This window comes from Podarcis muralis, chromosome 9 (assembly GCF_964188315.1).
Source record: "Podarcis muralis chromosome 9, rPodMur119.hap1.1, whole genome shotgun sequence".
Taxonomy (NCBI): Eukaryota; Metazoa; Chordata; class Lepidosauria; order Squamata; family Lacertidae; genus Podarcis; species Podarcis muralis.
Window position 1 is genome coordinate 58,995,581 of NC_135663.1, and position 72,089 is coordinate 59,067,669.

The 72,089-nt window shown below is 44.3% G+C and overlaps 1 protein-coding gene across 1 annotated transcript; it reads left to right on the top strand.

Annotated features, from left to right (window-relative positions):
• The first annotated feature begins 28,662 nt into the window (after positions 1 to 28,662).
• On the top strand, positions 28,663 to 29,925 carry LOC114604430 (claudin-34-like). The gene has a single exon (XM_077934610.1). It carries the CDS (start codon positions 28,663 to 28,665, stop codon positions 29,797 to 29,799), a length of 1,137 nt encoding a protein of 378 aa, XP_077790736.1. The 3' UTR covers positions 29,800 to 29,925.
• Positions 29,926 to 72,089: the final 42,164 nt, after the last annotated feature.

Here is a 72,089-nt window from a genome sequence, read left to right on the forward strand (position 1 = left end):
CAGGATATTTTTTAAAATTGCAGCCAGCAAACCCCCACATTCAAGGATAAAGTAGAAGTTCATTTGTATAGCAATGGTGGTTCAGTTGGTTAGAGCGTTGTGCTGTTAAGGCCAAGGTTTCAAGTTTGATCCCCCTATGGGACAGCTGTGTATCTCTGGGCTAGATGATTCACAGGGTCTCTTCCAGCTCTTCAGTTCTATGATTCTATGATATGAGGGTTATAAGAACCTCTTGTGTCCCTCAAGATATATCCAATCTGTACCACACTATTTCATTGTTGAATGCTTTCCTACATACCCTGCTCTCTACATATAAAACAACAACAACCCCAGATCAAACTAAAACAGAGAGACCTTTCCTAGCTAGTTAGAGAGGCTATAATGTTCCTCGCTGATCGTAAGTGGAAACCTGCAAGTTTAGCAGAAAGGCAACACACACACAAACACACACATTTACTGCTGCTTATATGATTTTGCTCTTATTTCCAACCTCATTGCAACTTCATTGATACAACCGACAAACCTGTAGAACTTAATTTGATTAGCAAACATCTAAACTGTCTTGATTTCTTGGACTGTTTTGATGGACCCTCCTTCAACTTAACCCACCCCTTTACTTGGCCCCATAAGACATTTGCTGTAGGCAGTGCCAACAGCAGTCCGGTCAAAATTGTGATGCATTTTAAGCTGTGATTTCCACAGCTCAACTGTGGTGAAATTTATTCATGGATTTATTAAATTTCTACCCTGCTTGCCAACCCAGGTTCCGGAAGCAGTTGTCCAAATGAACAGATTTAATCCGCTATTCGAAGACTATGCGAAGTGGATGAACTCAGATAGGCTTAAATCCAAAGCCTGCCGTTTAATTGGGTTGTAGGTTTAATTTATTTTATTCAGCCTTAAGCAATTCTCTAGTGCAAACCACACTTTCTTTGCTTTGACTAATATATTTTTTGCACTTTTCCTAAGTATCTGTTCAACATGGTGTGCAAATACAAATGCCTTCACACATTGCAGACCTCATTGTGATTCTGTATTCCCTCCTCAGTGGGCCTGAGTGCTATTTAAAATAAAGAAACATGCATCATCAAAATAACAACTCCGGCAGATTTGCCAGGCTGCCCCCAAGATTGAGGGGGCACGCACACAAGATATCGTGTCATCTGGAGGAGCCAGAACACTCCAGCGGAGCTAGGTGCAGCAGCAGAGCAAGCCAATCGGGTGCCTGGGGTGCTGCCCTGTGCCCAGGGGCAGGGCCAGCTGCCCACAGGGGCAGGGCCACCCACCCACGGGGGCACCATGGGGCCTCTGAGGAGTCTGCTTGCCTCCTCCCACTCAGCCACCCTACAGCTGAGGGGGAGGCAACGGGCGGACTGTTTGGGACAGCATGGAGCCTGCGGGCACTCAAGCCACCGCGTCACTCCCAGGAGAGATGTGTGGCTCGGGCGCGCTGCAGGCCCCTTGGTGAGTGCCGCCCACTGTGGCGTCCGTACGGAGCCCCCGGTTGTCTCATAGACTATTGACCCGTACGCCACTAATCTGCTGCCACCAACCAGGTCCTCCCCGGTAAATCACTTAGTCTCAGTCAGGTGCTCAAGTTAACAAAGAAGAGCGTAGTTTATTGCAAACACAAACAAACTTTAACTGCATTCCAAACGTTGTTACTCTTTACCTTCTTAGTCTTATTTTATCCTGTCTCTGTCTCTTCTACCTCTCCTGACACAAGAACCGACTGCACTAACTGTCTCTCTAGTTCTGACTGCCTGCCAACTGCCTTTTCCAACCAGCCAACCCACTAAAACTAACCAACTACCCCCACCCAAACCTTGGGCTAAGCCCTTTTATAAACAGGTAGGCTCCGCCTCTGGCTTTCCTATTGGTTGACATTTTAACCCTTTCTCTCCCCCCTGTACAGACATTTTCAAACGAACAGGCAAATGTCACACCCACTATTTTATTGCCTCCCTCGGTAGGGACACCGGGGCAGACCGCACCTGCCACACCCCCCCCCACGCCCCTGGCTAGGATCTGAACTTGTGACATACAACACATGCGTCGTCGTGTGTGCAATGCATGCTGTGCCCCCTTAACAGGCACCTTTCAAACAAACATTGAGAGGGCTGAAGTTACCTCAGCCCCCTAGAGTTGGCATGCCTGAACTGAGGTTAGCTTTCTGGCGGGGGGGGGGGGGGAGATGATAGACCCAGGACCAATTCTGATGCAATAATATCTCTATTATAATAGCTCTATTAGGGCATTCCTCTCTCAAGCAATTGACACCACATTGGGGGGGGGGGGCAGGCAGGGGTAAGAGGAGGACTGTGATTGCTGGCCCCAACCACATTGCCCCATCTCTGGCAGCATCACCCGCCACTGTTCACACATTGAGAACAAAGTCTTCAACAGGGAAAGCCCTTTGAACATACAGAACTGGAACACTGTGCAGCATTTCAATCTTTTGGTCAATTATGTTGTATTAAGTTTCAACCTTTTTTTAAAAGACGATATTTCTTGTTTTTTTAATTACATACTATACGTACACATATTACGTTATATTTTACATTTGTTCTTGCTCTCCCGAGCTGACTTCCCTCCTTCCTCCTTCCGGCTTTTTTGTGTCATCTTTAACTTTCCGCATTGTCTTTATCCATTTTGTATATAGTTGTTCTTCAATTTTTGTCCATGAAATGTCTGTAAACAAATAAATCTTTCTATATGTACAATTCTTGTTGTCTGTCTATATTCATTTACAAATACTGTTCAACAATGGTCATAATATACATTTTTTATTCATTTTAATATTAAAATCCAATAAATTTCTTTGTATTTTCCCGTTATGAGGTTTGTTTCAGTTCTGCTGGTTTCCCTATTTCACATCATCTTCTCTATATATAACATAAATTTTCCCCATTGTTTTTGATATGTTTCATCACCCTGATGTCAATTTTTTGCTGTTAGTTTGGTTATTTCTGCATACAGCCTGGAGCCAGCCTGGTAGCGCAGCTGGCTCTGGCTGGCTTCAGGAGCTGCTCGCTGTCATGGCATCCACCATTTTGCCTCGCCAGAAGTCCCCATATGACGTGTCTTGTGCCGTTGAACCACTCACGCAAAATTCATTCCCTACTAATAAATCTACAACACTTAAAATATAAATTTGGGGACATTGAAATCAGGGGACATTCCGGGGACGGATTTTGTCCAGGGACATATTTGCAGCATGCCACAACTGTTGCTGTCCCTGTGGCAGCGTCAGCAGCTGCGGACAATGCATTCCTTGGATATTCTGTCCCTGTGGGTCCTGCCGCCTGAGGCGGTTGCCTTGCTTTGCCTCATGGGTGGGCTGGCCCTGATGCCAATCAAAGTAGGCTAGGTATATGGGCTTTGCATAGGCACCTAGCAGGGCTGTCTTTGTGTTATTTTATTTTGCTGCTGTTGAATGAATGAATCAATTTATTATGGTCACAGACCAGAAATACGGACATATACAGTGATAGTGAACATAGGCTAAAATTAAACTCTGTAAGCTAGAGCTCGGTAAATACAGATATAAAACAATTAAAATATGTAGGATAACCACTGATTTAAAATATGCATGTTAAGACATTGGCCATTTACTGCTGCGGTTGTGTTTTTAAGTTAGATGGGCCGCCAATTTAACCTCCCTCCATTTTTTATTGCAAGCTGCCCAGATAATTTTTCTTATACTGAGCAGCATATAAATATGGGGTGGTATTCAACTAAGTTTTACTGTTTAAACTTAATGAATGTGACTTAAGTTAGGCCCATTAATTTATGAATGAAACGTAGCTGAATGTTGCACATCATGAAAAAACAACAACAATGGCTCAATTCAGTTTGCCTCATTTTTTGTGCAGGTAAAGAGCTTTCACAGGCGCATCTGCGGGGAATCAGTGGGTGGCCTTTGGCAAGTTGCTGTGTTTCAGCTGCTGCTCTTCTCCATCTGTAGAACAGAAGGGGATGTGAAGCAAAGATCAACCTCATAAGGTTTCCAAGAGGGCAAACAAGCTGCAGATAATAAAGTATTTCCCAAATTAGAAGAGTTATAATAAACAGTAGAGTAGGTAGTATGTACAAAACCACCTACTCTCTGCAGAAAATGAAGATGGGACCATTCTCTTGCACACTATACAATGATTGTATCGTAACATTTTAATATTTCCATATGGCCAAATATCTGTTTCTTAGACTGAATGCCAGGATAGATACCCTTGATGGAGTGAAGACAGGAGATGAGAGGAATAATCGAAAGCATGAAGAAAAGTGATTAAAATCTGGCAGTTAAAACTTGTTTGTCTTTAACCTTTGAAAGTACAAGCAAAGATGCCAGGCAAGATTGGGAGATGATACTTTTCAATGTCTAGCTGTGGGGCAAGGTTATTTCATGACATTATATCAATCTTGAGCATGTCTTTAAATGGACTTGTGTGAAGGCATGAGATGTAGAAGCATGATGAATGAACATACCCTTTAGGGTTGAGCAAAAAATCAAATCATTTTTCAACAAGTTTTTCGCTACATGAGCTTTAGCTTTTGGAATACATTTACACCAAAGGATATGTCATTGTTCATTAAAGGCAAGGAAGCTTTAACTAGATAGAAGCCCACCACCATAATTTAGAATGACGTAACCCAGTAGAGGGACTCGGGTGGCGCTGTGGGTTAAACCACAGAGCCTAGGACTTGCCGATCAGAAGGTCGCAGTTCGAATCCCCACGACGGGGTGAGCTCCCGTTGCTCGGTCCCAGCTCCTGCCAGTTCGAAAGCACGTCAGAGTGCAAGTAGATAAATAGGTACCGCTCTGGCAGGAAGGTAAACAGCATTTCCGTGTGCTGCTCTGATTCGCCAGAAGCGGCTTAGTCATGCTGGCCACATGACCTGGAAGCTGTACGCCGGCTCCCTCAGCCAATAAAGCGAGATAAGCTCCGCAACCCCAGAGTCGGCCACAACTGGACCTAATGGTCAGGGGTCCCTTTACCTTTAACCCAGTAGAACATTTTCGATATAACATTGATTAGATCAGGGAAGGGGGCCACAGCTCAATGGCAGAGCGCATGATTTTCATATATTGGGCCCCTATCTCTGGCATCTCCAGTTAAAGGATATAGGGTAGAGATGGGGAACTTGTGCTGTTCAACTCCCAACTCCGATCAGCTAGCATGATCAATGATGAGACTTGCAGACAAACAACATCTGAAGGGTCACAAGTTCTCCATCTATGAAACAGGGTAAGGGGGTTGTCTTGAGGAATCTTGAAGAGTTGTTGCCAGACAGAAAAGACAGGGCTGAGTTTGAGGAATCAATAATCTGACTCAGCATGAGAGGCATCAAATACTCTGGCAGTTCCATGACTTCTATCTCCTCACACTTTCCCTTCCAGCTTTTGAACAGCCCCTTCCTTCTAGCTTCACATATCTTCTATTGCTTCCCCAAGTGCCTTCAAAGCCTCCAGGGTTCCATACATTGTTCTGTGTCTGTATTGGCTTCCACACATACATCGTAGTTGAAAATGTCTCCTTCAACCGCAGTCTCTTCTAAGGATATTTCCATAGCAACTGTCACAGAGGTGCACATTTAAACTAACTGCAGTGATTGGAAAGACAGGTAATTCAAAATGAAAGAGTTTCTGCTTTTCAACATGTAGGTACTATGGAGGTAGAACACAAGGTTAATAATGGCCACATCAATTTTGTATACACTTTTTGGGCAATTAAAAAATATATACAATCCTGCCTAAAGTATACTGTTTCGATTACTCTGTGTGGAAGTCTAGAAGGAATGTAAACAGCTTACATCTGCCATGTTTAATATTTTGGATTTTTAAATGGGAAGCAAGACATTAATTTTAATACTAGCCACAGGTGATTAAAAAGTGATGCTTCTGGAAATTTCAGCCTGCAGACATTGGACTGCGAATGAAATCCTCTCAGGATAATGATTTTGTACTGTGGGTGAATTTGTATATTCTATTCAGGATGATGGCTTGCCGATCGAAAGGTCGGCGGTTCGAATCCCCGCGGCGGGGTGCGCTCCCGTTGTTCGGTCCCAGCGCCTGCCAACCTAGCAGTTCGAAAGCACCCCCGGGTGCAAGTAGATAAATAGGGACCGCTTACTAGCGGGAAGGTAAATGGCGTTTCCATGTGCGGCTCTGGCTCACCAGAGCAGCGATGTCACGCTGGCAATGTGACCCGGAAGTTTCTCCGGACAGCGCTGGCCCCCGGCCTCTTGAGTGAGATGGGCGCACAACCCCAGAGTCTGTCAAGACTGGCCCGTACGGGCAGGGGTACCTTTACCTTTACCTTTTATTCAGGATGATGATCAGGCGGGGAAAACACAATATGATTCAACCCAACAGCATTGCCGGGATATTTACATATGCTTCCCAGTTGTGTGGTGGTCACCTTAATTTTCTTATTTTTAAGGGTCACCCAGTAATCCTACTTTGGTCTAATTTTCTTAGAAATGATCTTATCATACTTGTTTGTTTTGTTGAAGAAAGTTGATTTTGGCTTAATCTGACTCTGATACCACAATCCGAGGTAAGGTTACATAGAAATAAGTCCCAAAGGTTATTGACTGGAGTTTATGAGCCCCCCCCCCCCAAAGCAAGGATGGGAAACCTGAGGCCATCCAGATTATGCTGGATTGTGACCCTCATCATAATGATCATTGGCGAAGCAGGCAGAGGCTGATGGGAGTTGGTAGTCTGACAACATCTGGAGGTCTCCAGGTTCTCCACCTCCAACCTAAAGTGAATTCAGGGTCCTTTTCAGGTGAACTTTCTGTAGGCATTTCAAGCACAGATGTTCATGAAAGAATATTTAAGTCCTATTCAGCCCTCACACAATTAGGATCACACCTTCCAGACACTGGGAACGTTCTAAATTGCATGGGAGCCTATGGACACAAAGCAGCCTCTTCACCTCAAATCGTCCTTCTCCCCTTCTGGTATTGGGGTGGGGATGCTGGGATGGGACTCAACAGCAAGAGTGGGTGGTCCCATTCTTCCCCTCAAAGCATAATACTTGAGTAGGCTTTAATGATTCTGGGGACAGACCTGATCCTATGTACATTTGCATCACTTTAATCACACAACCCTTGAAGTCCTGTGGGATCTGTGGCTTCTCTTATCGAGATCATGGAACACTTCCACCCTGACCCTCAAATTCAGTAGTATTTGTTGATTTCCTCCCCTTCCCCATCACAATAGAAGGGGGGAATGTATTTTATGGTCTGTGCTCACCCTGAGGGGTGAAGGCGAGCAAGTGTTTATATGGATTGCAGGCCTGCTGAACGAGGACGAAAACGACTGAGTCTGAGATTCGGATCCCCACAGTAGCTAATGAGATGCCAATTGGAAGCCCACAGGTTGGACGAGAGCATAATAGCACTCCCCTGCTCATGTTCCCCATCAAATTTAGAGCCTGCTGCTTCTGATACTGGAGGTAATATATAGCAGCCATGGCAAGTAGCCATTGATAGCTGCCTTCTCCATGAATCTGTCTAATCCCCACTTAAAGCCATCCAAGTTCTGCATGCTCAAGCCAGGCAGTAGGGATGTGTGAGATTTTGAGTGTTTCGTTCTCCTCCATCTTCTCACAAGGCTTCTATTAAAATATTGGAAGGGGGAATCGAAGGGCAATTTGCTTTAATAGCATTTGCATTGTAGAAGCATTATCTGTACTGGTTATGCGTTTAAATTTGATTATTTTGTGTCTTGCGGTTTCATTTTCTGAAGGTTTTGTTCTTTCCTTACAAATGAGTGACAAGGGTTGGGATTAACTCCTGGTGCCTGCTCCGACATTCTTAGGAAGATGCAAGAATGAAATTGTCAGCCAAAATTAAGTTAACAAAATCAGCGTCGGAAAAGAAGCTTATTTTTTCTGATGACACATTTCTGCCAGCTTTCCATTGTCAAAGTTCTTCTTTTTTAAAAAAGGAGTTAAATTGTGTTTCAGTGTTTAAAGGGATTGGTGCCACTAATTTATAATCTATTTTTGAGGAGGAAATGAACACAAATATATTCTATATCACATGTATATTATAGCAGTTTAATTACTGTTCCACTTATTAAAAATCTTTGCCTTAGGGGAGAATAAGTATTTAAAGCCTTTACAGAAAAATATGAGATGCATTGATTTAAAACAAAAATTTCTCTGGTTATTTGGGAACATATTTCAGCTGTTAATTTCAGTGACCTAGTCCACACAGGCTGTTTGGGTTCAGGGCTGACCACACTGTTGGGTGGAAGTTAGGAATAATCCTAGTAAAGATGAAGGGGAAATTAATCCAGTCCACATTTTCAGGCAAAGTGATCAAATTCACCAGCACAGGACTTGTCCGTGGATTAGAACATACCCCCCATCAGAATTTTGTGGTGCCAGTTTTGGTTTTTAAAAATGTGAAGGTGAATCTAAGCCCTTTGAAGTGCCTGGGCAAATGTCTTAACCTGGTGCCAAAATAATTGTAATGACCCTTGAATGCTCACCTGTTTCCTAGTCCCAGGCGGGTGAGTTGAAGTCTGCCATTCCACCTACCACTCATAGGCTTGGGCTGCTACCTGGTCTAATCTCTTCACTGACCTCGTCCAATGTGTGAATTAGGCCCAATGGTGTTACTGACTTTGGCAAGCAATTATCCCTTCAGTAGAAAGCTGAGCACTTCTACAACCCTATATGGTGTAGCATATATATTTTTTAAAAAAAGAATAAAAATATGTCACCCCAAAAGGGTTCAAAATTACAAGGGGGAAAAAGCTTTAAAGTAAACATGAGGAAGATCTTCCTGATGGCACAATGTACTTGACAGGAGAATAGAGTGACGTGGAATGTTGTGTAGTCCTCTTCATTAGAGATATCTAAGCAGAAGTTAAATCAGCCCTGAGTGCTCACTGGAAGGACAGATCATGAAGCTGAGGCTCCAATACTTTGGCCACCTCATGAGAAGAGAAGACTCCCTGGAAAAGACCCTGATGTTGGGAAAGATGGAGGGCACAAGGAGAAGGGGACGACAGAGGACGAGATGGTTGGATAGTGTCTTTGAAGCTACCAGCATGAGTTTGACCAAACTGCGGGAGGCAGTGGAAGACAGAAGTGCCTGGCGTGCTCTGGTCCATGGGGTCACAAAGAGTTGGACACGACTAACCGACTAAACAACAACAACAACAACAAAGCAGAAGTGGTGGTCTTCCTTCATCAACACAGTGAAGTCTCTTCAAACTCCATGAGTCAATGATTTCCTATTCATGGAAACTAAAGTGTTTTGGCCTTATTTAAATACATGTGATTTGACACAATATTGTACCATTAGCACAAAACTCCTTAGCATAACTAAAAGTGTGGTACACGAAATCTGTTTGTTTTACTGTGCATGTTACAAAGTGTTGTCAAAATATAAGGTTGTATTCAGCTAAGCCCTAACTCAGGGTTCACCCGCTGAAATTAACAAACCCAAGTTGCTCATCTCCATTAATTGAAATGGGCCTACTTTGAGAAGGAATGGCATTGAATAGCATCCTTGGAATAATTTCTAGCTTACCCCAAAAGTCACTGTAAATCATATCAGTGAAAATTATCAATAAGATCACTAAATGTCAGGGAATTTGTATTGAAAAGTGACATTTAGAAACCTATTTCATGTCAGTCTTAATTACTTCAGCTGTGTGGCTTCATTTGCTCATCTCAGCTTCTTCTTTTAATAACACCAATATGTTTTCCAGTGGATAGCTCTTAGAACTTCAGGCACCAAAGTATCAAGCTTGACATGAGCTTAAGAATCTTTGGTCCTGTTGAAACATTATCATAACGCTGTGGTTGCCATTATCCTGAGATTGTTTCCACGTGACTCTTCTCATGCTCAGTGTGGTTAGAGTGGATTGTGTATCACCCATTGGGATGCAGCCAGGTAGCTGCATGGGAACAACCATGGGACAGTAGATCTCGCACATTGTGATGTTCAGCAGCGTTGAATCTCCAGATTTACAATATTGTTATCAGCCACCCTAAGCTCTACTGAGAAGTCCATGAGATTTCAGGGGTCCTGGCACTCAACCAGGCTTTGCGTTCCTTTGAAACAAGGCATGGCAGAGTCTTCAGTGTCTTTAAGAAATATGGTTTATTTACCCATATTTACACCTGAGCTTTGATGGAGAGAGTGCTGAACATTACATCCCGAGGGTGTCTCTTGTGGCTCTGCTCATAGCTTCAGCAGGCTAGGGTCCTGAGCAGATGTCAGCCATGCTCCCCGGTCTCTGCATGCAGCCTCTTCCAGTCAACTCTACATGGAGTTGTGATGGCCTGGGACTCGGGCTCAGACTCGGAACCAGAGGAGTCTCAGTCTACACCGGATCTTTTGCCTCAGGCATCAACTGAACCAAGTCTGGGGCCTGACCCTGAAGAGTTCCAGACTGCACAGGTTCCCCTGCAACAAACACCAGCTGGGCCGAGTCAGGGGCCTGAGCCTGCCCTGGCTCCAGATGCGGGGATTACTTTGTTGCCTTCAGCTGCTCCAATACCGGTTGGGTCAGGGGAGGCTGAGGCGGCCCCTGGGTCTAGTAACCCACCGACGTCTCCTGAGCTGCAGAGACTAAGCTCTGAGAGAAGGAGAGACCTGGATATTCGCAGGAGGAGTGCTCACCTTCGAGTGAAACAGGGAGGTGAGTTGCTGGGGGATCAGGACCAGCCGTTACCCCGACAAAGATAAAAGGCTGTCGGACCCCGCCCCAGGTTGCGGGAGCAACATTGCTGTATGCCAGATCCTGCCTGAGATCCTGTACCTGCCCTTGCCTGGTTTCTTCCCTCGTGTCCTGCCTTGGCCCTGTCGGACTGACTCCTAGCAGAACCTTCGGATTCTGGACCGGTCCTGGACCGCGTTTCACAGGTTACCCCTGGGCCCAGCACAGGAGTTTTCCTTCTGTCCTGCACTTCAAACCTAAATTTAAGAATGACCCAATTTTCCTTTAGCCAATGGCACCACCCACTGCCCACCTGGAACTTCCCCTCCCAACTTACATCATCAAACCTAAACCTGGTCTTTGCTTCTGCTGACCCCCCCACATGGGAAGAGGGGCTCACAGTCCCTTGCTGCCTGGAACAGGGTAACTGTCTGCATCAATCACACATTACTTTTCTTTGTACTACATGATGGTTCTTCTCCCTAGGTGATTCCTGACCAGGAGACTGATTCAGTCTGCGATTTTACACTGGTAAGCTGTCTAGCTGGGTGAAGACTTCAAGCATATAGTAATCTCCAACATTTACTAACTCTAGAATTTATTGGGTGGGGGGAGGACGACTGTTACCGAGGACTTTCAGGGAAATCTGCCCTCCCCCACAAACTCATAACATTTTAGAAAGTGTCTTCTGACTCCAGATTTGCACAGAAAACAAAAAGGCATCAAACAAAATCCAAGCATCAAAAACAAAGCAAGAAACACAATTAGATTTTTAACTGAGCCCAACGTGGTAAAAGTTTCACCTAGTCCTCCTTTCTTTCTGGGTACGTACTCCAGTAAAACCTGCGTTTTAAAGACAGCTTTCACACACAATGATTATCTGAGTAATTCTAACAACAACAATTATTTATGAGCCCCCCCCCCAAAAAAAAACCATATAGTCAAAAGCATATAGTTAACATTTCCAGACAATCACTAACTTTAAGAAAAGAATTCCCTGCAGAAACAAGTAAACCATCTGTCCCTTCATGACATTTTGTCCTGGGGCTTCCAGGGTTCTTAAAAGGTAAAGGTAAAGGGACCCCTGACCATTAGGTCCAGTCGTGACCGACTCTGGGGTTGCGGCGCTCATCTCGCTTTATTGGCCGATGGAGCTGGTGTTTGTCTGCAGACAGCTTCCGGGTCATGTGGCCAGCATGACTAAGCCGCTTCTGGCGAACCAGAGCAGCGCACGGAAACGCCGTTTACCTTCCTGCAGGAGCGGTACCTATTTATCTACTTGCACTTTGACGTGCTTTCGAACTGCTAGGTTGGCAGGAGCAGGGACCGAACAACGGGAGCTCACCCCGTCGCAGGGATTCGAACCGCCGACCTTCTGATCGGCAAGTCCTAGGCTCTGTGGTTTAACCCACAGCGCCACCTGCGTCCCTTTCCAGGGTTCTTAATCCTGAGCAAATCGCATGGCTACACAGAGTTCCTCGTGCCATTTTCACAAAATTCTGAATTCAAGCAAATTAAACAGCCATTTCGGTGCTAAACTCACAAGTTCATCCTCTCTGGTTGTGGGTCAGGAACTTTAAACTCACACCCCAGTTCCAAAACAGCTTCTGCAGCTGCTTCAAGATACAATTTCAGGAGTACTCACTTATTGATTCATTACTTGCTGACTTAATCTCCATAGACCCATAGGGACACGGGTGGCGCTGTGGTCTAAACCACTGAGCCTCTTGGGTTTGCTGATCAGAAGGTCAGTGGTTCAAATCTCCACAATGGGGTGAGCTCCCATTGCTCTGTCCAAGCTCTTGTCATTTTCCATAGACCCATAGTGCATAGTACATAGTCAAATTTGATCTGCTAGCAGTGTCCTGGCATCAGTCTGTTAATTATGTGGTCTTCATTGGCTGGTATCACCCAGCTCACTTCGAACCAGCTTCATTAATCCTCCTTGCCCCATCTTATTGAACTACATCCTCTTTCCTATATAATCCCCAGTTTGGTGGGATCATCAATGTGACTGAAAAAAGTGGCGCCAGGTGAGAGGAAAAGCAATGCCAACAAATAATGAAAACAAAAGGAAATTCTCACGATTTAGGGTTTGGGAGGAAATTTAAGCTCCCCCGGCAAAAAAGGCAGTACTTTCAATGCAAATGTTGAAATGGATGCTAGCTTCCAGGATACATCTTGAAACAAGACCATGAATGTCGACAGAGACAAGAAAAGCTAACTTTCTACAACCGATACTCTGGAAATGGGTGTCCATTTTTACAGCACACACAAATAATCGCAGTTGAAATTATTCTGCTGACAACTTTGAAGAAATCAACACAAAAGCTCTTGAAGCAGATCATTTTGTAGATGGGCACCCATATTTAATAGCACAATCCAAATCACATGCGTTGCGCTGAGAGCGATTATTTTCATTCAGGGATGTGTTCATGGGGAATGATAGCACCTTTGCCCCAGAAATCCCGGCTGCTGCTACAGGCTCATTAGCTGGCTCCCTGAGGCCTTTGAGGGAGGCAATCATTGTTTTATTTCTGCTGTGGCAGCGTGGGCCCTCTTTTCTTCTGTTCTGAGGCAATAGCCTTTCTTGCTCTGGCTGTAATTGTGCTTTGGATTTATTTTATTTTTTTAATTGCAAAATTGCATTTGATTGCTGTGAACCACCTCGGGGGCCTTTCTGAGGAAGAAAAGCAGCGCGGAATTATTATTTTTCCCCCCAAATGAATGAAACAACCCAGAGATCTGAAATAATACTCCCAGATCCTAGAAAGGAAGCTGTCTAAACAGGCCATTATCTTTTAATCCCCTAATTATCTGCAGACAGTTCCCAGGAGACCCCGTACAGTGAAAAAGACGGAACATCAGGTTCAAGAGAGAGGGGAATTCAGCATAGCTGCAAGAACACCAGAAGCCCCCCCACTTTGGGTCAATTACTGCTATGTTACTGAAAGGAAAGTATTTTTAAGTATGTGTGGTATTTGACCATTTTGTTTAATTACCTGCAGCCCCATTGGCTTCAGCTTCCACTCATAGTCTTGTTCCTTTCGTTACTCTTTTGTTACTGTTTCGTTCTCCTTTAAAAAAAAATAAATTGTAATGGCTACACTTATGACAGTGGAGGCCCAACCTTTTCCACAATAGAATCAACTTTGGCAATTTCCCTCCTAAAGGCATGAAATGTTCTGTTTGTACAACTGCCCTTGGGCAGACAAAGGGTCCTATTTTATTGGCATCAGGTGACATCTCCTAAGCCAGGCATGGAGAACCTTGGGTCCTCCTCCAAACATCTCTCAACCTAAGCATCAATGACATCCAGGCTCTGCTTAAAAACATCCAATGAAGGACAGCCCACCACCTTCTGAGGAAATGTGTTCCACGGTCAAACAGCTCTTACTGTCAGTTCTTCTTGGTGTTTAGTCGGAACCGCCTTTCCTGTAACTTGAAGCCGTTGGTTTGGGTCCTGCACTCCAGAGCAGCTGAAAACAAGCATGCTCCAACCTCCATGTGAGAGCCCTTTGGCTATTTGAAGATGGCTACAATAACAATAACAATAACAATAACAATAACAATAACAATACTACAGTGGTACCTCGGGTTAAGAACTTAATTCATTCTGGGTTAAGAACAGTGGTACCTCGGGTTAAGAACTTAATTCATTCTTAACCTGAAACGGTTCTTAACCTGGGGTACCACTTTAGCTAATGGGGCCTCCCGCTGCCACAGCCACATGATTTCTGTTGTCACCCTGAAGCAAAGTTCTTAACCCGAGGTACTATTTCTGGGTTAGCCTAGTCTGTAACCTGAAGCGTCTGTAACCCAAGGTACCACTGTAATATAATTTATTATTTATACCCCGCCCCTATGGCTGGGTTTCCCCAGCCACTCTAGGCTGCTTCCAACAAAAGATTAAAAATACATTAAAACATCAGTCATTAAAAACTTCCCTAAACAGGGCTGCCTTCAAATGTCTTCTGAATGTCAGGTAGTTGTTTATTTCTTTTACATCTGATGGGAGGGCGTTCCACAGGGTGGGCGCCACTACCAAGAAGGCCCTCTGCCTGTAACCTCACTTCTCGCAGTGAGGGAACCGCCAGAAGGCCCTCAGTGCTGGACCTCAGTGTCTGGGTTGAACAATGGGGGTGGAGACGCTCCTTCAGGTATACTGGACCGAGGCTGTTTAGGGCTTTAAAGGTCAGCACCAACACTTTGAATTGTGGTCAGAAACGTACTGGGAGCCAATGTAGGCTTTTCAATGTAGGCTTTTCAATGTAGGCTTTTTATGTGGTCTTGGCAGTTGTCATATCTCCTCTCAGTTTCCCCTTTTTTTCCAGGTTAAACATATCCAATTCCCTTAACTGTTCATTATATGGCTTGATTTCCAGACCCTTGATCATCTTGGTTGCCCTCCTCTACACATGTTCCAACATATCAATATCCTTCTTAAATTGTTGTGCCCACAACTGGACACAGTACTCCAGGTGTGGTCTGAGCAAGGCGGAATACAGTGGGTCTTTCAAAATGGTAAATGTTAATACACCAGAACCCAGGCCTCCTATGACAACAGTATGCTTAAAATACAGCAAGTGTTCTGCTCTTTGTAAATAATTTAGTTCTTGTCATTACACAGTAATTCAAAAAGATTAAGATGTTAACAATGAGACCATTATTCATTGTAACAAAACAATAGAGTTTGGTAAATACTATTTACTTAGGGCTTTTTAATTATTGAATATTGAAACACATCGGCAAACAACAGCAGGTTATTAATTTGCCCCAAACACACACTGATAGCGATAATGCTCTCACAGTACGAAACTCAGCAGTTTTAAAACCAATTGTCATAGATTACCTTTTGGAATATTGACACTGTATGTCTCCCAGGAAGATCTTTATAGAAAAGTGTTCGCTCTTCTTCCCTAGCTAAAACAAAAATATACTTTTAATTTCCTTTACGACACCAGTAGGATTAGAATTTTCCTTCACTCTGTTTGTAGGCAGAGAAAGGAGGCCGTTCCACCAAATTTCCTGGGTGTGAGGAGCATCACCAGTGGTGGTCATAACACAACTTCCTTCATCTTTCTTATGAGCTTTTGTGTGTGGCTGCCACAAATAAGAACTGCGGCAACCATTTTGGAAGCCTGGGAACTGTTTTGTAACTAAATAAAGTATTTATATCCTGCCTTTTATCTGCTCAGACAGCAGGGTGAGATACAACGCATTAAAATATATAAAATCACATAATGCATAAGAATAAAACCATAAAATACCTTCTGTACAATAGGAGGAGCAGCTTCTGTACAATACCTTCTGTACAACAGCAGGAGCAGCTTAAACCATAGAGCAGGACTAACCCAATGCCAATTTAATAAAGGTAAAGGTACCCCGGACCGTTAGGTCTAGTCACGGACGACTCTGGGATTGTGCACTCATCACGCTCTATAGGCCAAGGGAGCCGGCGTTTGTCCGCAGACAGCTTCTGGGCCATGTGGCTAGCATGACTAAGCCACTTCTGGCGAACCAGAGCAGCGCATGGAAACGCCGTTTACCTTCCCGCCAGAGCGGTACCTATTTATCTACTTGCACGTTGACGTGCTTTCAAACTGCTAGGTTGGAAGGAGCAGGGACCAAGGAACAGGAGCTCACCCCGTCGCGGGGATTTGAACTACCGACCTTCTGATCAGCAAGCCCTAGGCTCTGTGGTTTAACCCACAGCGCCACCCGTGCCCCGCTGCTAATTTAATAAGCTTCTATAAAAAGAAAAGGAAAGAAAATGTGTGGGCAAAGAGATCATTATTGGCTTGGCACCTGTAATGGTTCTAGGGGTTGCTCGTGCGTAAGCCGGTGCTTATCTCCCCGGCTGGGTGCAAACACCTGGCGGGGTTGCCTAAGTGAACCTTTTCTGTCCGGACAGCCACTTACCCATGGCTGACTCAATCGTTGGCAGAATCCGTCAGTGGGCGTTTCTTAAACTTCTTCCAGCAAAGAAGCTCTTTGATGCCTAGTCTCCTCCTACTCTCTCTGCGCGAAAGCCTTCTGCGCAAGGAGGGCGTAGGCAGCGGAGGACCTCTACTCTCTCCGCTGGTCCCAGGCAAGGAGTCATGGGACCGCCTCGCCGCTTCCCCCATCTGCCCCCCTTCTCCACTGGTGCTACGCTGATTCTCTTCCCCAGAAGATGGGCTGCTCCTCCCGATCCCTGGACGCTCTCTGGAATCCCTCTGGCTTTTGCTCTCTCCCTCCGGCACTGATGGCAGTTCCCTGACAGCACCCAACTGATGTAAAGTGTTGGCTTCAACTGCATTTCAAATGGGAGAGTGTCCCCTATGCAGGACTCCATTGCAGAGATGTCTCTCTCTTGTGTCACCGTATAACCTGACAGCAGGAAGCAGAGATGAGCCTCCTCTGGAGGTCGTAAGACATGAGAAGGATGATAAAGGGAGATGTGATTTGCCAGGTATTTGGGTCCCAAACCATTTAGTACTTCAGCACCAGCTCATTGACTCAAGAACATAAAGTGCACCTGTCTGGATCAGGCCAATGCCCCATCGAGTCCACCATCCTCTTCTCACATTGGCCAACTGGATGCAGTGGCGGAACAAGCTGATCGGGCACCTAGGGCGTAGGTATGCGTGCCCTGTGCCCAGGGGCAGGGCCAGCCGTCCGTGGGGCGGGGCCAGTTGGGGCAGGACGCTCCATAAGGCCTATGAGGAGTCTGCCTCCCTCCTCCCACTTGGCCATCCTGCAGCTGGGGGGAGGCAGTGGGCGGACCATTTGTTGCAGCGTGAGCCTGCAGGTGCCCAAGCCACCATGTCACTCCCAGGGGAGACACGTGGCTCAGGCGCGCTGAGTGCTGCCTGGCATTTTGTTACACCCCCCCCAGTGGTGACACCTGGGGCAGACCGTCCCCACCGCACCCTCCTTCCTCTGCCCCTGACTGGATGCCTACAGGAAGCTGAGACGCAGGACTCAAGTGCAACAGCCCTGTCTGCACTTGGGCTTCCCAGAAATGGTGTTCAAAAGCATACAGAATCCCACAGTGAGAGCCAGTGTGGTGTAGTGGTTAAGAGCGACAGACTCGTAATATGGGGAACCGGGTTCGATTCCCTGCTCCTCCACATGCAGCTGCTGGGTGACCTTGGGCCAGTCACACTTCTCTGAAGTCTCTCAGCCCCACTCACCTCACAGAGTGTTTGTTGTGGGGGAGGAAGGGAAAGGAGAATGTTAGCCGCTTTGAGACTCCTTAGGGTAGTGATAAAGCGGGATATCAAATCCAAACTCCTACTCCTCCTCCTCCTCCTCCTCCTCCTCCTCCTCCTCTTCTTCTTCTTCTTCTTCTTCTTCTTCTTCTTCTTCTTCTTCTTCTTCATGGAGGGAGAACAGCTAATAAGCAGGAGGATTTGATTCCTGTGCAGTTCTGGCTGCTTCTCCTTTGCTTTCCCGCATGCTGTTCCTTCCCTGGAACCTGCCTGTTCTTGGTTGGGACGGGGAAAAAGACACAGCATTTCCTTCTTTCCCCAATCCCTCCTATCCATGTTTTGGAGAACCGCTAGCCCCAGCCCTGAATTGCTTGGGAGATGAATCCAGGGCAGGGCAAGTGATCCCTGGGTTGCCACAGGGCCACATCTCAGGGCCACAGGGCAGAATGGAGGGGCCTGTGCACAGTCCTAGTAAACCCCCTTTTGGTTCTGCTCAACTGGGCTTGCATATCTCTCGATCGTTGCTTTGGTGACTTCAAACATTTGAGATGGATGAGAGTTTGTTGGAAGGCTTTTCAAGAAAATGTGTTTCGCTTTAGAACCATTGTTGCTTGAAGGCAACTTTGCCTTCCTTTCTTAAAATGGAAAGAAAGGATTCGCCGTTAGGTTGAGGCTTGGTAAACAAACAACGGCAGAGGGTCATATTAATCTTGACTTCCCCTGGTGACTTCTCCTTCGCTCAGCCTGAAATGGCTGACTCCCGCCTTTCAGGAAGCATTATTCATTTCGTTATGCTCACGCAGCATTTGTCTTGAGTGGCCTGTGATCTGCAATTGGGCGAAAAAAGGCTTCCCATCATCTCCACAAATAAGCTTTCTTGTCTTGTGGGTAAATTAGGTGTTCAGCGGCAGGCGGCAAAAGAAAAAACCCAACAACAATTGGTGCGCGCAAGCAAACACCGTGAAACGGGAGGGGGTGCAGGGGAAAGAAATGAAACACTCGGATGAACACAAAAGGAACGGCAGTAAAAAGTCACAAGAAGTTCAAATCCTGTTGTGTGATAATGCAAAGGTACTTGAACTGTACTGCTGCATTGGAAGGTGTGAGCAAAATTGTGACAGTCTCCCTCCATTCTCCAGGGGTTTTTCCATACAGCTTTCAGTGTACCAGGAAATGTCTGACTCCATAATTCAGGCATTATTTTCCAATGAGTTTCTGTCTGTGTATATGTACAAGTATATAATCCCCCCCCCTCTCTTCCCTTTCAAGTACTGCTGCTTTAGCTGGAGGATGTCAATGCAGCAAAGGAGCGCAGTCGTGTCTCTGTATGTAAATAGAGTGCAAATGAAAAGCTGGCGAAATTGAGGGCTCTATGAGTCCCTTCTGATCGGGGAGTTTAGGATGCTTGATGTGTTCATTTGCATTTTGCAATTTGCATTCCAATGAGATAATACTAGATTTGGGGGGAGGAGGGGGGAGGAGATAAAGAGCTCCTGGTGAAATTGGCTATGCTTTTATTTAGATGCTATCGGAGGCCACTGGTGAGTTCCAGAAAGCTCAGAAATGGGAGGAGCAGCACTAGGCAAAATTGAACATACCCAGTGTGTGATTTAAACTTTCTTGCGGAGATCACTGTCAATGCGTGTCTGCTATTTCTGGAGTCTAGGGGAAGACTACCAACTGATTTCCCTTTTCTCTCTAGATTTTAATTAGTGCACTGCCCTGTGTTCAAAATCAGCGTGTTCAATTGGCTACTGTCGAATCTCATTGGTTTTCTCTGCAGAGCTTATCCTATGGGATGTTCAGACTGGAGAACAATCCCAAGGTGGGTGTGAATATCATTCAGGAGAAGTTTATCACTATGAGCAAAAACAGTCCTCAAGCAGACTGAAATGGCTTTTCAAGGAAGTGGGAGCCTAGGCTGAAAAGAGAAGCAAAGGAATGCAATTTCCAGGATATCTTAGATCCGGTGGGCAGGAATAAGGAAAGCACTTTCCCCCCCCCCCTCTTTTTAAAAAATCATTTTTATTAGTTTTTGCATATATTTTCCAAATTTTCCAATATTTTCACATCATTCTCATTATAGCCTGAGACTTCTGTCAATCCTGTCTAGTGATTTTCAAGTTTGTTATCTGATCTTGCATTTTATTATTATAATGAAGGCTTTTAAACTTCGTTTCTTAATTATTTCTTTTCTAAATCATTTTACAATAATTTATATGGTCCTCCTTACAAAACTTCTTGTAAACTAACAAGCGATGTTACATTAATGCAATTGTCTTTCAAATAAATCATATATTTCTTCCAGTCCTTAAGGAAGTCCCGGTCTTTCTGGTTCCGAATTCTCCCAGTCACCTTTGCCAGTTCTGCATACTCCATCAGTTTTATTTGCCACTCCTCCTTCATTGGTAATTCTTCCTGTTTCCATCATTGGGCTAATAGTACTCTCACTGCTGTAGTTGCGTATAAAAACAAGTTTGTATACAGTCTATTAATCTCTGTACCTACAATGAGGAGGAAAGCACTTTCAGCCTGAGTTCTATGATGGGGTAGGAAACTTCAGGCTGTGAGTTAGATGTGACTTTCCAGGCTTCCTTCTGGCATGATTTCATACCCTCCAACATCTCCGATGAAAATAGGGACATCCTAGTCCATAAGAACAACAACAACATTTTTTAAACCCCCTCCCATCTGACTGGGTTGCCCCAGCCACTCAAAACGGCTTCCAACAAATGTAAAAGCATAATAAAACGTCAAACATTTTAAAAAAACAACCCTCCCCTATACATGGCTGCCTTCAGATGGCTAATTCCTATGGAGGTGGTAAACCCACGGCTCCCCCCCCCCCCAAGCTGGAACTCACCGGAACTCTGGCATTGCCAATATAAGAGAACAAGAGAGGAATTCATGGTGAGTTTCGGCATCTCCTTTTCTCTGTTATCTGCATGGATGTGTGTTCAGAGGAGAAGGCAGGAATAGGAACATGCTTTTGGCATCTTTAAACAGCATTCAGCATTCATTCAGCAGGTGCCTCCATGGTTTACTAGTTCCATTTCCCACAATAGTGGGTGTCAGCCTGAGAGGGGGGGAAAATCCAAGGCTTAAGAGAGCAGAAAATGATCTTTATGACAAAGTAGGAGAAAACTGCAAATTGAATGGAATGTGCATTGAGCTAGTAATAGAATGAAATTATTTGGAAGAAATCTATGGTGGAATCCATTTTTCACGGAGGCATAGAAAGAAAAGAAAAAAGGCACGCTACTGAGTGGGCAGGAATCTCCTGTCAACCTTTCCAGGGTGACAAAAAGAAATTATCATATCGAAAGATGCAGCAACTGCAGAGAAGCAGCGAGATGAATAATGGTCTAGATGGCGTGGGAGTGTAAGGCGGCCCCTTCCAAACTCCGTCCAACACTGATAGCTTGGGAAAAGCTTGATTCTTATCACTGCTCTCTATCAGCAGGTATTTGTTCATTCCCATTAATCTAACATGGGGCTTGTTGTATTTCCTCCAGGCGTATTCCCTTTCCTCCCCAACACATCCTGTCTTTGATTAGATTGCAAGCCGGTGGGCTGTCTTATTTTTTAATCTTTATAATGCGCCTAGCTGTTTTAGGCATAAGCATTGTCAACGAAAATAAACATCCCTTTGGGCTCCGAGCAGCAGAAATTTCCACTCAAATTTGAGAGGTAGGAAAGTTCAGCACCACCACTGCAATGGGGGCTGCTGCCTGGTTTTCTATTTTTATTCACAGAGAAAGCTTAAAATTTGTGATCAGGTTAGGGCAGGGCAACACCCCCTTAGATGTACTGCCAGCTTCCTTCTTTATATAAAGTCGTCATTTTCTTTGTAATGCCTTGGACACGCATAGGCAAACTCGGCCCTCCAGATGTTTTGGGACTACAACTCCCATGATCCCTAGCTAAGAGGACCTGTGGTCAGGGGTGATGGGAATTGTAGTCTCAAAACATCTGGAGGGCCGAGTTTGCCTATGCCTGGCCTTGGATATAGCATGGTCCCAGCATTTTGGGGGTAAAAGACATTTGCCACACAAAAACCACACACCTCAAATAAATGGTAAGATACATCTCTGGTGTTATCCACCATTCCCCCCCCCCCCCAATAAAGGAACCCTGAGATTCTTTGGGAGGAAGGCAGGATATAAATTCAATAAAAAAACATAATTTAAAGGTAAGGTAAAGGACCCCTGGAAACTTAAGTCCAGTCAAAGGCGGCTATGAGATTGCAGTGCTCATCTCGCTTTCAGGCTGAGGGAGCTGGCGTTTATCCACAGACAGCTTTCCAGGTCATGTGGCCAGCATGACTAAACTGCTTCTGGTGCAATGGGACACTGTAACAGAAGCCAGAGCGCACGCAAACACCATTTACCTTCCATAAACACGGTCTTAACAGTATGTCCATATGTGACTGTGGAGGCCAATTCTAGATCCACACATCATTCCACAGTGGGGACATAGGTTTCCGGGAGGGAGTTGATCATGGTGAGGGTTTGCTAACCGTCCCTTCCTCTTAGCATGTTTCTCCCTTTTGTCCTGAGTTTGAGCGTCTTCAAAGCCCATGATACCTTTTGTAAAGGCTGTTCTCCAATTGGAGCACTGCCAGGCTGGTGTTTCCCAGTTGTCTGTGTTAATACCACAGTGCATAGCTGAACTATTAAATTTGCTCCCCCAGGACACCAACTTGGATGGCTTTCAAATAAGAGCAGGCAAATTCATGGAGGAAAATGACAGTTATTGGCTCCTAACCATGGTAAAGTTAAAGGGACCCCTGACCGTTAAGTCCAGTCGTGGACGACTCTGGGGTTGCGGCGCTCATCTTGCTTTACTGGCCAAGGGAGCCGGCGTTTGTCCGCAGACAGTTTTTCTGGGTCATGTGGCCAGCATGACTAAGTCACTTCTGGCAAACCAGAGCAGCACACAGAAACGGCGTGCTGGTGTTGAGAGGTTGTGTCTGCTTCCAGCACACATACTGACGCTGGTTTAAAGTATGCAGATGCCATGATTGGGGGTGCATGCAAGCCTCACCACCAATGTCCAAAATGCACATGGGCTTCTCTCAGACCTTTGCACATTGAGTGCAGAAGTCTGGAACTTCTCTGTGCATTCAAATGATCATGTTTAGAAGCCTTCCCACAACCCAGAGTCCCAGGATACTTGGTCCTGCTGTGGCTTCTCAAGTATGTCCACCTAAATGGGTTGAGAAGTCTTCAATTTTCTGTGCTCAATGCATGAAGGTCTGATAGGAGCCCACAAGAGTAGAGCCACTGTGGGTGTCATTTTCCCCGCTACATAGTTTTAACCCTTGTGTGCCCTGGTGAATGCCTGAGATAAAAATACAGAATGTGAATTGTGAGAACTTTGTGCTTAGATTGTATACTGTACAACTCTTAAAATGCAAATGCATTTACCTGAGATACCAAAAGATGTAAGTTTTAGAATTGAGTAGTATGTATAACACCTACAAAGGAAAATGAGTATATAGCTAACCTTGGGAAAGAATACAAATACTATCATTTCTAAAGCTGCTTCAGCAACCATCAGAATAATAGACTTTTTTCCCTTATTCACACCATTTTTTGAATATGCAGCAATTTCAATGAGATCCTTTGGATATAATATTTTATGCACATACGTTTTGTGGGGTCTGACATTTTCTTGATTTTCTCAGTGTGATTTCACAGTTGTGTGTATATTTTTTTTTAAAAAAAACCTTGGTTGATAGCAAGATTCACTGTATCAATCTGGATTTGGGGTCAAATGAAACCCAAGAAAGCATAATACTAAATCTCTGACAGATGGTATTAAGCACGACTCCTTGTCAATTTTTTTTTTTTAAATCCTTTAGTAAAGGACTGGGGAAACTATCCCCCTCCCAGATGTTGGACTCCAACTCCCATCAGCCCCAGTCAGCATAGCCAAAGTTAGGAATGATGGATATTGGGGTCCTACACTATCTGGAAGCCACTGGTTCCTCACCCCTGCTGTAGTGTAACCTTTGTTTTGGTATTAAAACAGTATGTTTGCAATGGCTCCATCTTATATGAATTTATTCATATGAAAACTTGAACAACACACCCTCACAAAGCCCATTAATAAGCCACCAATATAGTGGTGATTCAGGGACGCGGGTGGTGCTGTGGGTAAAAGCCTCAGCGCCTAGGGCTTGCCGATCGAAAGGTCGGCGGTTTGAATCCCCACGGCGGGGTGCGCTCCCGCTGCTCGGTCCCAGCGCCTGCCAACCTAGCAGTTCGAAAGCACCCCCGGGTGCAAGTAGATAAATAGGGACCGCTTACCAGCGGGAAGGTAAACGGCGTTCCGTGTGCTGCGCTGGCTCGCCAGATGCAGCTTTGTCACGCTGGCCACGTGACCCGGAAGTGTCTGCGGACAGCGCTGGCCCCCGGCCTCTTGAGTGAGATGGGCGCACAACCCTAGAGTCTGTCAAGACTGGCCCGTACGGGCAGGGGTACCTTTACCTTTTATAGTGGTGATTCATTGTGGGTATATTTGTCGTCTGGACAAATGGCAAAGAGAACTTAGAACAGTTTGTAAACTACATCAACCCTGTTCTTCCAGCTACCAAGTCGACATTCAATAGCACCAATGATGATCCACACATCCTCTTCCTTGATGTCCTCACCGTTGAGAACAACCGGATAATCACCAGTCTCTGCAACAAACCCACAGGCAGTTCTTCCTTCTCTGTCACCAAAATGGATCTCCCCCTTTCTTCCTCCTTCTTCCCAGAAACCCCTTGCCACCCCCCAGCACAGTTACCCTGGCAACCTTCCAAATCTCCAGTCTATGGTCACACCTGGGACAAGGTAAGAACCCTCAGTGGCTCTCTATTGTAATGCTAACGTTCTCCCTCAGCCAGCCAGCCAGACAGACAGACTGGCTTGCATAAGGCAGCCCAGGAATCCCCTTGCAGCTTATATTCTCCCTGCGTATCCCAAAGAATCCAAAATCCTAGCATTTATTAATTTATAGGGTTTAGGGCGATCCCCTCTATTTCTATAACATTATGATTATTTCAGACAGGGGTCTTTCACAGCCCTACCTGGAGATGACAAGGATCAAACTTGGGACCTTTGACATGCAAAGCGGGGGCTCTATTAACGCTGACCCTTCCACATTCCGGGTGCCTCTTTAGGAAAATTCAACATTTCACAAGCATCAACAGTTTTTATTCCTGTACATATTTGGTGCTGACAGGCCAGGCCATCTGCATCAGACTAGTCTGTCCAGCTCCATCCCATACATCTTTAAATGCACATATATCTTGCTTTCCGTGCATCTTCAAAAGGCCACTGTTATTGCAGCTCCTATCAGCTAACAGCTCACTTCTGCGGTGAGACTGAGTGGGAGAACAAGCAGAAAATTATATACATTTCCCCCCCCCCTGCCGGGCTGCTTCTGGAATACTAATGATGTGAAACTGACAGAGCTACCAGCATCCTCTGGTTGCTAATGAATTCCTATAATGCATTATGTACCTGAGTGCCAAAGAAAAGGATAAGCAGATCAGCTGAAAATCCAGTTTCCCAGGAGACAGCCTGGGAAACATGTAAGAAATATTTAGCTAGGTATCATCAGCATCCGCAAACTAGTGTTCCAGTGGTTTCCCTTTTGGTCTCTTCCCTCCCCCCCCCCCCCTCTAAACAGCGCTAAAGAAAACAATATTTGAAAGATGCTTATGCCCTTTGGGACATGTTCAGTGCTATAGGATTTTGTGTGCTTTTCTTGGATTCCGCCACACGTTTCTACATGGCTTGAGGGAGGGCATGTGATACCCTGTGATTGGAAAGAGCATCTAATCTACCAGATGGGTACTAGAGTGCACATGGGCCAGCACAAATGAGCAGCCTACATATTGTCTCTATAGAACCATCTCCATTTGCTTCCCTTTGCTTTCTCGTTGCTGCTTGCAAATCTGCGTGGTACGCATCCTAGCTTTGCGTCTGCTGTCACGTTGTGTGTATTTCTGCCGTAGCTGCTACGCCACCTTCTCAAAAGACAATTGATGCCCCTCATTTAAACCTTCAAACCCTCCAACATTTCTCCGCTGAAAATAGGGACGTCCTATTGGCGCTGTGGGTTAAACCACAGAGCCTAGGGCTTGCCGATCAGAAGGTCGGCGGTTCGAATCCCCGCGACGGGGTGAGCTCTTGTTGCTCGGTCCCTGCTCCTGCCCACCTAGCAGTTCAAAAGCACGTCAAAGTGCAAGTAGATAAATAGGTACCGCTCCGTCGGGAAGGTAAACAGCGTTTCCGTGCGCTGCTCTGGTTCGCCAGAAGCAGCTTAGTCATGCTGGCCACATGACCCAGAAGCTGTATGCTGGCTTCTCTATCCAGGGCTGCCTTCAGATGTCTTCTAAAAGCCAGGTAGTTGTTTATTTCCTTGACATCCGATGGGAGGGTATTCCACAGGGAGGGCTATAAGTTAGTTACTTATCTCCTTGCCTTTGGGGGGGGGGGGTCTTACAACTCCATACCCTCCAACATTTATCCGATGAAAATAGGGACATCCTAAGGAAAAGTGGGACATTCTGGGATCAAAACAGAAACTGGGACGGCTTCTGGAAAACAGGGACACTTGAAGGGTCTTAACCTTTCCTTAAAAATCCACATTCCTGGAATCGAGGGCTCCCTTTTTCGGCATGGTATACCACCAGTTAGACACCTTGCGCTACAATCCTTGCAATCTCCCTTTTAGTCTCTACCCCAGGACTGCGCAAACTGGTGTCCCACCAAGCAGAATGCAGTCCTCCCAGGGGTTTGATAAATCTCCTGCTTTTGCTTGGCAGACTACAGTACATGGCTGGCTCTTTTAGCTAGGTGGGTGACCAAGGATACAGTCAAAGTGAGGATTTTGAAGGATAGCTATGGTTTGCATATAGTATCAGAAAATGTGAATTTAATAATAATAATAATAATAATAATAATAATAATAATAATATTTATAACACACCCATCTGGCTGGGTTTCCCCAGCTACTCTGGGCGGCTCCCAGCAGAATAGTAAAAACACAATAAAACACCAAACAGCAAAAACTTCCCTAAACAGGCCAGCCTTCAGATGCCTTCTAAAAGTCAGATAGTTGTTTATTTCCATGACATCTGAAGAGACGATGTTCCACAGGGAGGGCTTGTGGGATGGGTCCCCACAGAGCTTTAGGTAAAGGTAAAGGGACCCCTGACCATTAGGTCCCATCGTGGCCGACTCTGGGGTTGCAGCGCTCATCTCGCTTTACTGGCCAAGGGAGCCGGCGTACAGCTTCCGGGTCATGTGGCCAGCATCACTAAGCCACTTCTGGCGAACCAGAGCAGCGCACAGAAACGCCGTTTACCTTCCCGCTGGAGTGGTACCTATTTATCTACTTGTACTTTTTGACGTTCTTTCAAACTGCTAGGTTGGCAGGAGCAGGGACCGAGCAATGGGAACTCACCCCATTGCGGGGATTCAAACTGCCGACCTTCTGATCGACAAGTCCTAGGCTCTGTGGTTTAACCCACAGTGCCACCCGCGTCCCTAGCTTTAGGTAGGTTTGCCTTTAAATGCAAAGTGGATTGAATTTCTCCTACTTCTCTCTCTATCCCTAAAACACACACACACAAACACACACACTTCAGTGGAAACTGCATGCAGCTGAGCAGCTCACATTCAGAGCATCAACACAGAAAGGAACAGGAAGGAAGCAACACAAATATTTTGACTGAAGTGTCTTAGGAAAGCGATTTTAAATCATGGGCATCTAGGTTCTGAAAATGATGTTGCCCGTATTGGTGTGAGTGATGGGGTCCCATGGCACAAATTTCATGTAATCCCAGTGCAAAGGAAAAGAGCTAAGATCTTCTCCCTTACTATAATGTCCAAACAGGATGGGATGGGGAAGAAGGATAGGTTTGTAAGGAGTCTTCAATAATTTTGCCAAGGCAATTCTTATTGTTCAGGGCCTCATGCTATTAGCCTTTCTTGTACATGGAGATCCTTTATGAAATGCATTCAGGACCATCAAACAAATCTGTACTGAGATACACACATCACCCTTTTTACTGCTGGAACTGCTCTGAATCTGACTTCAGGAAGAACGTGTTTTAACTGCACAGTGTCCTGGAATAGACACTCTGCATTGGGAAAGAAGGGAACTGAGTTCCCTCCCATTTTCCACTTTCCTGATGTTCCAAATGACCAGTACCTTGGAGTTATGATTTGTGTTGTTGTCAGGATTCTAACTGTAACTGTAACTGACCTAAGAATTCTGCAGAGCAGTTGCTGCTGTGGCTGGCCGGCTGCTCAGGAGAACGTCAGCTCAGTCTTCTTGAGGCTCAGGAGCACCTGGCAAATACCTGCTCTGTTCCTGGCACGCTAGACTCTAGCTGAGGAAGGCATTTCACGTAAGTTTATGGATTAAACATTCCTCACTATGCCATAGCTGAGTTTATGCTCAGTGGAACAGGATAGCTGCAGTAGCAGATAGCAGGACAGCAAAACATGAGCAGCTCCCATCCACAACAGGTTGCTGAGGTTCTGGCCATTTTCACAGCAACAGTGCAAGAGTATATTAAATCAGTAGCAGTTTGCTGGAAGAAAGTATGCGTGGATCAGATGTCTATACCTAACCGGGGGGGGGAGGGAGAGAGCAGGGGAACTCTTTCTTTTGCTGCTTCTTTCTGCGCATGGAAGGATGTCCTTCAATGACTAGACATGCTTGTTATTCCCTCTCTCACTGCATGTTGTCTTCTCTTTTGTTTCCAGGATGTCTTCCAAGGTCTCCCCTGCTCCCCTGCTCTCCAAACCCCCCCTGCGGGTGAAAGAAGGCTCCCTGGTAGTCAGGTGGCTGAAATTAGTGTCCTGCTTCCAATTGTGTGCATTCCTGATGGATATTATGGCCTGGATGATGTGCATTGCCTCAATAGCCATTGTCAACTGGCGAGTGTGGCGTGTAGAAAACATAAAGGGAATTGGATCTGGAAACATCTGGATCGGAATCTGGAAGGTCTGTTTTTTGAAAGACCCTTCGAACGACGGAAACTATTATTACCATTGTGAAGAGCTCCATGAACAACATCCAAACCTCCCGAGGGAAATTTTTATTGCTCAGGACCTAATGGCCTTAGCTGCCATTATGAATTCAGCGGCCCTTGGAATACAGTCATTTGCCCTCTGTAATGTGTTCGAGGCCAGAAAACATAAGGATTTTCTCTCAACCTTTTTTGGGCTTGGAGCTCTGCTGAACTTACCAGCAGGGATACTCATCCTGATTTCCGTGATATGGAACATGTCTGCTGTCTTACAAAATGGGGGAATTGACTTCCCTGAAACTTTTGAATTGCCTCAAATTCCCAGCGAGCAGCATATTGGACCTTCTATTTATCTAGGCTATATCGCTGCAGGTTTCCAGCTGCTGAGTGCAGCATTTGTTGGGATGGAGAGATGTTGCATCAGGACCACCGCAACAGATACATCTCAAATAGAAACTGTAGTGGTGATTACCCCAGGAAGTGCGGTGAAAAGCGAGAGTCTTACTACTTGTTCAAAGTGTGGTTCTCTGCTGGACCTGGTAATTCAAGAGAAATCCTCCGCAGTGGAGATGGAGGAAACCCATGTGGAAGATCTTGTCAAATCCTGCACAGTTGAGATGGAGGAAAGCTGTGCAAGTGATCTTGTCATGCCAGAGGAATCCTGCACAGTTGAGATGGAGGAAAGCTGTGCAAGTGATCTTGTCATGCCAGAGGAATCCTGCACAGTTGAGATGGAGGAAAGCTGTGCAAGTGATCTTGTCATTCCAGAGGAATCCTGCGCAGTGGAGATGGAGGAAGGCCATACACCCAAAGGTTACCTGAAGGACATCAAAGGCCACCTGATGTCCCCAAACATACGATTATACATGTGATTCCCTACAACAGGGAGTCGTAAACTATCAGATGCAGATCCACGCAGATCGTTCCATACACGCATAGATCTGCGTGGATCAGGACTTCAGGGATTTTGGGACTTCAGGTGGGCTTTGATGTCCTTCAGGTGAGGAGGCCTCTTTTTGTGATATATATTTTTTAGTATTTATTTATTTATTTATTCATTAAAGATTTTGTTGATTTACAAAAGTGTGCAATTTCTCTCTCTCATGTTTTCCCCCCATGTAACATTTTTACAAATCGTTTTCATTTGTTGAGACATTAGGAAGGAAAGGAGAAAGAGGTGGAGGGGGTGGGAAAGATGGGTGGGGGTGGGGTCGGGTGGCCTAGGGTGTGGTTATTCATTTGTAGTTGGCTGTGGTGGTCTTTGTTTTCATGTGTGAGTGGGGTGTGTGTGTGTTTTGGATCAGCAACAAATCTACTTATTCCAAGACCTCCCTTAAAGCAGTAGTGGATCACCATGAAGAAGGCGCCACCACTGAGAAGGCCTCTGCCTGGTTCCCTGTAACTTGGCTGCTCCCAGAGATGGGGGGGGTGTCATATTTTTTCCCTTGATTTCCCCCTCTGAAAACTAGGTGCGCCCTATGGTCAGGTGCGTCCTATAGAGCGAAAAATACCGTAATAATAATTTAGTTAGACCCCGCCTATCCGACTGGGTTTTCCCCTCTTTTAATTCTAATAGCGCATTAAAGTTCTGATATATAAAAAAGGTTTGTCCTGGAATATCAGTTCTGGGAGGGGGGAAGAGCTAAGTGCCTTCATGCCCTGCCTGGAAGCTTCCTTGAATCACTCGTCCGGTTTTTGTGGACATCAGTGCATTGGACTAGAATGGGCTATTGGTCTGTTTGCATGACCCTAAGTAATTGTGAGGTTGGGTAACTTGCGATCTGAACAGCAGTGCCATTTCCTAGAAAGTCAAACATCTTTTCTGTTTCTGTGGAATGAAGCTTTACTTAGAATAAGATACATTCTCCCCAAATCGCAGTCTCCCTCTGTCCTCATCTGCCACAGTCCACAAAAGTCTGGGTGTCTTTTCCTGTCAGTCTTGTGCTTTCCAAACAACTGGCCTCCTCCCAAACCGTAATGCTTATATACTGGGATGGATCTCGTACACGGAAGACCACAAGAAGAATTCATTTCCACAGCATCTGTTAACGGCCTCCCCCCCACAATCTCTGAAAATTCCAAAGAGCTCAATATGGTTTCCAGAACCCTGAGAAAGCTGCAGTTCCCAGCACCTTTAACAAACTACAGTTCCCAGATTCTTGGTGGGGGCGCCTTAAATGTACAGTGCGGCTACCGGTGTTGCAAAGCAAAGTTCACAGTCCTAAAAAGAAAGCTGGTTTAAGCAGGAATATAGGTCCCCAATTAAGGGCTGCTTCAAGCAGGAAGGTGGAGAGGCAGTGCTGCCTAGTGGTTAGACTGCCAAACTAGGACCTGGGAGGCACCGGGGCTCAAATCCCCCTCTCGGCTATGAAGCCACATCTAAAAGAGCATGGAAATAAACAAGACCACGAAATGATACAAGCACACACACACACACACACACCGCTTTGCAGCCTCCTTTGAACAGATGTGAGGAGGCTCGGTGTGCCATCCTGCCCAGGGCCGGGTGATGTCTGGTTTTCAACGTTTAACCGCTCCTCAGCATTCCGGATCCCATCCTCGTCGCCAGTTGTTGTGACATGGGGTTTGTGATTTCAGCTCTCTTGACATAATATGCTGGAGTCAGTTCTCTATTAACACTTCTTTATTAAAGCAAATGGAGGGACGCGGGTGGTGCTGTGGGTTAAAGCCTCAGTGCCTAGGACTTGCCAATCGAAAGGTCGGCGGTTCGAATCCCCACGGCGGGGTGCGCTCCCGCTGCTCGGTCCCAGCGCCTGCCAACCTAGCAGTTCGAAAGCACCCCCGGGTGCAAGTAGATAAATAGGGACCGCTTACTGGCCGGAAGGTAAACGGCGTTTCCGTGTGCTGTGCTGGCTCTCCAGATGCAGCTTTGTCACACTGGCCATGTGACCCGGAAGTGTCTCCGGACAGCGCTGGCCCCCGGCCTCTTAAGTGAGATGGGCGCACAACCCTAGAGTTGGACACGACTGGCCCGTATGGGCAGGGGTACCTTTACCTTTTTTTATTAAAGCAAACAAGACTGAAACCTGAGGAGGGGAGAGCTACATTTATAGGAACAGGGAACTAGCTAGAAAGGATACATTTTGGATACACACACCTACCTCTGAGCATTCTTACCCCTAAGACCACCGCTCCAAATTATAAAGGGATTTCACAGGAGTTGCCTATTCTTATCTGTCAGTTGTTGCAAAAGTTGTGAAAACCAGTTATGCATTTTTCCAGCCCTTCCTAAGCCTCTTTGAATACAGGAACCACTCCCCCCCCCCCAAAAAAAAGAAAAAAGAAATTGTGCATGCACAAAACTTATAAGTGAGCTGCGAGGGATAGGAATTGTAAACCCCTATGGATATTTCGAGCTGAAGGGCAGCATAAAGAATGTTTTGATAAACATATATTTTAAAGTATATATGGCAGCCTGAATCCAGGGGCTTTCCCAGCATTAAAAAAAGGAGGGCAGCGTACAGATTGCTGTACTCTTTTCTCCCGAAGCCTGTTCATAATATTTTTTTTTAAGCGGGTATGTTTTTAAAAAAACAAAAACCAAAAAACCCAGGAGGAGGAGAATTCATAATTCATTGCATTGCACACTGCAAACATCAAGTAAATTGTCAGCAAGTTAACATGTGTGCTGAATATGAAATGACACTGGTTTCTTGCTGGGTGTGATGCATGTAAATGGACTTCAATCAAATCCTTAGGAAAGAATCCAGTTCTTTTTGTTTTATATGTAGGCATGTGACTGTTTTTCCAAAGTACCACTTGCAGCGGAAGTTCTTTGCTGTGGCTCTCTCCCCTGAGGAATGCCCCCCCCCCCAATATCTGATTGCAAGCCTTTTAACTTTGCTCAGCAGTTCTACAGGTTCACTTTGCTAGCTCACTTTGAATTTTACTTCAGTGAAACTCTTGCGTGCAACTCAATTTACCATCTCTAGTGACTTTGTTCAGCGTATCTTTTTTTTTTTTTTAAAGTCCCTCCAAATAGCTAAGCATAGTTCATCTGGAAGCAATTTCTCGTATTTCATGGCAGGCTACCAGTGCCGGATTTATGTACAGTGGTACCTTGGGTTACAGATGCTTCAGGTTACAGATGCTTCAGGTTACAGACTCCGCTAACCCAGAAATAGTAACTCAGGTTAAGAACTTTGCTTCAGGATGAGAACAGAAATCATGCGGCGGCAGTGGGAGGCCCCATTAGCTAAAGTGGTACCTCAGGTTAAGAACAGTTTCAGGTTAAGAACGGACCTCCAGGACGAATTAAGTTCTTAACCTGAGGTACCACTGTATAGGCTATGTAGGCTGAAGCCTAGGGCCTCGAAATCTAGGGGGCCTCACCAGCCTGCCCACTCCCTAGCAGGCAAGTTCCCCTCTCCCCAAATTGCAAACCCAAGACTTCATGTGAAGGCAGGACAACTTGGGCCTCTAAAACTAGGAAGCCTCGCCAGCCTGCCCGCTTCCCAGTGCCTGTTGGGAGAGCGCTCTGGGCTATCTACAGCCCCCGTGGATCTCCGAGCATCCTCCAGTGAGCATAGCTCTGGAAAATGCATCCCCTTTTCTCCAGGGCACTCCAGCGATGTAAACCAGCAGGTTTGCTCAAGTGTGTTGCAGGTATAAATACTGTTTGTAATGGAGTGAGAGCAGTAGTTTACTTGCTCAAATTAACAAATAAGAAAGTTTTGAGAATTTAAATTCTAGATTAAAATTGATTACTTAATTGAGAAGGGGATTGTAACAAAAACACTGGGGCCTAATTTGAATAGTAGAGTGCCTGGTATCTGGTGGGCAATCTCATCCTTTATTTCCACACTGTGGCTGCAGACCAAAGCACTCATCAGGAGAGCTATGAGATTCAGGTGAGGGTCAGATGCCTTGTCAATCCCAGCAGGTATATAACAGGAAGACCCGGCCTGCTGCATTTTAAAAAATCACCATGGTATTCAACAATAATATCTTACGTCTTTTAGAGGAGAAACTGTGAATTGCAGAATTTTAAATACCCATCATCATCCATGGCTTCACTCAGTTTTATTTATAACACTCTTCCATTTTCTTCTAGTTGTGAGTGTGGAGGATGGGGAGGGGCCTCACAAGTGGAGTAGCCTAGGGCCTCTCTTCATCTAAATTCGGCCCTGCAGGGCACACCTGCACAACTTCTGAACTACTAAGCTAAATGTAGCCATTTTCTGTGGCCTGCCATATGCTTGAGGAACTCTCTTTTTGAAGTCTAACATAAGTAGCAGAAACAGGAGAGTTATACTAACCCTTTGCAGTTGCAGAGACAACCTACATTTACTTCTCTCCTGTCAAGAGGATACTTTAGCGCAACAGGGCAACTACAGATGGGAAAATCTGTCAACTGCAACATCTCTCCATTTCTCATTTTCACATTTCTCCACACTTGTGCATCAGTTTCCTTAGAAAAAGAAAAGAAAAAAGCCCTCAATTAATTTCATCAACATTTTACTGTGTAATTCTACACATTTTTATGCAATTTTGTCAGATGGAACAATTTCTCTGAAAATAATGCATTTTTGTTGTTTTTAATAATATATGCATATTTTCACTAATATAGGCATTTTTGCACAATTTCCCCTACTGTATGTGTTTTTGCACACATTACTGGGTTGTAGAATTGTACTGCAAAAATCGGAGAAGTATGCATTTCAAAGGACTGCGATGTTTCAGTTTGCATATTGCTTTGTGATGTGCAAATTAGAGAGATTTGCCTTTAAATGTAAACTGAATTGACTTTCTGTCCCATCCTTTGGGGCACCCCCAAAGAAAAAGGGGCAGACAACAGCCAGAAGGGAATAGAAAGTCCAAGGAAAGGCTAAGATCCTGCAACAAGCAGAGCCATTATGGATTTTCTCCCACCAGTGGTGGTTTACCAGTACAACTAACAAGAACTACACTAATTCTGGAAACTGCAGAAAACATGTGGATTGATGTACAGCATCTCCTTGCAGGGCTGGCCCATGATATTTTGCTGCTTGAGGCAAAGAGCAAAATGACACCCCTCATTTCACATACAGAAACAGACCAGAATGTCAGCTGAATCTTCCTTCCATACTACTAGTAGAACAGCATTCTCCAAGCTCAGTCTGCCAACACCTTGCCACCTCTCAACAGTATCCATTGCCTGAGGCACCTGTCTCACTCTGTCCAATGGTAGGGCCGACTTGCCACTTTTCTCTCTTCTCCCATTCAGGGCCGGATTTATGTCTGATAAGGCCCCAAGCTACTGAAGGTAATGGGGCCCTTTATATGTCCAGCTGTCCTTTGTCAACAACAAATTGTCACTGTTTTTTGTGTTGAATATATGCTATATGGGAATTTATGGATCTCATAGGTATCTAAAGCCATTTGCAACCAGTCCACACAGAATGTAGGCACCCTATATATAGAAATGAGCAAACCAGTGATATTTTAGGGAGCAGGCTAGCAGGCGGGGCCCATAACTTACATCATAGGAGCCTACACAACACAAAACACTGTTGCTGTATGTAGGTTTTATTTGATTTGTTTTTTTTATCTTATATTTTGGAAATGTACACCCAGTTTCCACACATACACCCTTTGTTTATCCGGCACTGCTGGTTTTAAGGAGGTGCCTTAGATGCCCTGTTTGAGTCCTCTCCTAATGTCCTTAGGGATGAGGAACCCATTCTACAGATCTTTGAACATACAGCAATAAGATGCATAATTGCAGCTGTGTGCCAAGACCACTAAATAACAACAACAACAACAACAACATATTATTATTATTATTATTATTATTATTATTATTATTATTATTATTTATAACCCACCCATCTGGCTGGGTTTCCCCAGCCACTCTGGGCAGCTTCCAACAAAACACTAAAATACAATAACCTATTAAACATTAAAAGCTTCCCTAAACAGGGCTGCCTTCAGATGTCTTCTAAAAGTTTGGTAGTTATTTTTCCCTTTGACATCTGGTGGGAGGGCGTTCCACAGGGTGGGTGCCAGTACCGAGAAGGCCCTCTGCCTGGTTCCCTGTAACTTGGCTTCTCACAGCGAGGGAACTGCCAGAAGACCCTCGGCGCTGGACCTCAGTGTCCCGGCAGAACAATGGAGGTGGAGACGCTCCTTCAGGTATACTGGATCCGGTTTAACAAAACCACAGCATATTACCGGCACAAACCTTTGTAGTGCAGTGACTTACACATACCAAACTGCACCATTGCAAATTATTAGCACAAAGTTTATACTACATACTTTTGTTTCTAGCGTTCCTGCTGAATGTTTACATCGTCACTAAATACAGGCTCAGGTGAAGTCAGCTGCAATGCTCTTTGGGACATTGCTTGCATAGACCTGCTGCTTTCATAAAAGGAAGTGCGGGAAAATCCATGTGAGTTTATTTTCTCTGAAGGAAATGACACATGAGAACCTGTCTTCCAGGCAGCTTTGTATTTCTCACATTCTAGGTGAAGTAATAAGAGGCTGAGTTTGAATGTAAAACAACAACAACTCCCCGAGACTATGTCAGAAGCTACATTGTTATGAAACAATGACCTAATATATGTCTTACTGTATTATTTTAGGATGCACTTATGAGTCATAATGCGTATGAAGTCTTGCCCTGTGGACATCATGGAATTTTTGTTCCTCCCACTTTTTCTTTCTAAAGCAGAGCTACTTCGGATGCATGTTTGCAACAGCCAAGCATTTTGAGGAAAGGTGCACGTTAACGATGTTACTTAATAAAGGAGCTAATTTGCCTTTAAAACATTTAAATAGATTTGTGTGATAGCAAAGCCTGAATATGGACACAGCTTTGATATATTGAAAAAAATGGAAAACATTGTATAAGACAGTGTTATGGGTTTGCAAGGGGCAAAGATTCCGTAAAATGTCTGGGTGCCAAGTTATCCCCATAATTTCTGAAATTAGTAAATGTGGGGTTTGAAGTCAAGCCAGCTTCCTAGGGAGCTGGGTTTAGAGAGGTACCATCAATGGCAGGTGAGGACAGAGTCCTTTCCCATCACTGTAAATCTCGTGCACTGCCAAGGAGAATGTGCATCCTAATTCCCAGTGTAATCCTGTATCCGCTCAGAAATGAGTCTCAGGTACAGGATTGCAATCTAAGATTATTCATATTGGCTTCTTCAAGCATGCAAGCATCCAACTGCATTGGGGCCATGGTACACCAATGGCAGTCTAAGAGCAATTGACTACACAATTAAAAACCCATCAAGTTAAATAAGGAAGTTCCTCTCCAGCTTCTAAGCCGCAATATTTGTCCCCTGTCCTTCGGATGGGATGTCACTATAAGGCTGAATAATATTTTCAATACCTTTTAGACAGAATTAATTTAATTCTGTTTTGTTCTTTACGATTCCTAATTATCTCATTGCTACATTTGAGGTTTCCAGATGGCACAAAATAGGATAAACGGTGTAGGGAAACTTCCTTAAAAGCATGCTACTCTGACTGATATTGTCATCCCCATAATATCTATTTAAAGGTAAAGGTAAAGGGACCCCTGACCATTAGGTCCAGTCGTGACCGACTCTGGGGTTGCGGCGCTCATCTCGCTTTATTGGCCAAGGGAGCCAGCGTACAGCTTCCGGGTCATGTGGCTAGCATGACTAAGCCGCTTCTGGCGAACCAGAGCAGTGCACGGAAACGCCATTTACTTTCCCACCGGAGTGGTAACTATTTATCTACTTGCACTTTGATGTGCTTTCGAACTGCTAGGTTGGCAGGAGCAGGGACCGAGCAACGGGAGCTCACCCCGTCGCGGGGATTCGAACTGCCGACCTTCTGATCAACAAGTCCTAGGCTCTGTGGTTTAACCCACAGCGCCACCTGCGTCCCAAATATCTATTTAGTTCAGTGTAATTAAATAGCAAGGAAGACACTACCCATTTCATGATATTTCAGCTTTGGGGAAGGAGAAGCAGCAATACCCAGAATCTAAAAAAGGGAAATAAATAATTTAAAGGGAAAATCTTACTAATTGTTATTCAGCCAGTGTGGTGTAGTGGTTAAGAGCGGTAGTCTTGTAATCTGGGGAACCGGGTTCACGTCTCCGCTCCTCCACATGCAGCTGCTGGGTGACCTTGGGCCAGTCACACTTCTCTGAAGTCTCTCAGCCCCACTCACCTCACAGAGTGTTTGTTGTGGGGGAGGAAGGGAAAGGAGAATGTTAGCCACTTTGAGACTCCTGAAGGGGAGTGAAAGGCGGGATATCAAATCCAAACTCTTCTTCTTCTTCTTCAGATTGTTGCAGAGGGTACATTAGCTGCCTCAGACTAAACTGAAAGGCATAGATATACCATGCAAAATACATTTTGTGTACTGGATGTTTCTACTGCAAATTCCAGGCTGAGAGTCTTGGGCAGGTAATATTAAATCCGGGTCAATCAACACCTGAAGGGGCAATCAACAAAATGGAGAGGGGAGCAGGACTTTACCTGCTGGCCCTCCTCCTAAGCTCCAGCCATTGATTATAATGCCATGCTGTCCCTGAATAAGTCTGGCCCAACTCATAGCCGCGGACATGCCTTGGACCTGGTGTTCACCTCATGCCACTGCCAAGAAGGCCCTCTGCCTGGTTCCCTGTAACCTCACTTCTCACAGTGAGGGCACCGCCAGAAGGCCCTCAGTGCTGGACCTCTGTGTCTGGGCTGAACAATGGGGATGAAGGCGCTCCTTTGGGTATACTGGGCCGAGGCCATTTAGGGCTTTAAAGGTCATCACCAACACTTTGAATTGTGCTCGGAAACATACTGGGAGCCAGTGAAGATATGAACATGCCAGGTCAATGGGCAATTCATTTGATCTCTTTTTTGAGGATGGAGAATCATGTCAATTGAGCATTCATGTAGAGTGTCCAAATCAGATACAGTACTGCCTGTGTGGTGGAGGGGAGAGCACATAACACACTTTTCTGCCACTGAAGATGCACCCTAATTGCCACTGAAATTTGAGAACAGCTTAAAGCATAAAGATTCTGAAGATCAGCACTCTCTCTCCACCCGTGGCCTCCCAGATGGTTCTATTTTTTTAAAACAAGATTTTATTAAAGCTTTTTTGTAATACAATAAAAACGGCTTACCTGTAGAAATTAAGCAGGAACTATCCTAGGCTTCCTTCAGACATTTCCTGAAAACTGTGCTGTTTAGACAGGCGGTCACAATATGAATGTTTCTTTTAACCAACCGTTATCTACTGGTGTTCCAATTATGTTTTGAATTATGCTTTGTGGATATTTATTGACTGGTTTTCCTGCCTTTCATCTGTTGTAAGCCACCTTGTTCTATTTTATGGAAAAGGAAGATTATAAATTTTCAAATTAAAATAGGGATAGAGGATGCTGCATATGCCTTCCTAGCATTCCTTGGAGCAAGAGTGAAATAAAAGGTACCTGTTTCAGGTGTAAGCATTAAGACTGTATGTGATTCAGAAGAAAGTATACCTCAGCTATTAGGAATTTTGGGAAAGGTGGAGTTGAGTAGCAGGGGTAGCGAATGTGATGCCATCCAAATATTGTTGGAATACAACTCCCATCATCTCTGAATATTGGCCGTGTTGCCTGGGGCTAATGGGAAGAGCCTGAAGGTTCCCCATCCCTGGTATATAATATCTAGAGCAGGCATAGGCAAACTCGGCCCTCCAGATGTTTTAAGACTACAATTCCCATCATCCCTGACCACTGGTCCTGTTAGCTAGGGATCATGGGAGTTGTAGTCCCAAAACATCTGGAGGGCTGAGTTTGCCTATGCCTGATCTAGAGGTATAGAGTTTCTAGAGGAGCTATAATGCACCGAATATATGACCTATCGGTTTTTGGACTTCCAAATTCCAAGCGATAATGTCAGCTTTTCAGAAGCTATTCTCAGTTACATTGGAGAGTTACAGTGCCTGCTGTGGCTGTAGAGACCGATATGGAAGACCCATGTTTCATTGCAGCTGGGGTAGATGAAGGTGTCCAGTTGTGCTTTTGCAGGTGAGCCATGATGCTTCTTCATTCTGTGCTCCTCCCAGCACTCATTCATCCTCTGGCCACTGCTATAGATACATGACCTGACTGATTGTCTCCAAGCACTGTGCTTGTCTTCCAAGGATTCCCACATGGTGGGGTTAGCAGTGGAACTCTCGATGTATATCTGTTCCCCTGAGCATAAGCACATCAGGTGTATACCCAAACTCTATCCTCGATTTTTCAGGATAGCCTTTGATCTTACTCTGCACTGAGTCGGTCAAGGAGGCAAGATGGAATGCAGTGATCACAATGTGATAGCAAATGGAGAATGTGTGGATGTGACTGGGTGAAGATATCTCTAGATTTCTACATTCTACACAGACCATTGTTTGTGCTGGAGGGGAAGAAAAATCTTGAGAACATGCCTTGGTGGATCAGACCCAAGAACTGCATAGTCTATCTTCTGTCTCCCACTATGAACTGCGAGATGCCTCTGCAGGACATGGAGGTGATAGGCAACCCCCTCTCTTGCTTGACTCTAGACTCTAGCATATGGTATTGACAGGGACATTGCCTCTGTATATTGAATTCTAGCAGAGGTTTGCACCGATGTAATCAGACAGGTGAGTTTAAGATGACAAGATTGCTGGCTAATATCTAATTCCCCATTCTCTCTTTTCAACCAGATGGCACTTTTGTTTTCCCAACAAGCACGTCCTCCCCTCTCCATCAGAGAGCAGATTTTAGGAGCCAAATCAAAAGTCAGCGTAAGCTTTGCCTTGTTTTTAAGGCAGCATTTAAAAACCATTACCTTGTGTGCACTGGTCTGACATCTGTTTCCATGGAAGCGGAACTGGTAATGGAAGCAGCCCACTAGAAGATGAGTCAATTTTTGCTGCTGTATTTTTCCCTCACTTCTGTTTCCATGGAAACAGATGTTGGACAAGTGAAAAGGATGGTAGGATTAAAAAAAACACAATAATAATACACGCACCATGCAGACACACACAACCATGTCTGGACGTTACCAAAAACACCTTTCTTTCCCCGCCCGCTATATTTCCATCAGCTTACAAGCAATTCTCCCAGAAAGACAGGTGACAAAGTACTGACAATAATTATGCACTTTTATAGCCTGTAGCAGCTGCTCCTGCAAAGAGTGCAGTGTTGAGCCACAGAATTCCAGCATCAGGTTGTCTCATCATGTCTGCAGCATTTGAGAACACAAGCAGTACGGAGGAAGGCTTCTGCTGAGAATACTTTCAAATAAATGTTTCTTAAAAAAAAACAACAAAAAAACCATGCACACACATTTTTATTTAATAGCCAATTATATGTTAATTCTATTCATGCTTTGTTTCCCCTGTCCCAACTTGGAAGCTCAAATAAGAGAAACACCCAAATATGTCAATTAACGCATAACAGCAGGATTTATTCTGTTTTAATCAAAAACAGAAAAATCCGTTCAGGGTTTCCCCCCAGTTCTCCGGAGAAGGTTGTCATTTTTTCTCTTCCTCTTTTGATAATTTCCTAATGCAATTTATTGCAATATCATTAATTGATGGAGAATAAGAGGGGGAAAATACGATTTTTCTTGGCACGTCACTGGTGTAGACCCCCCCCCCCCAAATTATTGCTACTTGTTTCATTCAACCCTCCTCCCCAATTGGGCAGATTTTCAGCATTTTGAAGGTTCAGCCCAGCACTATTACACCATTATATAATGCCCCCCTGGTAACAAAATATATTTAGACTAAAGGCATTTGCTGTTATTTAATAGCCCCTGATAAAACTTTGGAAGTCATTGGAAACTTTTTGGAATTCATCATGAATCTGATTTTTAACAGTCGGTGGAACCAAATGGTATTTTCATTAAAAACATAGGTGCCTTTCCTCCCTCCTGGTCTTTAAGTCAATAAGACAGGGAATTAATGACTACCACTCAAATAGTAAAGAAAATGAACACACATAGGACAGTTGCCTCCAAATTGCCCATAGTGGTCCATTCATGCTTTGAGAATTGTATCAAAATAAAAGGCCTGGATCAATAGCTGCAGACATCTATTAATATTAATTTGAAATAGCTGGTACCAAAGCTGATCTTCTGCTGATAAGGTCAAAGGATGAGAAGAGATTGGCAAAGGCAGCATATAAAAATCTTCTCTTGTTAGTGGCACAGTTGTAGATCCCCGTGGGACAGAATCAAACCATTATTGACTTCAGATCAGCCTCCTCTCAACTCTGCCCATTCCTTCTGTGGGAAAGTTATTTAAGTCAGAGCAAAGTTCCAAATTGCTTAATAGAAGAAGTGTACCTGTATATATTTAGACAGCCACATCAATCAACAGTTATGGCGGTCCCAATTCTTGTGAACGAGGTCAATGACAATGAGTTTTCAAAATTCAGTGTTATTGAAATTGGCTTGGATCTAAACTATGTGAGTTGCACTCAGGTCTCGCTGAAATAAATGGGATGTCTAAAGTGTTTCATTGCTTTCAATGGGAAGGAAGTTCAACTATCTTTGTGGATCCAACAATCCAACACACTATATTTTTAATCATCATTATTATCATCATCATCATCATCTATTACTTATACCCCCGGCCATCTGGCTGGGTTTCCCCAGCCACTCTGGACAGCTTCCAACCAGAGATTAAAAATACATTAAAACATCAGTCATTAAAAACTTCCCTAAACAGGGCTGCCTTCAGATGTCAGATAAATGTCAGATAGTTGTTTATTTCTTTGATATCTGATTTGAGGGTGTTCCACAAGGCAGGTGCCACTACTGAGAAGGCCCTATGCCTGGTTCCCTGTAACTTTGCCTCCTGCAGTGAGGGAACCGCCAGAAGGCCCTCAGTGCTGGACCTCAGTGTCCAGGCAGAACGTTGGGGGTGGAGACACTCCTTCAGGTATACAGGGCTGAGGCAATTTAGGGCTTTAAAGGTAAGCACCAAGACTTTGAATTGTGCTCGGAAACTTACATTAGATTTATATCTCACCTTTCTTCTCAGATATCAAGGCCAGCATGCATAGTTCTCCACTGACTATTTTGATACAACCACTACCACATGAATTCAGACTAGGATGAGAGAGGGGGGGGGATAGCCCAAAGTCACCCAGTGAGCTTCATTTTCGAGTGGGAATTTATAAATATATAATTAATTTTTAGGTAAGTAGACAGCACCCGTAGGGTATTGAACCACTCGTAGACGATTGGTAGGTCTTGACAAGATCTAAGGAACTGCTAGGCTAAGCTGGCTCATGTTGGAGTGGAAATTTGAACCTGGGTCACACACTCCTAGTCTGCCATGCTAACCACTACACCACGGGTGTCAAACACAAGGCCCACAGGCCGAATCAGGCCTGCCAGACCTCGTCATGTGGCCTGTGTAGCTGCCGCCGGCCACCAGCCTTCACCTTTTATTCTCACTTTTTTTTTTCCACACAAGAAAGCCGTCTCTTCAGCGCATGCGCGGCAGCCTACAAGCCAGAGAACGTCTGCCCTCTAGCGCCGCCGCGGCCCCCGATGAATTTGAGTTTGACACCCCTGCACTACACTGTACAGTCATACCTTGGATCCCAAACGCTGGAACTCGGACGTTTTGGCTTCCGAACGCCACAAATCTGGAAGTGATTGTTCTGGTTTGTGAATGTTCTTTTGGAACCTGAACGTCTGACGGGGCTTCTGCAGCTTCTGATTGGCTGCGGGAGCTTCCTGCAGTCAATCAGAAGCTGTGATTTGGTTTTTTAATGTTCTGGAAATTGAACGGACATCCAGAACGGATTCCATTCTACTTCCAAGGTACAACTGTCCTAACTTCCAATATGGATTGGTGATATATGTAGATAGGCTGGCAAAAAATGTAGGTCTTTCAGCCAGACCTTCGGGAGCCACACGTAATCTGCCTTTCTAAAGGAAGAGTAAAATATAAGATTGATAATAATGAAAGAATACTAGTTTTCAATCTTCTTGTGAAACATTGCCGTCTAATTGCTAGTGCCTATGGAAGGGTGGGAAACCTACCCACAGGCTCAATGTGGTCCTCTATACAGTGGTACCTTGGGTTACATACGCTTCAGGTTACATACGCTTCAGGTTACAGACTCCGCTAACCCAGAAATAGTAACTCGGGTTAAGAACTTTGCTTCAGGATGAGAACAGAAATTGCACGGCGGCGGCGCAGCAGCGGGAGGCCCCATTAGCTAAAGTGGTAGCTCAGGTTAAGAACAGTTTCAGGTTAAGAACGGACCTCCAGAACGAATTAAGTTCTTAACCTGAGATATGACTGTAATCAGTTCTCAGGATTCTTCCTCAGTCCCCCCACTCACTGACTTTGCTTTGAACACTCCCTGAGTGCTTTAGCCTTTCTGGAATGTGTTCTTGAACTGTGATAATGCCTCTTGCCTACCCGGATGGAGTGTGTGTGTGTGTGTGTGTGTGTGTGTAAACCTGTGGTTTGTGTGTGACTGTAATGCAGCCCACTGCACAAAAGTCAGAGTCACAACCATTCCCCAACCCACCACTTCTCTTGGCCTCACCCAATTTTTGCTTCTGGTCATACCCATTTGAACCTCTGGCCCCACGAACCACTGGCGTGCATTCCCCAGGTGTCCCGTGATGGAATTTGGCCCTCAGGTTGAAAAAGGTTCCCCTGCTCCAGACTATGGTGTACTCTCAGCTGCAAAGAGTGAGGCCAAAGATCTGGTAGATCATTGGCACCATCTATGGGGGGATGTGGGGGTCCAGGACCCGCCCCCCCCCATATTTTCAAGGAGGGCCTGAAAATTCCACTTCAGTCCTCAAAGGACACACCAGAAGGAAGCGTCTTCGCCCTGGTGAGCCCATATGAGGATTGCCAGAGTGCCTTCCTGGAAAGAGCTCAAGCAATCTCTCTCTCTCTCTCTCTCTCTCTCTCTCTCTCTCTCTCTCTCTCTCTCTCAATTTTTATTAGTTTTTAACATATCATTTTCAACAGTAATTAAACATACTTTAACATCTTATACAATTTTTTGACTTCCATCAATCATGTCTGAAAATTTTCCAATCTATTCACTTAATATGCATTTCTTACTTTCACTATTACCTTTAAATCTCATAACTAATATCTCTATTTTTTCTCTACTTTGCACTCCTTACAAAACTTTTTGTAGTCCTACTAGCGTAATTTGTTGATTACAGTTGCTCTTCAAATAATTCATATATTTCTTCCAATCTTCTGTAAATCTCTGGTCTTGCAGGTTTCGAATCCTTCCTGTCATTTTGTCTAATTCTGCGTAGTCCATTAATTTTGCCTGCCATTCTTCTTTCATCGGAATTTCTTCTTGCTTCCATTTCTGGGCTAACGATACGGTGGGTAGAAGAGGGGTGCGGGGCCAAGTTGGCCTGGCCAGGTTGGGGGATGGTGCGTGTGTGACGTCACACCATGTGATTTGTTGTTGTTGTTTATTCGTTTAGTCGTGTCCGACTCTTCGTGACCCCATGGACCAGAGCATGCCAGACACTCCTGTCTTCCACTTCCTCCCGCAGTTTGATCAAACTCATGCTGGTAGCTTCAAGAACACCATCCAACCATCTCATCCTCTGTCGTCCCCTTCTCCTTGTGCCCTCCATCTTTCCAAACATCAGGGTCTTTTCCACGGAGTCTTCTCTTCTCATGAGGTGGCCAAAGTATTGGAGTCTCAGCTTCAGGATCTGTCCTTCCAGTGAGCACTCAGGGCTGATTTCCTTAAGAATGGAGAGGTTTGATCTTTTTGCAGTCCATGGGACTCTCAAGAGTCTCCTCCAGCACCATAATTCAAAGCATCAATTCTTTGGCGATCAGCCTTCTTTATGGTCCAGCTCTCACTTCCATACATCACTACTGGGAAAACCATGATGGGCCCCCACAATGTTGGTGGCAACTCGGCACACCTGTGGTAGATAGAAGGAAAGGAGCATTGTGCATGGCAAAAGTGTGTCCTTACCACATTTTATTGTGTTTCAAAGTGGCCACAGTTCCACCATCCAAGCATGGGATCCAGGCTTGATATGAACTGAGCTCTCTAACAGAGTTCCAGGTGTGACCTCCAGGGTTTCTGTCAGTTCTCCCTCTGTGATCGGGGTGTCCTTAAGCCCCTCAGCCAGCCTCCAAGTGAATATAGGATTGTTCTCTTAATGTTGTCATAAAAAGTCATAAATCTATTTTTATGAAACGAAAGGCATGAAATTGATTTGATGGTTTTCATATGCATGACATAATTAATGCTATATACTGCCTAAATTGGGAGCAGTTTGATGTGAAAAATACATTTCCCCTCCCAGGAGCTATATAAAATATACACTTACCTTCACTCCTTCAGAGTTCTGACAATAATGCAGTGATTTTCAAATGTAGCTATAAATGGTTATCTTTTTAAAAGCCCAGTGGTTTTACGAAAGCCAAATGTTCCAATCTTTCTCATTCTTATGTGAATGTATACATTTATGAACACTTTCGTTTGGGCTCAGTGTCCAAAGCAGCAAAGAAATGAAGAGACTTGAAAGGATTATTTATTTTTTCTTGCCAGGGCTGTCATCTGAGTTTAAAAGCAAGAAATGTCTAGATTGCTTCAGTCCTGTTGCTTGGGGATTATTTTTGTTTTCTTTGGAGAATCAAGGCGCTTTGTATTTTTAAAAGATGTAATATTTGAAAAGAAATGATCGATTATGTATTTAAAATACTCAGGGAGGGGGGAGTGGCAACAAATGTTGCTGTCTTCAGACCTGAAGGTGAATATTACCAGTTTAAATTGACGCCCCAAATTCTGGGTACCCCTGTCCCAAGGAAGAACACAAGGGTGCCACGCCTATCTTCCCTTGACTTTGTATCTGGATTGCACTTATCTCCCTTTGTTAGTCTAGTACAGGCACCCCCAAACTTGCCTTCCAGATGTTTTGGGACTACAATTCCCATCATCCCTAGCTAATAGGATCAGTGGTCAGGGATGATGGGAATTGTAGTCCCAAAACATCTGGAGGGCCGAGTTTGGGTCTAGTATTTAAAACAAGGGTGCTCTCTTTTAAAGAAAAACCACCTGCGACTAATATAGAGATTTTAAAGGGAGGAAATAGTTGGGTATTTCTTATTCACATCATGAAGCCTGGGATAGAAATGTAATCAAGGTTCATTCTTATCACTTCCTCTACATATTCCACTGATATCCTCCGCTGGTAAAACCATGTGCTCTGGTGCAGTCAGTAGAACTGATTAACAGCAGCTGAAGGTCTGATCCCCCACACATGAAAAGACAGCAAATGACAATGAATATGTATTCTGCTAATGGCACGCCACACTGACTGTTTCACATCAACATAGACAGCTCCATTACGTGACAGTGTTCCGTTGGGTGCTGGGAAATGCAAAGGTTCTTCTGGAGAACTGGCATTCATGTGCTCCCAAAAACAACCCGCCCCCAAAACAAAAACAGGGGACATGCCCAACTCTGTGTCAGGAAGAAGAAGAAGAAGAAGAAGAGTTTGGATTTGATATCCCGCCTTTCACTCCCTTTAAGGAGTCTCAAAGCGGCTAACATTCTCCTTTCCCTTCCTCCCCCACAACAAACACTCTGTGAGGTGAGTGGGGCTGAGAGACTTCAGAGAAGTGTGACTGGCCCAAGGTCACCCAGCAGCTGCATGTGGAGGAGCAGAGACGCGAACCCGGTTCCCCAGATTACGAGACTACTGCTCTTAACCACTACACCACACTGGCTCTCCGGTGGACATGGCAGTTCTTGTGCTCTGCCATCAGATTAATGCCATCAGATTAATGCAGAAGCCACTTTGTGCAGGTCATCTGAAGAGACCAACTTGGTTTGGATGGTATCTCAGCTTCAGAAGCCTAGATGTGAACCAGCCTTTCCTCCACACATCTTCCCTCGTCTCTCCTCCCTTTGCAGCGCCATTGAATTCAACATGGAAGTCTCCAGTTGACCATAGTTTCCAATTTCATTCAGACCAGGAAACTATGATCAGCAGCTTCAGGACAAATCTGGTTCTTAAACCAGAGTATGATGTTGGTTGAATTCCACTGAACTGCAGGAGTTAAATGAAAACCTATTATTTATTTCATTTCCTAAATGAACACTAGAAAGTCAACACTAGATTTCTTTAGATTTTCAGGGACAGTCCTGGATTTACAGAAGCCATCCTGGTTTCTGATTTCATCCTGTGATGTCCCGCTTTTCCTTAGAATGTTCATATGTTTCATCAGAGAAATGTTGGAGGTTATGGAGTTAGGCAACTCCCGAGCCAAGAAGATAAGTAACTATACAGCCTTTAGAAAAGGCTTCCTCAGGCTTGGCCCTCCAGATGTTTTTGGCCTACAACTCCCATGAACCCTAGCTAGCAGGACCAGTGGTCATGGATGATGGGAATTGTAGTCTCAAAACATCTGGAGGGCTGAGGTTGAGGAAGCCTGATTTAGAAGACATATGAAGGTACCCCTGTGTGGGGAAGGTTTTTTCAAATGTTTAATGTTTTATTATGCTTTTATATATGTTGGAAGCTGCACAGAGTGGTTGTCAGGTAGGTGGGGTATAAATATTATTATTATTATTATTATTATTATTATTATTATTATTATTATTATTGAATAGGACATTCCTATTTCCATTGGAGAAATGCTGGAGGGTAGGAGAGCTGCCTTTTAAAAATATCCGTATAACAATTTTCTATCTCTGTTTCACAACTGTATGTGTCTAATCAGTGATGCCACTGATGTGCTTTCCTCACAAATGGCCAGTGGCGTAGCGTGGGGGTGCGGGGGGGCCGGCCGCACCGGGCGCAACATCTGGGGGGCGCACTCGCTGCCTCCGGAGTCGCTGAAGAGCCTCGGGCGCAGGCTGTAGCAGAGCCCCATGTCTCGCGGAACTGACGAGCTGGCAGCGGCTCTCAGCGTTCGCCGCTGTCCCCGCGCGTCAGGGCCGCGGAGGGCGCGCCAGGCAGCCCCTCCTCACAGCCCCGCCGCCGCTGCTGCAGCTGCTGGGCCATGTTGCATTTTCCTCGCCTCTCTGCCCTCCTCCGGGCAAGCGGCGTCGTTTGGGCGGCAGCGCCAGCGGCAACTCGCCTCAGATCACCTGACACGGACCCGCCGCCGCCGCCGTGGCTACCTTACCGTAAATACCCCAGCCCAGGCAGCAGCAAGAAGAAGCTGGCAGCAGCGGCAGGTTAGGGGTTAGGGGGCGCAAATTACTTGCCTTGCCCCGGGTGCTGACAACCCACGCTACGCCACTGCAAATGGCTAAATATATAACTAAGGTAATAAGCTTAGGAAACTAGATTTGAAGCATTGGCTCTGATCCCTAGCAAGAAAAAAAAAATGCAGATGCGATTGTAAATAGGTGTAAATCCACAGAATGAAATTGCTATACAGATTTATTAAATCAGCTTAAAGCAGCTGATATAATATAGAACACATGGCATATAAAACTCAGGCGAAAAGATGAACAACTGTACTTTATTGTAGCAACTTCAAGTACTTAATTTTCATTTGCCATCTGACTAATGTACACCACGGCAACAGCAATAGAATAAAATTTACTTCAAACTAAACCACTAAAATATTAAAATCTGATTCATATACTGCTATTTCTAGCCTTTATTGGCGTAAGTTAAAACAGTAAAATCATAAAATCATACAAAGCCATCCAGATACATTGACAATCCAAACACATACAATATAAAAAAAGACTAAACAGCCACCATTGAATAAATCAGGCAACTTTAGGTTTAGCTTTAAAGATCTCGGCTAAGTACCACGAAACAATCTTGGTAGTATCATCCTTCAACAAATATTGGATTACAGACTCTTCATAAATCAATATTTTGAGCTGTAAGCGAGTCACTAGGAGATCTCTGCAATGGGTGTCGAGAAGAGGGCATTCCAAAATTATGTGATGCATTGTATCTGGTTTTTTCTTATTACAGGAACATAATCTGTTCTGGAAGGGGATTTTTCAAAACCTTCCAAGCAATACAGATGAGGGGATTGCATTTAGACGAGCTAGCATAAAAATTCCGTGGTGGGACTGCAATCCTAAGTAAGCAGGTGAACATGCAAAAGGCTGGGAGGAGTAGAGTTTTTGGATTTCATGATCTAGCCGCCTCTGCTTGATGAGAGAGAAGATTTGTGACTCATCCTATAGAAGAAGGGAATCTATTGCAATCCCTATTTGCCTGAGTTTGAGGGTAATATCAAAAAACCATGTAGAATTAGTCTACATGGTCCGGGTAGTAGTTGTTTTCATGTATGGTCACCACCCGACGGAGAGCAGAAAGGACGCAGGTTTGGAACTCGCGGCTAGTTAAAAATGCGGAATAACTCATAACGGCCGTGCTGTGTAGGCTCAGAAGGAGGAGGGCTTTCTTTTGCTTTTGGCTAAATAAATTGAGTTAAAAGAACTCTCACTTTTGGAAAGCCAAACGAGCCAAAAGAACTTTCAATTACAGAAAGACTTAAGACGGTTTGCCTGAGTTGGAGGTACTTTCGTCAGGAATCTAAGGTAGACCCACGAATGGATTTTACGTTTGGATTTTTACCGTGGAACATTGCCTAAGGTTTTGGCGACTCTCTATTGGCAATCTATTAAACTCACGTAGCAGTAAAGAACACAGGAAAAACTTTAAGAGGACAGGAGGAGCATAGAGGGGGCAGAGAAAAAAGCCACCACGGCTGCTCCTGAAGACACTTACTGCTGAGAGTTTGTATTGATCCCACACTACGGCTTTTGTTCTATTAAGGACATTGGAGACATTTATTAAGGTCATTGGAGACATTTATTAAGGACATTGGAGACATTTATTGAGGACATTTGAGACATTTGGGACTTTATGAACATATGTAAGAATGCTATGTGAACGGTGAGAAAGATGTTAAAGACAAACAGTCATCGGCACTAGACCGATTAATAACTCCGATTTATTACCGATCAAGACCGATTATTGTTTAAGGTTTTTCTTCCTCCCTTGTGGTCTCCCCCCCTCCCCCTCCCGCTCCCGGCCTCCCTCCCTTCCCCTCCCCTTCCCACCCCCAACTAACTTAGTAATAGTTTTGGATCTCTTATAATCACAGCTACATCTGTCTAGTTGCCCTCCTGTTTCCTCTATCTGCTCTTTTTACTTGACGTGTAATATTCATATACCCAACCCATATGGTTCCCCTCCTTCCCCTGTTTTCCTGCTGAATAACCTCCATTTGGTATTTATGTGATATGTTGTCCTGCTAAGCTTCAAACGGTAAGCAGGAAAAGGGGCAACACATCACGATAAGGACTCTCTTGCTGGATTGAAAGAGGTGGAAGAGGCTACATCAGAATCTGAACTCTTCATCTAGGACAACTATTTTAATTATTTGAGCGTACAGATTAGAACCCGTTTGTCTTTCCCTTTTGGTCACCTGGGAATGCGTTAGAACCTTACCCCTACCCCAGTCTTTCTTCAATCGTTATTTAAACGTTAATCAGAGCTTAACTCTAGGGGGTGGAAACTACAACACTCGGGACAAAAGGGCGAGGAGTGCCCGGCATAGAAGTGGTTTGCTGTAGTTTCTGACTGCTCCCTAGTGGTAATTAAGCAGATTATTTGGGAAAAGCTGAACAGAGTGGGGGGGGGGGGGGAAGGAGATTGTGAGCCCTTAAAGGGAGAGATTAGCCTCGAAGAACATAACGAATAACTAGGATTAAAATGCAGGGGAAGAATGGGAAAAGGGGAGGGGGGACCCCAGGTGAGAGGAAAGTTTCCAGACAAGAAGAAATCAAAGATTTGGATTTTCTGTGGCTTAAAATCAAAGAGGAGCTTAAACAGAACGAAAATCATATAGAAAATAAATTGGAGGAAATGCAAGAAAGAATAGATAAAAGAATAGAGGGAGCCATAGGAGAGCTTGGGAAGAAAGTTCAAGAGTTAACGGTTAAAGCAAAGACATTCGAGGAAACCAATAAAAGAATTCAAAAAGATATGAGAGAGCAGAGAAGGGAGACGGAGAGGGTGAAGGAGGAGATGCGGGAGCTAAACAAATCACAGGAGCAGATCTGGGACAATATAGCGATGGGTGAAATGCGACAAAGGCAAATGCATTTAAAATTCAGAGGCATAGAAGAAGAAGTGAGAGAAAATATCAAAGAAAAAATAATTACGGAATTAGCAAAATGGTTAGAGGTAAAAGAAGAGGAGGTCGCTTACACGATAGAAAACGCCTTCAGGATTAAAATGAGAACATACCAGAACAAACTTAAGAAACCCATTGGGGACTGTTTAGTAATGTTTAACTCAATAGGAATGAGGAACCTGATCCTCAAAACGAGTTACCATAAAAAACTAATAATAGGCGGTAGACCAATAATTGTCCTTAAAGAGATCCCGGTCAGATTATTACGTAAGAGGGAAGGATACAGACACATAATTGGTGTCCTGAGAAGGAATAACATTCAATTTAGATGGGAATTCCCCGAGGGAATCGCTTTTTTCTTCAAGGACAAAAGATTTAAACTGACCAGTGTATCAGAGGTAGAAAAGTTCCTGAGAAGATACGAGAAGGAACTTAGTAAAAAGGAGGAAGGAGTAACAGATAGAAAGGATGCCAGGGAGGGGGGGGTGGGGGTGGGGGGGGCGGGGCTGCGGGGGGGGGGAGGGGGAGGGAGAGGAGGAGGTAGAGGAGGAGGAAAGCGTAGCGGAAGAGGAGGAAACAGAGGAAGAGGAAGCAACAAGGAACTGAAAACCAGACATAAACGTGATACTTTACCTCAATAATGTCTTTAACTTTTTTAACATGGAATGTTAACGGTCTAAATGAGAAAACTAAAAGAAATAAAATAGAGAAAACTTTGAGAAATAAAAAATGTGACGTGGTTTGCTGCCAGGAGACACACGTGGCCAAAAAACATGAGCATATACTGATTAATAAAAAGTTGGGAATGGAATTTATTAATTCAGAGGAGAATAAAAAGAGAGGGTTGGTCATTTACGCCAAAGAGAAACTGGAACCCAAAATAATATGTAAGGACGAGGAGGGGAGGATCTTAGGGATCCAAATTACACATCAAGGGGAAAGGTTCAATGTAGTCTCAGTGTACGCCCCCAATACAAACAAAACCGAGTTCTTTAAAAAATTAGAACAAATATTATTGGAATTGGAAAATTATAAATTAATTCTACTAGGAGATTTAAATGGAGTCCCTGAACCCGAAAAAGACAGAAGTGAAAAAAGAAGGAAAGGGAAGCAAGGGAAACTCCCAAAAACCTTTGATGACCTCCAAGAAAACTTAGATCTAATTGATATTTGGAGGCATAAAAACCCAACAGGAAAACAGTTCACACACTTCTCTGGAGTACACCAGAGCTGGGGCAGAATAGACCAGATCTGGGTCTCCAGAGAGCTGACGCTAAGAACGCGGAGATGCATAATAGAGCCCAGAACACTATCGGATCATAACTCAATCCTCCTGGAAATAAAATTCATGCCATCAGGACCATATAGATGGAGAATGAATGATTACTTACTGGAACAGGACGAGATTATTGATAGGGCAAAGAACATTTTGAAAGATTACTTTGATCATAACCTGCACCAAGATACCAAAATCAATGTAGTTTGGGACGCTAGCAAAGCAGTCCTTAGGGGCTTCCTGATTCAACAAAACAAATATAGAAAGAATCTGAAAGAAGCAAAGAAGGAAGAACTGGTTAAGCAACTAAAAGAAGTAGAGGAAAAACTAACAATAAATCCTGGGGACGAGAAGATTAAACAACTTAGTAAATTACTGCAAACCCAATACTCAACACTGCTGAACCAGGAAATAGAGTGGGGAATAAAAACGATGAAACAGAAGTATTTTGAATCGGCAAATAAGACCGGCAAGTTGCTAGCGTGGCAACTGAGGAAAAAGAAAAAACAAATGGTGATTAATAAAATTAAATCTGAAGATCAAATAACAGAGGATCCCAGTGAGATAAAAAGAAAATTTCTCCAATACTATGAAAGCCTATACAAAAAGAAGGAGGACGAAGATACAATTGAGATAGGAAGATATCTAGAAAGGAATAGAGGAGAACAGCTGTCAGACGAGGAAAAAGCATCCCTAAATGAACCAATAACTGTAGATGAGGTCAGGAATGCAATCAGGAAACTAAAACCTGGCAAGGCTCCTGGCCCAGATGGCCTCTCTCAAAAATATTACAAAATCCTAGAGGAACTTTTGACTCCGGTACTATGTACCGTAATTAACAATATCCTCCAAGGAGGAGAAATACCCGATTCTTGGAGAGAGGCGCATATCACATTAATACCCAAGGTAGACTCAGATATACTTAATATAAAAAATTATAGACCAATATCCTTACTTAACAACGATTATAAGATCTTCGCAGGGATAATGGCGAATAGACTAAAGAAATACTTGAATAGAGTGATACATAAAGACCAAGCCGGATTCCTGCCTGGTAGGCAGATAAGGGATAACGTAAGACACGTAGTCAACATAATTGAATACCTGGATCATAGGATCGATATCCCTGCTGCCCTAATTTTCATAGACGCCGAAAAGGCCTTTGATAATGTATCATGGCAATTTCTTATTAAATGTATGGAGAGGATAGGAATAAGAGGGCCATTTTTAGAAGGTATTAGAGAGATTTATTCAAACCAAAGAGCTAAACTTATCATCAACAGTAACCTGACAAACTCATTTATGATCACAAAAGGTACAAGGCAGGGGTGTCCATTATCACCCCTGTTATTTATTATGGTCCTGGAAGTTATATTGAATAAGATCAGAGAATCATCGGAGGTAAAAGGGATTAAGATAGGTAAAAAAGAATATAAAGTGAAGGCCTATGCCGACGATCTAGTGATATCAATAGAAGAACCTCTAGAAAGGATAAATACAATTATGGACTTAATGGAGGAATTTGGAAAGTTATCTGGGTTTAAACTAAACAAAACTAAAACAAAGATGTTGATTAAGAACCTAGATGAACAATCCCAAAATAAAATCGAGTCGGAATCTGGGATAAAGACGGTAAAAAAGGTTAAGTACTTGGGTATTTGGGTCTCAACAAAAAATATAAACTTGGTGGAGGATAATTATAACAAAACTTGGAGGGAATGCAAAAGAGACCTAGACAGCTGGAGTAGACTACACCTCTCATGGGAGGGGAGAATGGCCGCCATCAAAATGAACATCCTCCCAAGAATGATATTCTTATTCCAAAACATTCCAGTAATCAGGGGCACAACAATGTTTAAGGACTGGCAGAGGACCTTATCCAGATTTATTTGGCAGGGTAAAAGGGCCAGAATTAAATATAAATTGCTCACTGACAGAAGAGAGAGAGGAGGTTTTGCGGTCCCGAACCTGCAACTATACTATGAGGCCTCGTGCCTATGTTGGGTCAAGGAGTGGATAGTTTTGGATAACACCGACCTACTGGACCTGGAAGGCTTTGATGCTAGGTTTGGGTGGCATGCATACCTATGGCATGACAAGGGGAGAGTGCATAAAGGCTTCGCTAACCACATAATAAGAGGGGCGTTGCTGGAGGTGTGGAATAGATGTAAGAACTTGATAGAAAAAGACACCCCATGGTGGCTGTCACCCATTGACATCCTAGTAATCAAGAAACCAAACATGGAAGGTAAAAGGTGGACTTATGCTGACCTTTTGGAAAGATCTGAGAAAGGATGGGAAATTAGATCCTACGAAGAGCTAAAAGATAAATTAACGGGGTGGCTACAATTCCACCAAATTAACTCTTTATGGAATGAGCATAAAAAAGTCGGTATGAGTAAGAACAAGTCCAAGTTCCAGTTAGAAATAATAGAAGGGAAGTCTAAACTCCTAACTAAAATGTATAACCAACTATTAGATTGGGACACAATGGATGAGGAAGTCAAAGAGGTTATGATCAAATGGGCCATAGACTTAGGACACCCCCTAGAGCATGAAAAATGGGAAAAACTGTGGAAAAAGGATATGAAATTTTCAGCGTGTGTCGGACTCCGAGAAAACATGGAAAAGATGATGTACCGCTGGTACATCACCCCAAAAAAACTAGATAAAATGTATAAAACCGGAGATAAGACCTGTTGGAAATGCAAAAAGAAAGAGGGAGACTTCTTCCATATGTGGTGGTCCTGCGATGAAGTGAAGAAGTTCTGGGGCTCTGTTTATGATGAAATAAAAAAGATTCTAAAATATACCTTCCCTAAAAAACCGGAGGCATTCCTCCTGGGAATGGTGGGAAATGAGATTAACAAGGAAGACCAAACCCTATTTCAGTATGCAACAGCAGCCGCTAGGATACTGCTAGCGCAGAATTGGAAAAAGCCTAATATCCCAACAATTAGGGACTGGCAGACCAAGTTAACTGAATATATTGATTTAGCAATAATGACGCAGAAGATCAGGCTTCAGAAGAACACCAAATTTATTAACGATTGGAACAAATTCTTTTCATACATGGAGACGATACTAGGAAATACTAAAATCACAGTAGGCATAATATAAAAACCGCGAGGTAAAAAATGATGATTAGTTAGAGACACTGCTGTATATATTGTTGAGATATAGGTCACGTCGTGGTGGTGGGAAGTCAAATAAGGTAACAGATTGTATAATGATTTTTGTACTTTATACTTACTTCTTTCTTTTCTCTTTTTGTTTTGTTTTTCTGTTTTTTTGTCTTGTTTTTCATTGACAATGTATTTGTGTTTTTAGATGCTGGAATAAAATAAAATAAAAAAAAAAAAAAACCCATGTAGAATTATGTGTACAGTGGTACCTCGGGTTACAGACGCTTCAGGTTACAGATGCTTCAGGTTACAGACTCCGCTAACCCAGAAATAGTACCTTGGGTTAAGAACTTTACTTCAGGATGAGAACAGAAATCGCGCGGCGGCGGCAGTGGGAGGCCCCATTAGCTAAAATGGTACCTCAGGTTAAGAACAGTTTCAGGTTAAGAACGGACCTCCAAAACAAATTAAGTTCTTCATCTCAGGTACCACTGTATATCTCAGTAAATAAGTTAGTAAAGTTTTCGGGTCTGTATTATAATGATTTTTTAGCCAGTATTTGAAAGTCATAATCCAGCCCCTAGATTCTAGGAGATACTGGCCTAACTCTGCACATATAGCCAGATAGGAGATACATTTTGGAGCTCCTAGGATTTGTCGGAAGAAGGATACCTGTATGCCCTCGACTTTGTTGTTATGTTATCCATAAGGGAATCCCATAAATGAGTTTCAGAACAGTTTTTTGCACTATAGGCCCTATCTGCTGCAGGCACATTCTGATTACCATGAAGAAAGTAGAATCGTTTAATTTGTGCTGCAAAGCATTGAGCTAAGTTGATTATCTTGTTATGATAGATCACCTATTTTAGATTGCAATAAATGGTGGTCCCTAAGTATTTAAAGCTTTCAACCTGTTCGATTTCTTGATCTCCAACACACCATTTAGATGGATGCTAACTCTTTGAAAATACCAAGATCTTGGATTTTTTATAATTAAGCGCTAGGTGATTCCTTGACAGTAATGAAAGAATGCTTTTAGATACCTTTGGAGCCCAACTCTTGTGCAAGAGAAGAGAACAGTGTCATCTGCATATAAAAGTATAGGAACTGCCTTAGATCCTAACCTAGGAGGATTGCCATTCACAATGAGTAGATGTTTCATATCATTCAAAAATCGATTAAATGGGTGTAGGGCAAGAATACAGCCTTGTTTGACTCCTTTAGTAGTTGTAAACCTAGGTGATAAGTGGCCGTCCAGGGAGATCTTCACCTGACACATAGTGTTCATCTGCAGCTTTTTTATCAAGAAAAGTCATCAGGGTTCTAGCCCAATAGCATTCAGTTTCTCCCATAATAGACCTCTGGATATCAAGTCAAAAGCACTTTTCAGATCAATAAAGGCCACATATAACTTTCCCCTTTCAGATTTCATATATTTATCTGCTAGAAAGGCAAGTGAGAGACAGTGATCAATAGTTGATTTCTCTTTTGTAAATCCGATCTGTTCAGGGCCAATAATTGGATTCATTTTAATCCAATCCAACAGATAGCACTCTAAATGTTTAGAGTAGAGTTTACTTATAGTGGACAGGAGACTAATAGGGTGATAATTACACGCCTGCTCAGGATCACCTTTTTAATAAATTGGGATAATTACAGAAGTTAACCACGATCGATTTTGGTATAATTCCATATTGGTCCATAAGAGTGAAAAAGGTTAGCAAGTGGTGATGCCCACTGATCTGCATACTTTTTCAGAATCTCAGCAGAAATCCCATCAGAGCCAGGGGCCTCACCGGGTTTTAGTTTTGCAATAAGTTCCATAATTTCATCTGAGCTCACTGGGGGCCAGTTTGGTTTATTATAGAGGACAGGCTCATCAGCATATGGAAGAAAGCAGGGTGAGGCATTGAATATTTTAAAATTGTAGTCCACCCAGGTTTGGGAGGCAATAGTAGTAGGTAGAGTAGGGACGCAGGTGGCGCTGTGGGTAAAATCTCAGCATCTAAGGACTTGCCGATCGTCAGGTCGGCGGTTTGAATCCCCGTGGCGGGGTGCGCTCCCGCTGCTCGGTCCCAGCGCCTGCCAACCTAGCAGTTCGAAAGCACCCCCGGGGTGAAAGTAGATAAATAGGGACCACTTACTAGCGGGAAGGTAAACGGTGTTTCCGTGTGCTGCGCTGGCTCGCCAGATGCAGCTTGTCACGCTGGCCACGTGACCCGGAAGTGTCTGCGGACAGCGCTGGCTCCCGGCCTATAGAGTGAGATGAGCACACAACCCTAGAGTCTGGCAAGACTGGCCCGTACGGGCAGGGGTACCTTTACCTTTACCTAGTAGTAGGTAGAAGTTAACATCAGAATGTAGATTTAGAGAACAGATACAATAATCAACTACACTATGACCCCTTAATGAGATAAAAGTAAACTCATTGTCACCATTACTACATTTTGGGCAATACAAAATTCCATAAATTTTAACCCCACTCTGTTAGTTAATCTATCCTTAGAGGAATGGGGAACAGACAGTGGGGTATGTATTATATCATGGGTAGGCAAACTAAGGCCCGGGGGCTGGATCCAGCTCAATCGCCTTCTAAATCCGGCCCACGGACGGTCTGGGAATCAGTGTTTTTACATGAGTAGAATGCGTCCTTTTATTTAAAATGCATCTCTGGGTTATTTGTGGGGCACAGGAATTGTTTCATTTTTTCCCTCCAAAATATAGTCCACCCCCCCCACAAGGTCTGAGGGACAGTGGACCAGCCCCCGCTGGAAAAGTTTGCTGACCCCTGTATTATATCTATTCCTTCAAAGTCAATTCATGCGTTAAAATCATTGATAATAATACAGTGGTACCTCGGGATGCGAATGGGATCCGTTCTGGAGCCCCATTCACATCCCAAATGGAACGCAAGACGTGATGGCGCATCTGTGGGTCGCGTTTCACCATTCCGCGCATGCGCGTGACGTTACTTCCGGGTTGCTATGCCCACAACCCAAAGCACATTCAACTCAAGGTATGACTGTAAATTGAGCAGATAGATTTTTGGGGGATAGAGAGAACATAACATCTGACAACTTGTCCCAATTAGCAGTTAGAATCATCCCATCTTCTGAGGGAGGGAGGTAGACATTTACCAAAATTACCCATTGCTTATTCATAGTTATTAGGTAAGCTTGGACTAATGGAAGATAAGTGCCAAGAGGACTTGTTTTGAATGGCAGACCGGATTAAGATTAAGACCAATATGCCAGCTTTGTGGCAGCCTTTGGAGAATTGTCTAGGAGCGGATAAGTTGTTGTTGTTGTTGGATCTGAGCATACAATTTCTTAGTACTGTACAAAGATGTGTGCATTTGTCTCCTGTTCCTACCACTTCGTTTCCAGCAGTCGGAACTCAGCAGCCCATCTTACGGCGACAACATTGCAACCTCTTGCTCTTCAGGCTTCAATGCTTGTGCTCCACCCAAGGCCAAATCTCCCCAACAAGAGATGCCAGGTATCAGATGCTGAACAGCTCAGGAAACACCCTTCTTCAGGCATATGTGAAACTGCCTTTTGAAAAGTGAGCAATTCTCTCGGGAATTTTCTTTGCAGAAGGTGGCTGCTAAACCTACAACCATCCACCACGTTCCTCATGAACCACATCTCTTCAGCGCTCAAAGGCTTCAGGTTGTAGTGGCTAAGTTATATGACGAGAACATGGCAATGCTTACCTCAGTCACTAACCAGGTTTCTTGAAGTAACATACAATCCAAGCTTTTAAGATGTTCTATGAAGTCTGGTCACTGCCCCATCCAGCAGTGTCCCAGAAGATGAGGCGAAGAATCCCAGTAGGGGCACCTGCTGATTGACAATCAGGGTCTATAGTTTGATCCAAAGGTCTTTAACTGTCCTGACGGACATAGTCATTTATTTGAGGGGCACTAGGGAAGGTTGAGGTAAGTTCCATATCCTCTGAATTTAGGCCTATCAGTGGGGTTTGCATTTTACAGTTCAGCTGTGGGGATTCTTAGTTTTCAAGGAATACAAACTTTGTACCATTGCTCTCACTAGTTTCCCTCAATTATTGGGGGTGGAAAATTAGGTGTATTATCTTTAGATTTGCGAAAGATGCTGCTATCAGTTTGAAAGGGCACTGCTGAGCTGTTCCATTTAATATCTGAGTCACAGATTGGTCGATTCGTAGATGGCTTCAGAGGGTTTGGAGATTTTTCTTTACTCGTGGGTAGGCTTTCCTTTAGCAGGTCATGTTTTGCTATAATTCTCTGCTGCCCCTGCTCAGAAAAGGTCTGTGAAGGTCCTTTGAGATCTTCTTCCAGGATCTTGTTTTCCAATGGCATGTTTATACCCAGGCCTGGATCATCTGGTTTACCTGCCCAGGGAGCAGTGTCCTTCTGGGCAAACTTTATGGTAGTTTCTGGAGGGTCACCTTTGTCCCTTTCTGCTAGAATCGCAAAGCAGTTGGAAACAGACGTCTGTGGTGGGTAAAAGTCTTCAATTCTTAGCTGTTTAGCAGCAGGAAGGATGTAATCATCACAAACTTCCAGGTGTTTTAATTTAGCTTTAGATTTGCGACAATTTAATCCTTGTCAGTCCCAAGGCAATGTATTTTTAAGGTTTGCCCATCTTTGTTGCAGCTATATATATATATATATATATATATATATATGCAGGTTTTGGTGTCCTCGGGTATCTTCCCGTGTAAAAGTTGGGGTGTCTAGGCGACGTTTCGACGAGGTCTCACTCGTCATCTTCAGGCTGGTGCTTTCGGCTTCTTGTTACTGGAACAGAGCAGGATCTCAGTGTTTGAGTTTCTATAAATACTGTTGAGGAGGTTCTGGGCAGAGAGGAAGTTCCCAGGCTAGTGTGCCTTTTCTTCTTTTGTTCCTTAATTGCTTGAGGGATATCTTGAGTGATTTCTTGAGTGATATCCTGAGTACCACTTAGGTGGGTCATTAGGTGTGGATTAGTTGCTAAAGCCTTTGTGTCTTGACCTCTTGAACTTTGTGAAGAGTTTTTCTGAGAAGATGGGTGTACTACATTTAGTTGTGCTCTGGCTTGGCTTCGTGTATAGGGGCGAGCTGTGGTTTTGTGGCCTGTGCCAGCCAGATCTGTGTAGGGATTGCAGGGGGGTGCAGCATCCGGAGGTGCCACCATGGTTTGGCTACTGGATGGTGTCTGTAATTTATCTGTGGAGAGGGTCTGGGTTTGGGTCTGGTGTGGTTGATTGGTGATGGCGTTCTGTGTGCCTCTGGATCTGGTGTCAGTTTTTGTGGGGAGGGCTAATTTCCAGATGTCTGGCAAGCGGGATGTGTCGTCACGCTTGTTCATGTTGTGAGGGTGTTTCTCTATCTCGATGGCTTCCATGATTATTCTCTTGTGGTGATGTTCCATGTTAGAGAGCAATTTGGAATCTGCAAAATTAATTTCGTGTCCTGTTTCTTTCATGTGTTATGTGCTCCATAGGCTCACCTCTACAAAATCTCGCTAAATTTCTCGCCAAGCAACTCCAGCCCTATGCAGAATCCATCTCTTCACACGTTCCAAACTCCTTCCAGTTCATAGAAACAATAAAGAAGCAAAACCTACATCCCAATGACCTACTTGTGAGCTTCGATGTTGTATCTCTCTTCACACAAGTGCCCATTAATGAAGCCTTGACAGCCATTCAAAACAAATACAATCCCCCCGAATACATCTTGGACCTGACCAACCACTGCCTAACCAACACGTACTTCATCCACAATGGACAAAGATACAAACAGATAGAAGGAGCACCTATGGGATCACCCCTCTCACCGGTCATCGCAAACCTGTACATGGAACACTTTGAAACCAATGCTTTAGACAAGTCAGAACACAAACCCAAACTTTGGCTCAGATATGTTGACGACACCTTTGTAATTTGGCCACACGGGAAGGAAAAACTGGACAGCTTCCTCACACATCTCAACAGCCTACACCCCAAAATACAATTCACTATGGAAATAGAAGCCAACAACCAACTTCCCTTTCTTGACGTCCTAATCTACAAAAAACCTGATGGCTCCCTAGGACACACTATCTACCGGAAAAAAACACACACCAACCGCTACTTACATGCACAATCACACCACCACCCTGCACAAATAAACTCCGTAGCCAAGACTCTCATCTCCAGAACCAAACGCCTGGCTGACAAAGACCACTTGACAACTGAGTTACAGAATCTCTCAAATGTGTTAATTGCCAATGGATACCAGCAAAACAGGGTTACGAAGCTAATCCAAAAAGAAACACCCCCCAAAAACCAAGACACAGAAGAAAACAATGGCATGGCCCTCCTTCCTTATATCAAGGGCACTACAGATAAAATTAGCAAAATCCTCCATAAACACAATATCAAAACAGCCTTTTGCGCCAACCAAAAAATAGCCAATATCCTCAGAAACCCCAAGGATAAAATCCAGTTGGAAAACCAAGGGGTCTATGAAATACCCTGCAAAGTCTGCCCAGCCACGTACATTGGACAAACAAACAGACGAATAAATGCACGTATCGCAGAACACAAGAATGCCGTCAAAAAAGAAGAAAAAACTTCCTCTCTCTTCCAACACATGAAAGAAACAGGACACGAAATTAATTTTGCAGATTCCAAATTGCTCTCTAACATGGAACATCACCACAAGAGAATAATCATGGAAGCCATCGAGATAGAGAAACACCCTCACAACATGAACAAGCGTGACGACACATCCCGCTTGCCAGACATCTGGAAATTAGCCCTCCCCACAAAAACTGACACCAGATCCAGAGGCACACAGAACGCCATCACCAATCAACCACACCAGACCCAAACCCAGACCCTCTCCACAGATAAATTACAGACACCATCCAGTAGCCAAACCATGGTGGCACCTCCGGATGCTGCACCCCCCTGCAATCCCTACACAGATCTGGCTGGCACAGGCCACAAAACCACAGCTCGCCCCTATACACGAAGCCAAGCCAGAGCACAACTAAATGTAGTACACCCATCTTCTCAGAAAAACTCTTCACAAAGTTCAAGAGGTCAAGACACAAAGGCTTTAGCAACTAATCCACACCTAATGACCCACCTAAGTGGTACTCAGGATATCACTCAAGAAATCACTCAAGATATCCCTCAAGCAATTAAGGAACAAAAGAAGAAAAGGCACACTAGCCTGGGAACTTCCTCTCTGCCCAGAACCTCCTCAACAGTATTTATAGAAACTCAAACACTGAGATCCTGCTCTGTTCCAGTAACAAGAAGCCGAAAGCACCAGCCTGAAGATGACGAGTGAGACCTCGTCGAAACGTCGCCTAGACACCCCAACTTTTACACGGGAAGATACCCGAGGACACCAAAACCTGCATTCCTGTACCCGTGAAAATCTACGAAAGCATATATATATATATATATATATGTGTGTGTGTGTGTGTGTGTGTGTGTGTGTGTGTGTGTGTGTGTGTGTGTAGTTTCATTACTCAAGGTAGTATCTGGATATTCAATGGTTTCAGTCATTGGACATTTTGTACTCACATTTATAATCACTGGGCCTTTCCTTTCTAAATTGGTCACCAGAGTAATTTCCTTTTGTGTTGATCCAAATTCCTCATCATCTAGGTATCTCATTTCTCTCCAGAGCCCAGGATTTGTCATCTTAGAAATTGTTTCTGTTGCAGGAACGAGTAAGTTTTCCTTACTGTACTTTGTACATTATTATTTGATAACAGATTTATCTCTGCCATAACCCATTGCTTTGCAGGGTCATTTTGGGGAATGATCTGGCCATCCATCACATCTCTGGGTTCGACTTCCCCATGACTTGTTCTCCCTTTCCATTTTTTATCTCCTTTATCACTTGTGACTTAAATTCCTTTAATTTTAATTTCAAGCTCATTGCTTCTTCTGTGTTGCACAGTTTAAGTCCTGTTAAACAGCTTCTCAATAACTCTAGCCTTTCCAAGATTTCTATTTGGGCCACGGTTGGCAAAGTCCAATATTGACGCATGAAGGCTTTCTCTTCTGAAGTAAAATTTTCTATCCACTTGATAGTGGAGTATTGTGGATCGTATGTAGGTGGTATCTTCCATTCTGGTTTTCATGTCGCTTGTTTGTAATATACATTTTCTTCCAGTTGTTTTACAACATGTAAGAAAACTATGGAACAGTTTCCTTGGGAAGTGTCATAAAATGAGCTCCTGCTTTGCAATGGGCCAACATTACCAAACATTATCATTTCAAATTAGGCTAGTTCCAGTCCAGGCTCTGAGTCATCTACCGTCTTTATAACTGCATAAAGTGTTTGCTAGCAAGCTTGAATTAGTACAATTCACACTGATAAATATTTATGGACAGTTCCATGCCCTCCAACATTTCTCCAATGAAAACAGGGACGTCCCATTCTATAACCATAATTTTACTATTTATAACCCCACACATTTTTACCCCAGCCACTCTAGGCAGCTTCCAACATAAATAAAAAACATAATAAAACATTAAGCATTTAAAAAAAAAAACTTGTATAGGATTGCCTTCAGATGGCTCAGGAGTCCAATAACTCAGTATCTTCCAACATTTCTCCAATGAAAATAGGGACATCCTAAGGAAAAGTGGGACATTCCAGGATTAAATCAGAAATTGAGATGGCTTCTCTAAATCAGGGATGTCCCTGGAAAATAGGGGCATTTGGAGGGTTTGATATTTGTCCTATAGTTAGCCAGACATTTTCCTGACTTGTGGAAGGTTACTATGACAGAGTCTGAGGATATCATAATTCTTTCAATTGGATATATATATATATATATATATATATATATATATATATATATAGATTATCTCTCATTTAAAACGCACAGGGATAAATGCTGTGTGACTAATAAAGCCCATCTTTCAAAAATTTAACACTTGCCTGCTGTCTCACTGTTTTACAAGGCAAGCACTTCTGAGGTCAGGTTTTCTTTTTTTCTTAGCACAGAAAGCCTGCAAGATTTAACAGTGACATTCTTCGGGAGGTATTACCCAGCCAAAATAAATATGGCTATTGTGCTCCAAGTGCTTCATATAAATCAATCTGACACAGACAAAAAAATATCTGTTTCTGCTAGGACAGGCAGAGGGATGGATAAAAGGAAAGCAACGATTTTCAGTCTGTTTATCTATATTCAATATTATATTGGCAATTCCGCTGAGGTCAGTGTTACCACTTTTCAAGGAGGACGTTGACCTATGCTTAACATTTAGCAAGTGCCAGAAACACTCATTATTTCTGCCAGAATAGCCAGTGCAGTCTATGAATCAGACGAGGACAAATTCTCAGCCAAAAATAGATGGGCACCACTTAGCGTTTCAAAGTACGCTGACCTTTCTTGACTTAGGACTCAGCACATCGTTACACAATAATCAGAGCTTGGGTTTTTTTGCGTCATATTGAAAAGGAGCACCTCAATTCACCAGCATCCCCATCCTGAGGCGGCTGGTGTTCTGTTTTTTACCCATTGTTGGTCTGAACTGGGATATAATGCAGTTGCTGTAAGGTTTTTGTTTTTGTTTACAGTGGTACCTCAGGTTAAGTACTTAATTCGTTCTGGAGGTCCGTACTTAACCTGAAACTGTTCTTAACCTGAAGCACCACTTTAGCTAATGGGGCCTCCCGCTGCCGCCGCGCCGCCGCCACACAATTTCTGTTCTCATCCTGAAGCAAAGTTCTTAACCCAAGGTACAATTTCTGGGTTAGAGGAGTCTGTAACCTGAAGCGTATGTAACCCGAGGTACCACTGTATATGTAGTTCACAAGTATTTTTATATACAGTGGTACCTCGGGTTACAGACGCTTCAGGTTACAGACTCCGCTAAACCAGAAATTGTACCTTGGGTTAAGAACTTTGCTTCAGGATGAGAACAGAAATCGCGCAGCAGCAGCTAAAGTGGTGCATCAGGTTAAGAACAGTTTCAGGTTAAAAACGGACCTCCAGAACGAATTAAGTTCTTAACCTGAGGCACTGTATATTCTAAACTGTGCTTACGAAGTCTATGACATTGTTTGTAAAATGTATTTTATGTTGGTTGGGCTGCATAGACAATTGGTGTGTGGAGGTGGTTTGCCTAGGAAAATGGGGTAGAAACATTTAAAATAGGAATGGGGAATCAAATAATTGTAGAGTTGGAAGGTGCCATGAGGGTAATCTAGTCCGGGAACTGTAGTCCTCCTAATGTTGGTAGACTCCAACTCCCAGCAGGACCAGCCAGCATGACCAATCATGGAGGACAATGGGATATCACCCTTGGGTGGGTCACAGGTTCCCCACCCACAACGTTCATAAATACATAACAACTAAGGGGGAGAGAGGTCAGAGGATATGCCAGGGGACTGCCATTGGAACAAGGGAGGGAGGCAGGGGGATACAGAGAGCCTCTGATGCTGCTGAGGAGCAGCTCCTCGTCCAGCGGTGGGGAAAGCCACACCTCCAGTGGAGCAGAAGGGAAAGGGGGCAGCCAAGCGAGGGGAGGGCTCGAAGATGCTACTGGGAGCCCAAGCGCATCATCTAGCCCGGCTGGCCAGCAGACAGACATGCCATTTCCGTTGCCCAGTTTACACAGAGGGGTGAAACGTACGGAGGGGAGGAGGAGATTTGGGGTGTCTAAGTTCTTATGTTGGGGAAGAAATCGGAAGGGGCCACTCCCGGAATCTGCAAGTGACTAAGACGGACATGAACTTTGTGTTTCTGCACTGTGTATAGTTTGCACCAATAAAATCTGTAAAAGACAGGTCGGAGTCCTGCCTGGTTACTCGCGAGCAACCAGCAGCAGCACCTGACAGGATAAGTCTGGGTCAGGCCAGAACTCACTGTATCCTGAGACATCCCTGCTGTTGTCGTATGGTAGCAATGAGCCCAGTCTGGGCTTCTTCATGCTCCAGCCTGGGAGGTGACACAACAAAACAGTATCCCTGCCCCTCTTCCATCCTGTTCAATGTGAGCACTGGGGCTATGGATGCAGTGAAGACTACATTGCAGGGGGCTGGACTAGACAGATCCTCTGGATCCCTTCTATCACCAAATTCCATGATTCTATGATTGAAAGTGACAGAAGCGCTCCAAATGATTAGGTGTTTATATACAGCTGTGCCAATTTTTTTCCCTACTGAGAGACCACCCCAATGTTTGTTTGTGTGTTTTTTTTTATTAAATCAATTTTTCTCAAATTGCAGATGCCTGTGGCAAATTAAAGCTGGGCTTAATTCACTACTATATCTCAGAAAGCATTATCTCCATAGGTAAGAATTTTCTCAATAGAAATTCTCTTATTTTCTCCCTTGGCAACTCAAGGTGGAACGTTTAATAATGAATGGGGGTCCTGCCCCAAGACATACCATGGTATTCCTTAAAAACAAAACTATCCATTGTAAACCACTCCATAGTACAATAATGTGTTTAGAGTCGCCCGCTTTGCTCTCCCTTGATTTCATCTGAAGAAAATCCTACTGAAGAAAAACTCTTGTATCTGTATTTTGCCAGCTTCTTCAATTGCTTGCCTGATATTGATCAAAGGAGATCAAAATGTCATTGTGTATACATAAAAATTAGGACATTCATCACTCTCAAATGTTAAGGATAGTTAAATGCACAGAACTATTGTGCCCAAACTAGCACTGCTCCTCGAGGACAGTTGTTTTTGTTGCTTCTGCTTCTGCTGTTGGAATTTATTATTACATAATATCGGGGTTGAGGGGAAATCTTGGATCTAGCACACCGTTCAGTTAGCTGCTATATTAGGAAACTCAAACCTGGTTGTTTTCCTCCCTTGTTCCAGTCTCCAAAGCATCTCAAACTGCCTGTGAATTGGATATTTGATTATTTCTTAGAGGAACGAAACACATATTAAAATATATCTCTGTTTTATCTCCTCTCTGAAAAGAGCAAGAAAATGAAAGCCACCTTGAAGCAACCTTTCAAGGAATATGGAACAAAACAGCTCTTAACCATTTTTTACTCACTCCCCCGCCCCCAACCCAATTTTGCATAGGGAAGGGGGGGGGGATTTAGGCCCTGATAGCGCAAAGATTTCCTCGGAGGATTAACTTTAAGCAGGGAAGTATTCTGTTTGAGTTCCGCAGGGCACTGTGCATGCTTTTCCTTGCTGTCGACATTTTTATCCATGTGAGTCAGTGTAGACTGAGTGACTGCAAACTGCATCAGCTTAAGGCAGGCTTCCTCAGCCTCAGCCCTCCAGATGTTTTGAGACTACAATTCCCATCATCCCTGACCACCGGTTCTGCTAGCTAGGGATCATGGGAGTTGTAGGTCAAAAACATCTGGAGAGCTGAGGTAGAGGAAGCCTGGCTTAAGGGGTTACAACAGAGGCCCATGCAGTCAGATGCAGTGGCGTAGCAAGGTCAGGTGGTACCCGGTGCGGAAAATTTGTTGTCGCCCCCCCCCCCACATTGAAATCTAGTTGGACTCCCAAGAGACTGTGACCTACTCGCAGTATAAAAAGACTGCCTGTGATCTACCCATTGTCATTGCCAGTTGTTGTTGTGGCCAAAGTTGTTGAGCTTTTTTGGGGGTGGGGCTCCAGGGTTTGGATCTAGAATTGAGGGAGGTTTTGCTCCTCCTCTTCCCTCCCTCCTCCACTTGTTTGCTCGGCTGGCTCCTTCCTGTCCTCTCCCTGCCTGCCTCCTCCAGCAGCCTGGGAGTGCAGGGCTGTCAAACCGAAGAGGGAAGGGGGAACACTGCAGCTCCCCCCTTCCACTACGGCTCGGGGTAGGCAGGAGTCACATGTTGATGTGATGTTTGCCCATTCTTTTGAAAATGTTTGTACAGGGGAAGAGAAAGAGTTAATAGGTAGACCAATAGGAAAGCCGGAGGCGGAGCAAACCTGTTTATAAAAGGGCTTAGCCTAAGGTTTGGTTACTGAGTTAGTTGGTTGGGAAAGCAGTTGGCAGACAGATGGAAATAGAGAGGCAGTTAGTGCAGTTGGTTCTTGTGTGAGGGGAGGTAGAAGAGTTAGAGACAGAATAAAGCAAGACTAAGAGGGAAAAGGGTAACAGCGTTTCGAATATTTGTGTTTGCAATAAACTACAATCTTCATTGTTAACTTAAGAAACCGACTGAGACTAAGTGATTTACCAGGGAGGACCTGGTTGGTGGCAGTGGATTATGGTGTATGGGTCAATAGTCTGTGAGACGACCGGGGGCTCCGTACGAACGCCACAATCACCCCCCTCAGGGATGACACCTGGGGTGGTTCCCCCCCCCCACTTTGCTCCACCCCTGGTGTGATGTACAGAACATAACAACACCCATGTGCACCAAGGAAGAGATGTAAGTATATCAAGAGACATACGTGCAATGACAAAGAGGCATACATTTCAGCTGCAATAGCACAAGCCAATAGCAACATGAGCTGGAACGGAATATTGCAAGGATTGCTAGAGCCTTCCAGGTAGGCATGGTCTGTCAGTGGCAGCAATTCCACTGTGCAGCCTGGCTCTTGCTGTGTGCTTTGGCAGTGGTAGTCAAGGCTGCAGCTCAGAGGTCAAGCATCTGTCTTGCATGGCTCAATCTCTGGCATTTTCAGGTACGGCTGGGAGAAAACACTGCCTGAAACCCAAAAGGACTGCTGCCATCAGTGTCAAGATGGACCAATGGTGTGACTCAAAATAAAGAGAATTTGTAAGTTCTGCTCCTCAACAACCATACACATTGCTGCATGGGATAGTGCTGGATGGGGGCAATTTGGAATACCCATAATCTCCAGACTACAATTCCCAACAACCCTGATCATTAACCGTACTGGATCTGGAGGAACGCAGTCTCCTCATGCCTCCTATACAAGCACATCCAGGGACTGCCTTCTACCTGTGAGGACCAGTGAGGAGACTTCTTGTTTGGTGATCACTTGTAGCCGAGTAAGATTGCCTTCCATGAACACGGTCTTAACAGTAAGTCCATACGTGACTGTGGAGGCCAATTTTGGATCCACACATCCTTCCACAGTGGGGACATAGGTTTCTGGGCGGTCGTTGATCATGGTGAGGGTTTGCTAAACATCCCTTCCTCTTAGCACGTTTTCCCCTTTCGTCCTGAGTTTGAGTGTCTTCAAAGCCCATGACACCTTTGGTAAAGGCTGTTATCCAACTGGAGCACTGACAGGCCAGTGTTTCCCAGTTGTCAGTGTTTATACTACAGTGCTTAGCTGAACTATTGAATTTGCTCCCCCTGGACACCAACTTGGATGGCTTTCAAATAAGAGCAGGCAAATTCATGGAGGGAAATGACAGTTATTGGTTCCTAACCATGGTAAAGTTAAAGGTGTTGGAATTAAGCCTTATCAGAGGAATTGGCCACTCTCCAGGCACCCGGCTATGATTCCTTGTTGACCTCCCCGTCTTCGACTCCCGGCAAGACCAGGCGAGATCTTCTATCAGCGATCCTCCCCAACGTGAGAAGAACACGCTACTCCTCCCCTCCTCCCTGCCATTCCCCAGGGAGGGGAAAGAGACAGACAGAAATGTATTTACATGCCTTTTATTTCTGTCTTCCAGCAGTACAGAGAAACGTGTCTGTACTCTCTTAACACCAACAGCAGAGAGAGAGAAACTCCTCCCCTGTACTTCCAGTACAGGTCAGATGACACTCTGAGCTAACATCCGGTGCTCAGTACAGTGAATAGACTGTCCCTTTGTTCCCACGGTACAGCCACAAGCATCAACATCCTGTTTGGCTTTCCAGCCATCTGGAGCTCGCTTCTGCATTGCTCCTTTTTCGTAACAAAAGGGACCCCTGACCATTAACTCCAGTCGCAGATGACTCTGGAGTTGCGGCACTCATCTCACTTTACTGGCCGAGGGAGCCAGCGTTTGTCTGCAGACAGTTTTTCCGGGTCATGTGGCCAGCATGACTAAGCCACATCTGGCAAACCAGAGCAGCGCACGGAAACACCGTTTACCTTCCCGCCAGAGTGGTACCTATTTATCTACTTGCACTTTGACGTGCTTTCGAACTGCTAGGTTGGCAGGAGCAGGGACCAAGCAGCGGGAGCTCACCCCGTTACGGGGATTCGAACTGCCGACCTTGTGATCGGCAAGCCCTAGCCTCTGTGGTTGAGACCACAGCGCCACCTGCGTCCCATGGTAACCATGGTAGCTATATTCTCATTCCATTGTCAAAGGTGCTATGGCTTTGAAGACCAGTTACTGGGAATGACAATGGAAGGAGTTATGCTCATGTTGTGCTTAAACACATCCCATGGGCATTTTGTTGGCCACTGTGAGAGCAGGAGTTGAACTATGTGGGCTTTTGCCCTAATCCAGCAGGGCTCTTTTTATGTTCTTTGTGGGGGGGGGGTTGCCCCCTCCAACACCCACACCTTGTGGGCTCTTGCGCATGGGACAGATATGCAGCTATTGGGAAGGGGAACAGGGCACCTTCTTTCTGTTCAGTGGCCAAAGAAAAATGGGAAGACCTCCTTTAATTGACAAGAGGCCATGGACTGATAAAAGGCAATGAAAGCTAGTGGTCCTTGACCTGTTAAGTGGCAGGGAAGTCCATAAGGTAACTAATTTAATAAAGATAAAGAATGACTTTGTTTTTAATCTTCTGCCAATTGAAGGGGATGCGACTCAAAAGCGCAACACTCAAGTGTCTTCGGAACACTT

Coding starts and splice junctions, on each gene's coding strand:
- LOC114604430 (XM_077934610.1), top strand. CDS start 28,663: ATGTCTTCCAAGGTCTCCCCTGCTCCCCTGCTCTCCAAACCCCCCCTG.